This window comes from Camellia sinensis, chromosome 6 (genome assembly GCF_055761805.1).
Source record: "Camellia sinensis isolate YWXY chromosome 6, ASM5576180v1, whole genome shotgun sequence".
Taxonomy (NCBI): domain Eukaryota; kingdom Viridiplantae; phylum Streptophyta; class Magnoliopsida; order Ericales; family Theaceae; genus Camellia; species Camellia sinensis.
Window position 1 is genome coordinate 64,126,440 of NC_138966.1, and position 72,089 is coordinate 64,198,528.

Consider the following 72,089-nt stretch of genomic DNA (forward strand, 5'->3'; position numbering starts at 1 on the left):
TTGAATTAGTGCCCAATTATTTATTATTATTAAACTAAGTTAGTGGGAATTGTTGTAAAAGGGGCACCACACCTCAATTCTCCTATTTTGTTGCATCTTGGTTGATTTTTGACTCTAAGAGTAGAGAGAGGGTCGGCTAGAGAGGGTAAGAGGAGAAAAGTTGTGTTTGGCTCAAGTTTGTGGAGAATTGGAAGATTAAATCCAAGATTTTGCCATAGATTGGGAGAATTAAGCTCCTAGGTGAGTATCCCTTGGATTCTTGTTTGTAATTTTGTGTGTTCAAGCTAATTGGGTAATCAAGAGTAAGTTTGACATGAAATTGGGTTAGTTTTGTTGAATTGAAGGTCAATGTATGCATGCATGTGTGTAGTTGTCATGAATTTGCATATTTGGGCTTGAATTACATGACTCATGTTGAATATTGGTTGAAATCCATGTGTTTGACCATCTTTTCATCATATGGGATGAGAATGAGGGTTATATGTCACATCATGTACAATCTATGGGAGTAGAAGCTTTGAATGCATGAAGTTGCTATGTTAATAATGAATTTGGTGGAGAATGAGCCATGCATGGGTTTGATTTATGAAATTGAGCTTCAAAATGTTGTAATCTAGTGTTTGTACCATGTTAGTATACATATACATGAAGTTTGAGTAAAAATCATGCATTTGGAGCCTTTGAATTTGAATTTGAAGTTGAAGCTCAAGAGCATGTTCTGGATTTTCCAAAAAATTGAAGTCCGCTCGAGCGGGGAAACCGCCGCTTAAGCATGAATTTCGTGCTCCCAGTATTTTTGCAGACTTGGATGTTCACTCGAGCGGGAAAGCCCACGCTCGAGCAGGGAGCTATGTAGACAGACCTTCAGCTCGAGCATCCGAGTTCACGCTCGAGCGTAAAAATGATGTATCCAGCACTTTTTGCAGACATGGCGTCCGCTCGAGCGGGGAGCCACGAAGAGAGGCCTTCCACTTGAGTGCTAGACTTTAAGCTTGAGCGTAATTTTGATGCTCCCAGTACTTTTGTAGGCCTCAAGGGTCTGCTCGAGCGGGGAAGTCCACGCTCGAGCGGGGACCCTATTTTCTGAAATTTTGTTTATGCATTCTGAGTTCCGTTTTCTATTCTCTTTCACTTCTAAGTACTCTTAGGCATGCATTGAGCATTGTAATTGAATTAAAGAGATACGAATAAAGCCTAAAGAGGAAAATGTGAATTTAAGAACAGATTGAATTGTTGGTGACCCTTTTATGTTCATGGATTGTGTAGGGTCGAGCTCCAGGGCAAACCAACCAACCGATCACTGTGAGTAACATTGATATTTTGAAGTTTGTCAATTGTCCAATTGCTTATTTCTCTACCAGTTTACTAGTTTGAATTATGGACAACCGATTGACATAAATGATTGGGCCGAAGGCCGTTTTGACATGAATGAACGGGCCAAAGGCCGTTTTGACATAAATGATTGGGCCGAAGGCCGTTTTGACATAGATGATTGGGCCGAAGGCCATTTTGACATGAATGAATGGGCCGAAGGCCGTTTTGACATGAATGGATGGGCCAGAGGCCGTTTTGATACAAATGAGTGGACCAGAGGCCATTTGACAGGAATGAAAGATAAATAGGCCAAAGGGCAGTACGTTTGAAACCACAGTCACTTGACTTAAATTGCGTATATAAATGTGAAACAAAAATGTGAATTGGGCCCAAGGCCCTTCGGAGTATGTTGTTCTACATATTGTTTGTATCTTTTTATTTGATATTATTCACTAGGCTATCGCTCACGTTCATTCATGTGTTTGTAGGCGAGCCAAGAGAGGTCCAGACCCAGCCTCGGTGAAGTCTGTGTAGAACAACCGAGTTTTGGAGAGTCAGCCCTAGTGTCTCACGCACGAGACCTGTTTTCTCCTTTCTGCTATACTACTTTATTTTTGTCATATTGGTGAGGACTTTACATATGTCTGTATATAGTTGTCATGGGCTGACTTAGTTTTGGATGATCCTGTTTGTACAGAACTTGTGCTACTGCATTTTTGTTGTGAGTTATTAATGTATATGTGCTTGGTTGTATGGATATGCCATGTAAGCACAGTTCTATGGACAAAGTTTTGAACCGCTTCCGTTTGGCCCCCAATATCTCTGTTAAAAATACATTTGTTTTGGTTTGAGGCCGTAGGTAATCTCATGATTACTAACCGGCTATGTCCTTAACCCACGGGGGCGGGTTCGGGTCATGACAATCGAACTGCACTTCTAACCATCGAACCGCTCCTCCATGATCACTGATCATGTTGCCTTATAGTTAGCTCCACTATACCATATGCAGTTAATCTTCCCTCCCGAATTTTGAATTTGAATGTGAGTAACCGTTGAAGCCACATCACTTTGTATCTCTTTGTTGATCCAGTGCTACGTAGATCTTGTAAGAACCAATACTAACTGCCACGTGTATGATTACGATCGAAGACTTGAATAGTCTTCCCGTATTGCCCTTATTCTGCCACGCGTTAAATTGTAATTGGCTTATACAAAATATGTAGCCAACAATTATACACACTTCTTCGGCAATGACAATGAGTGAAAGTTTATACGGCAACCATAATTCCATGAGACGAATGAAGTACAACAATGTAAGCTCAAAGGAGGTTCATAACTTGGATAGTGTTTGTAGCTTGGAGGAGGTTGGCCTTGTAATGGTAAGTTTCTTCTGAAATACAGACAAAACTGGTGAAAATGGTTTGACTTCAAAAACAAGCAGGAGTTTAGATCTTCTAAGGTTCAGGAACACATAGCCGAACATCAGTTATTTGTTCGGCAACACAGGCCCAAACATAGGTTATTTGTTTGGGAACACAAGTCTGAACAATGGAATTTCTTAAATTTTGATGGGTCAAACTTGTGCACATATGCAGGAGTTCATGTTTTCAAAGTTTTAGGAACACAGAGCCGAACATCAATCATTTGTTTTGCAACACAGGCCTGAACATAGATTATTTGTTTTGGAACACAAGTCCAAACAAGGGGATTACTTAAAGTTTAATGGATTAAGAGAGAGAGAGAGAGAGAGAGAGAGAGAGAGAGAGAGAGAGAGAGACCGCCATGAAACTTGTGAAGATGAGTGTTAGATCAATAGATAAGCTCCTTTTTACTTGTGAAACATGTCTTTCTTCCTATGAGATTCACAGTAAAAGAGAGCTACAGCTATTGCCATGAGAGTGAGAAACCTGATTGACGGGGAGATCTCCACAGTGGAGATTCAAATTTGAACTTTTAGGGTTTTGAGAGATGAATGGTTTTTAAGGGTGTGCTAAGGGATGTGCATTTTAGTGGATGTAAAATTTTAGAAGGATAATTTTAATATTATTTAGGATAATAAGAGAAATTTTAAAGGTTTTAAAGTTTATAAGTGAAGATTTAAAGAAATGGAGTGTCCAAAGTAAGAAGTGAAGTGCTAAATAGTAGCCCTCAAAATTAAATATTTACAATTTTTTTAGTATGTAAACTAAGTGTGATGTACACAAAGAGAAAATGATGTGTGAAAATAGAAGTTCCCCGCTAATAGGTGCAATGTGAAGCCTTTTGACTATTTTACCCTCATGATTTTGGCAAAATTTGAGGAAAGACTCACTGGATTCTTGTTCGCTGACTGAACATTTTAGGGTAAGTTTGATAACATTAAATAGTAGTCAAAAGATCAAAAAGTAAAATAATTATACAAAAAGTAAAAAAAAATTATTCTCTTTATTTTCTTTATATATTTTTTTATTAAAAAAATAAAAAAATTACTATTAAAATAGACGGTGAGTGACAGCAATTAAAGAATGGACAATGATAATGTAATAAATGTATGAGAAATTACATATAAGTGGGAATTAAAAAAAAAAAGTTATTGAGACCAAAAAAAAATACAAATAACACTTACATTTTCATAATTTTTCATTTACACCGACCACTTGACACACTTCCACCCATATATTTATAACAAATATGATAGAGAGCTCTAATAGAACTGGGAAAAATTGGTCTAGGGTCCCTCTCCCACTTTCGTAATAGAAGAGATCCACAAAATTATTTTTTGATGTCTAAGGTCCCTAAACATATATCAGAGAAATTTGACTCTTTGTCTCTACTCTACTCTCTCTCTCTCTTCTCCTCTCACCCACTGTCTTCCAGATCCAAGGCAACAAGCTCTGCTCCTCCACCCTCCTCTACGACCTCTTCCTCAACAAGCTCTGCTCTGGTTCTGTTGCCGGTGCTACGTATTCTGGTTTGCACTGGTTCTGTTACAGTTCCGACGTCAAGTGTTTGCTGGTTACCGTGGGTTTTTCCGAGATCTTTTTGTCAGCAATTATTGGTCCAGCCGATGATGTATTTCGGTTGATGGAGCTATTTCACTAGTGGTGTGTTGGTAGTGCACTACCTGTGAAGGTATTAGGCAATGCTTAGTGCTTCAATGGTGCATGGAAGCTTGGCTATGGCGTCGCTTCTCAAAATCCGGTGCCAATGGCATTTTTCCGAGAGTCCTCTTCTTGCGTGTGCCGCTGATTTGGGGTACGTTGTGTAGGTTGTTGTGAAGAGGTGGGAGTTTGTTTCCGGCGTTGGACTGTCCATGTTTCCGGTGCTGGTCTGCTGCTTTATTGTTTGATGCATTCTCAGAAGTGTCGAAGGCAACAACTCATGAGCAGAGGCCCCAAGAATTTCTCAAATTTCTTTAGATTCCAGAGAAATTTGAATTTTCTCTGGATTCAACCCAGAGAAATTCAAATTTCTCTGAATTTTCGTTTTCATTAATGTTTTTTAGTTATGAAATTATGCAAGAACATAAAGTTTGAGATTGTAATCTGTCCAAAGGATGGACTTCAACTTTAGATGGGGTTCTATGAATTCTGTTGCAGTCGAATTATTTGAAGCAAGGTTAGAAGTTCTTAATGAAAACGAAATGTTTCACCAAGGCACCATCTTCAATGATATGGTATGTGCAATTTAAGAATGATGGGTCATTTAGTTTTTAGTTGAAATGGAAAATAGATGAGCTATGCATGTTAAATTGGGTTTTTTGATAATGTAATGCTCAAACATTTTAAAGTCTCTTAAGGAATAGAAAATTTTCATTGGTGCTCACCTTGCAGTGACGGCACTAGAGAAAAGTTGTGTCAATGTTTTTTATTATAGGATCATGACTATCACACATAAAATAATTGCGCTCATTCATTTGTTTGATAGGGCACTTGTTTTCCATGCATCGTGTGTGCAGCAGTTGCTAGTAATATGATTGGTTAAACACATTTTGATGCTATCAAATTTCTTTGGGGCCAACAGATTATCGGTTCCTTGTTTGGTCCATGAGGCTACGGAACACATTGGCTACTGCACAAATGCATCAAATGGCTGCAAAATTCGGTTATGTTTGGTTTGGATTTCAGAACTTGTTTCAAAATTTTTGTTTTTGTTGGAACACTTTCTTTTGGAGTACTTTCTTCCGCCATATATTTGTTTTTGTTGGTTTTATAGTAGTAACTTCTTCTGTATCAGATATGTGGAAAAGAATGAAATAAGATATGACAAGGAAATGAGAGTAGTGTTTCAGTTAAGCAAGGAAGTGGGTTGAGGTAGAAGAATTCTTATGTTCAAAAAAAAAAAAAAGGGCAGAGAAATTTACAGTGGGAAATCTGGACTAATTTTCTCTAGACCAATTTTCTCTGGACTAATTTTCTCTGACTTGAATTTTCTCTGGACCAATTTTCTCTAGGCTAATTTTCTCTGGATTGATGTTGAGGGACCTTAGACATCATGAAAATATTTGATATTCTTTATACTATAAAATCATAATATCAAGGACCTTAAAAAAAATACCCCATAAAACTTCTATAAAATAAAAAATAAATAAATAAAACAAAAAAAAAAAGAGAAAAAAAAAGGAAGGTAAAATTTAAGAGTAATGATTCATCTCCCCTTTTCTCCCCACCCCCTTTGACCCCCTCTCTCTCTCATTGGTTACCTTTTCTTTTTCTTTTTCTTTTTTTTCTGCGCCACCAATCACCCCCTGCCACGTGACAAAGGGGGTGAGGGGATGACCCCCAAAAGGGGTCCCAAGCATTATTCAAAATTTAATGCTATTATAAAACTCATTTTTAGATTTTCAAAACAGTTTTCTTTTTATAATTTTTTTCCACAACTCCCATAGTATCAATCAGTCGAACAAGTGCACAATAAAAACCAGTTGGTCCTTTGATTTCTCTTCTTCTTCCTCCGGCTGTGTTGTCTCGGTGCCAATGGAGTCTCCAAAACCTTCATTAGGGACCCCCAATCCTCTTCTCTCTCTATCATCCTTTATCCACCAACATTGTCTCCGACTCGGCGCCGAACTCGCGAGTCGAATCGACGACACAAAGAAACTCGCCGCCAACTGGCCTCGGCCGGCGGCGGCGCAGAAGCGTTGGCGGCAACCACCGTCGTCTTCTTCTTCTTTTTGTTCTTTACCTTTTGCGTCTGTGTCGGAGTCGGTGTCTCAGTCTCAGTCGCAGTCGCAGTCGCAGTCGCAGCAGGGAAAGCACGCGTTCGATGTTGCTCTTCTGAGCACCGACCACGTGGCGAAGACTCTCTCCGGAACGTCTGTATACACCGTCAGCAACTCCAACAACGAGTTCGTGCTCATTTCTGATCCCAATTCCCTCAAATCCATTGGCTTGCTTTGCTTTCGCCACGAAGACGCCCAAGCCTTTCTCGCTCAAGTCTCTCTCTCTCTCTCTCTCTCTCTCTAATTACACATAATTTATTTCTTACTGGATTTGAATTGATTTGTTTTAGTTTTGAATGTGTCACTTTTTTCAGGTTCAGTCACGGAAGAGGGAATTGCGAAGCAAGGCTAGGGTTGTTCCTATTACACTTGACCAGGTTACTGCTTTGGGACTTTTTTTTTTTAATTCTAGTTTTTGCTTTGCTATTTGCTATGTGGAATACAAATACCTAACTTGTATACATAATTGGTGCACGAGGATATAATACCCTAACCTGAACAAATATGAAAAAAGTTTAGCTAGAAATGGCATTAGGTTTAAACTTTACAGTGCTATGAGTGTTTATAAACATTCTAGATAATCACAAGGGCCAACATCTTGACGAGCAAAGGAAATCATTTGAAAATTTTGACCGTTTTGGGGATTTTGTAAACTACATTAGCTGATTAGAGAATGATATAAGAAATTATTTCTGACACTACTTGTGCATTTTGATTTCATAATGCTACATACGACTGCTGACATTAGCTAGCTGATTAAATGAAAATTTAGTATTAGAAGTCAGAGATTGGTTTTTAAAACTAGTTATTGGATTGGCCTCTAGATGGCACATTACCGGGCCTTTTTGGATGAATATTGTATTTTGGAAAACTAATCATAGAAGTACCACAGTTTGGGAACTATTCAACAAATACAACAATCTTTGAAATTTCATGTTGAAATTACATTTTCACTTGATTTCATGGTGAGGTGGTCACATGGCAACTTGGCATAGGATCTGGTGTGGCACTAAGAAATACAGGAAATTGAATTTACAACCTGCTATTTCATAAATATTGCACAGCAATTGATGTATATATCTCAGCATAGCTACTGAAATATATGTATATATGTGTTGATATATATATTTTTTGTTGTTGTATGAAACGTGGAACAATCTCTCTATGCAATTGAGTCAAACTTTGTCCTTCACCGAATCTTTCTCTCTTGATTCTCACGATATAATCCATAAATTTCACTTATGTTTGATTGAAGATTGCTTTTTTGTAAAAGTGAAGGTTGAATATATGATTTCACTATATCCATAAATTAAACCTTCCTTTTTCAATCATTCTATCTTATCTAAAAATGAAATTTGTAAGCATGTTAAACTTGCGATTTCATTGATAGGTGAAAATGCATTTTCAACAGGCGATTTTATTTTTAAAATATCAATTTCACCATGCTGGCAATGTTGTGAAGTTGCCAACTCAATGCAAAATTGCAACTTGAAAATGCAATATTAATTAAAATCGTGATTTCAAAATAGTTTGCTAAATAGCTTCAAATGTGTTGTATTTTTATAAATAGTTGTTTAAAATACAATATTTTGCTAAATCATTCCACGTTTTCTTCACCTATTTATTTATTTTTTATATCAGCAACGAAAAGTAAATATGAAGATTAAAAAAGTACAATCAAGAGGACAAGAAGTCCACCACAATACAAGTCACAAGAAAAAAGAAAAACAAGACCCCAAAAACTACACATCACACGCTATTGTCCGATGTGAAGAAACCAAAAAGAAAGGAATCCCTTGAACTGGAAACAGAAGCTCAAAAAGAAGCCATGTATTAAATTTTATCTGGTAAAGACTCAATTTCCATAGATTTGTCTTAGAAATCATAGCATTCCGTTCCAACGACACCACCCAGAGAAAGAGAAGGTGATAACAACTCCACAAAGCTTTAGCTTTCTTGTGGCTGCCAAAACCCCAAAAATCAATCTAAATCATTTGGATACAATTAGTCGGAGCCGTCCAACAAACATTCACCAATTGAAAAAGGCGATGTTAGAAAAACAAAACCACCTAGTAATGCAAAAATAAGTGATCCAAAGATTCCTCTTTCCTCTTGCACATGATATATACCATTAAGGACAAAGATTGCATTTAGGTCTTCTTTTAATGAGTCATTAGTCACGATACTTCCATGAAACACAGTCCACATGAAAACATTAACTTTGATAGACACAACCACTTTCCAAATTCTTTTAAATTGAAACACGAAATAAACAATGGAGGTATCAAGGATTTTGTCAAAAAAGGATTTACATGAAAAGAACCTGGAAGAGTGAAGAAAGCACACCAATTGGTAATTGATACTTGGTCTCAAGGAAAAACTATCAAGCATGGCAACAAAGAAATCAACTTAAGAGTCTCCCAAACATTAGGATTTCTGAAGAAGTTCTAGTCCCAAGAAATTAGAACTACAAAGGAATGAGCCGTAGTCACAATGGAAACATCATGCGGACGTGTCAATCGATTCAAATGTGGAAACAAAGCATCAAATGAGGAGTCCCCCATTTAAACATCCTCCCAAAATCAAGTGTACTCACCATTACCTACTTTCAGTGAAATGAAATTAGAAAAGAAAGGAAAAATTCTAAAAATTGGCTTCCATGGCACACGACCATTAACCCTATTAACCATAAAAAGAGGCCTACCATTTGCTTGAATCCCATATTTACTCTTAATATGGAGTGTCATAATGAATTGCCTTCCAGGAGAAATCTCCATAACCACTTGCCTAGTAGTGCAACAATATTCCTTGCCACTATATTCTCAATGGAAAATCCCCGTTTATCGTTAGGAAGAGAAATAGTTTCCCAATTTACCAAGTAGTCTTTTCTCCCTTCACCCATTCTTCTAAAGAAAGCCCCTCATCAAATTTTCAATTTTCATGGCTATCCCACCCTGAATTCTAAACACTGACAAATAATAAAGGGGAATGCTACACAACACTGATTGTACCCATGTAATTCCACTTCCCCCTATCTCGCCCCCCCGGGGGAGGGGGGGTGCAGTAGATTGTTGTTTTGTCTGTAGGAATAGCTTGGGTTATGCCCCTTGTAAACTTGTATAATTCCACCTCCTCTAGAAAATAAGGCTCTTTTCCTACCTTCCAACCTCTTACCTATCTTTTCTATTATTGGGGCTCAAAATGACTCCATTTGAGGATTGCCCACCCAAAGAAAGCCCCATATACTTAATCGGAATTTTCTTAATGGAAAACCCTAGAAACCCCGCCAACCTCTTGATTCTATCATGTTGGATGTTAATTCCCACAATGCAACTTTTATTCAAATTCACTTTAAGGCCTGAATCCATCTCGAAAATTCTTAGCAACGAAAGCAAATTCACTACCTTAGAACCATCCCCAGAAGAGAAAAAGATAATATCATCTACAAACTGTAAATGGGACAAAGACACCCTCTCCCTCTCAATAATAAAGCCATTCACCAAACCACCCATTCTAGCTCTATCTACCATACTACCCAAAATTTTCGCCACTAAAGTCAACAATAAAGGGGATAACAGATCCCTTGCTTAAGACCCCTATATGCCTTAAAACTTTCCCTGTCTTACCATTAACAATGATCGACAGTTTACAAGAGAAGACAAACAACCTTGAATCCATTTCCTCCATCTCTTCCCAATCCATTTCTACATTTTACAAAATTCTAGAACTGCCAATTCACATGATCATATGTTTTCTCTAAATCAACTTTAAAAATAACACCCTCCACGTTTGATCTTATATAATTTTCAATTACGTCATTCGTAGCCTACACAACATCCAGAATCACGTCCCTCAATAAAAGTTCCTTGAGCTAAAGAGATAGTATCCACCAAAACTGCCTTCAATCTCTTTGATAACACTTTACCCAAGATTTTATATAAAGATGTAACCAAGGTGGTTGGCCTAAAATCATGAAATCTTTAGAGACTTGTCTTTTTTAGGAATTAAGCAAATGAGCATTGCTTTTGTACTTGCATTCACCACTCCATTCTCAAAAAATTATGCAAAGACTCTCATCAAGTCTCCTTTCACCATATCACAACAATCTGGGAAAACTTTCATAGAGAAACCATCTAGACCCAGAGATTTATCTTTTTCACAATAAAAAATAGCCTCCCCAATTTCTCCTTCATCAAAAGACCTTTCCATCCACCTAGCTTTATTTTCACCAATTGGAGCCACTCTTGACCCTCTCTGTTCCTGGTCTTACTCAGGCCCCCTCATGTGAAAAAAGGGTAGAAAAAAAATTTAATATTTCGTTCACAATTTGATTTAATAATAATAATAATAATATATTTTTATTTAAACGTCAGATGACTTTTTTCCCCACTTATCAAAGAATATTTACTGTTTAGCAAGTTACTTTGATTATGGATAAAGTGTTAAACTTCACGAGCTGCGTGCTCTATTTTTAGTAATTAACCACGGTTTGGCTATCAAATTATTTACATTTTATTTATGTTGTTATTTGATTTCGCCATTACTTGTTAGCATCTTGACATGATCTGCTGCTTTTTCTCCTTTTCCTCAATTTATAGGTCTATATGTTGAAGGTTGAAGGAATTGCATTTCGGTTTTTACCAGATCCGATTCAAATAAAGAATGCATTAGAGGTGTGTGATTAATTTGTTTTCTAGTTTGAGGAGGTAGCTGTATTGGCAGTACTCTAGTGTCATTTCAATTTATAATTGATTGCAATACAGCATCAGTCCTTTACCAGTTTTTTTTGTAAATGGTTCAAAAACTGGCAAAAGTTGCATTGTTGGTATTTGGTAAAGCTGATCTTTTGCTGGTGTTGCCCTCTTTGAAATTGCATATCTTTATCCTTACTCAAAATATTGGCTTGTTCTTTGTTCTTATATTTCAAAATATCCCATCATTAAGAGAAGATCCCTTATAGTCCTATGTGAATTTATGCTAATGAAAAGTTCAGATACATAGTTGCTTATCATTTTGCTATGCTCTAAATCAGGTTTCTTCCAAACTAGTTTGATTCATCACTGTTGTAAGATATCGAAACAAGTGCTAAATGACAAATAGCAATTATGGCATTGCATTAGAAAGGATATTTTTAGTAGAACTTCTACTATTAGGCTAATTCTTGTCAAGTAATTTTGATGATCGGCTAAAGTAATGATCGTGTGATGTGATTTATTGCAAGAAAATATGCTTTTTCTAATATTTTTATTTATTTATTTATTTATTTTTCTGGAATAGGAAAATGAAAATTTATGATGATAAGATCTAGAGGAATGATAAAAAATTTACCTTTTTTAGTCAACAGTCATCCTTCCTTTTTACAAAATCTCTTGGATCAAGTCATGAACCATCCAATGGTTTCATATCTATCTCTGGTTTCACTCCAATCTAATCACTGAAGTGCTATTTATTTCAGTTTATTTGAATGAGTATATGAATTAAAAATATTGATGCGACAGACATAAATAATGTATTTTTGGAGTGGATAGAAGTCAACGCTATTAATTTGAAGATTACTCAGGACAATACTCTAGCAAATGAGCAGGTGTGATCAGAAGAATGATTTGATCTAATGCTATAATATGGAATGCATAATTTTCCAACAATTTTTTGATAATTAAAGAGGTCTTATATTAATGTACGCCAAAAGGGGAGTAACACAAGTACAATTGGTGTAACAATCCTGCCATCCAGATTCTAATTGAGGGCTTCTTAAGAGCATTGCACTATTAGTTGACTCAAAATCAGAACTATCACTTTTGAGATAAATCTTTAGTGCAAATGATGGAACCCTAAATGGAATTGCTGAAGTCTAATGAACAATTATTTACTTAAATAAATTTGTATCTTAATGTTGCTTCTTAAACTTAGGGACATAGCTGGCCCTTGAGTGCACAACAGGTTTGCAAAAAGCAACATATTTTGGCATTTTGAATCTATTTTATGGGAACAAATAGATGTTCTATTGGATGCAGTAAGTACATTGTTCCACTATGTAGGCTTCTTGTGGCATTGACATTTGTTATGACAGGAGCTTCCCACATTCTGTAATTTAGGGGCCCTTTCTGCCGGTCTTGGATTATGACTTTGGGCATATCCTTCCAATCTTCTACTCAATATTTTTTTGTCTTCTTTCATGTAATGTCATCCATATTCTGATAGGTTTTGAAGTATTGAAAAAAGGGGTACAAATTGTGGTGTCTTATGTCATGTGGTAGTAAGTTTTAACCTGTTGTATGTATTCTTGGAAAGGGAATTTCTGACCGGAGTGCACCTCAGCTACCAACATCAAATGAGTCCGAAACTCATACTTGCTGGATCTGGACATTACTCAATTTGTATTTAATTTTGTCACCTGCAGTACTCAATTGGCTCACATTTAATTTTCATGCTTGCCAGCTGAAAGCTTCAGATGGCAAGAGTGGGTTTGATGGAGTTCCAGTTTTCCAGGTATGCCTGTGTATTATTAAATAACATATAATTCCTCTCCTTGCTTTCAGATAATCATGTCATGATGCATGGCTACTGTGCCTAATGTGTTGCCTGTCACTATTTTAAGGGTAACAATATGTGACAGGTCATTATTAGGTTGTTACCAGAATGAAGTTTTTTGATGGAAATTAAAAGATATGATTTTTGTCCCAAGGAAAAAAATATTGAATGACTGACTGAATTTGACGATTCAGAAATTATGTTGAAAGCATTGCCAAACATTAATGTAGAACACACACGCGCGCGCATGAAGGTTAGCTTAGGGGTGTTTGACCCTTCAATTAATACAAGGGTAAATTACAAATACACCTCCTAAGGTTTACTTAAAATACTAAGGGATATTTAGATGGAGACCCCCTAAACTATCAAAAAGTATTACTTTAATCCCATAAACTATAAAAGTGTACAAATGGACCCCCTAAACTATTGAGAAGTATCACTGTGACCCCATAAACTATAAAAGCGTACAAATGAACCCCCTAATGTTTCACTTTGATACCTTCTGTTATTGCCTCGTGAGTCAAACCAAAATTTTAACACTTTTGAGATGAAAATACCCTTCAACACTTTATATGATACACCCGGTAGCACTTCCTTTCAATTTCCCTCCAGTGCCTCTCCTTGAACCTCTTCCTCTCTATAATTTCCCAAACACTAAAAAAATGGCATCTTGTAGTAACACAATCTCAAACAAGTAGAAAATCACATCCAGTTGCCAACAACCACAAAACTTGGGTGATGTGTACTGCTACTGTGGCATGAGATTTCCTTTGAGAACTGAATTCACAGAGAATAATCCTGGAAGGAAATTTTTGGGATGCATGAATTTCAAGGTAAGCATTCATCAAACTAACTAATTTATAAATATATATTATGAGTTTTATTTTATTTTTTTATTATTATTTTTTTAGTTTTCTTTCTACAAAATATATTTACAAAGAATATTTAAAAAAACAATAATAATGGAATTGTAAATATATACAGTGGTGAAGAGTATTTTCGTCTAACAAAGGTCAAAAGTTTGGTTTAACTCATGGTGCAGTAACGGAAGGGGCCAAAGTGAAACACATCAATAGTTTTGGGATCCGTTTGTAGACTTTTATAGTTTAGGAAGTCAAAGTAAAACATGTCAATAGTTTAGGGGATTCCGTTTGTAAGCTTTTACAATTCAGGGGGTCAAAGTGATATTTCTCAAAAGTTTAGGGGGTCTCTATGTAAATAACCCAAATTATTGCCCCCCTCGTGGTTCTGAAATTACATCTCATCTCTTAAAATTTCCAATCGCATAACAAATAACTCCTTTCATTACTCAACCATTAAGTCAATTAATAGTTTTTAATGATGCCAACAATGTATTTCAATTAATAGTTCTAGTAATTTCATTGTTGTATAGGAGGATAGTTAATTTCACTTTTTCTGTCAATTTTATTAAATTATAAATTCTAACAAGGATGCATTTGTAATTTCTAGAACCACAAGGGACAATTTGTATTTTAAGCAAACCTCAAGAGGTGTATTTGTAATTTACCCTTAATATAATTCTGGTTACATATAACTGGCATTGTATGAGATATTTTGTCACACTTTCAACAATATGCTCTATCCACAATGCCCTTCACGTCAAAACTAAAGGTTGAAAAAATACTGATTGGTTTAAATATTAATCTAGGATTAGTAGCTGTTACTGATCAGTTCAATGGGGTTGAAATATTGTTTCTGGATCTGTGTATTATTTGGTGCGCAGGTGGCCCTTTTGCCCCATAAGCTCCTGCTTTTTTTTTTTTTTTTTTTTTTTTTTTTGTGATGTAGTTGTTTGCATTTATTTTGCCTCCTATGAAATATAATTTATTTTAAAATTGTTAGTTATGTCATCTCTGGAATTGTGTTGATAAATAGAGCTAATGTGTGTGCATGTGCCTATATGATTAATGTGAGATCATATATGCTTTTGGAACCTCCAATTATCAGGGAGCACGTGTGCCCACTCATATAAAAGAATTGTTTTTTTATGTTTCCAGTCAGACCTTCTGGTTGTGAAGAAGAGAAACAAACGTTACTGCCCAATATATTTCCGAAAGGTTTGTCTTTTACACAATAGAGATGTAATGTTGTTTAGAATTCAGCACTTCAGAAGATGCAATTATGAGTGTGTGACTTTATCTTGTGCTTGTGGCTGAGACAGGAAGACATAGAAAAGGAACTGTCAACAATCTCAAGAGCATCAAGGGGACCAGGTGTTTCTCAACACATCATGGTATCAACGCCTAATCATAACACCCCCTTCTTTTCTTTTGGTACACGCATGTGTGTGTGTGCGTGTGTGCATGTGTGCGTGTGTTTTAGGAGTAATACTCTGAAATTGCAGCTTTAGCAGATCTGGTTTTTCTTGTGTGTGTGCGGAGTAGCAGCTCATTCTCTCCCTAACTTCAGAAGTTTTTCTTGATAAATTTATTTCATATTGTTATAACGACATTCTTATTGGATCATTTTCTTTATCAATGATTGGCATCCTGACAGTTGAACATGGACAATAACAGATCACCAAAATTGTTGTATTGATATGGTTGTGCAGTTGTCATGTTTAAATCTTTTACAATTGTCTGTCAAAATCAATGCTCGACTCTGAGATATGATAAAGAGTGGCAAAAAGTGAATTTAGGCACCACACTGATGCACCAATTTTTGAAATATCCAAACTCGGGCTAAAAAGGCAATTTAAAAAAAAAAAAAAAAAAACCCCTCTTGGAAATATCTATGCTTGTTTTCAAATGGGCAGTGCTATGGAAAAAATTGTTTGGTTGTTTCCAGTACGTTTTTTTCATATTACCAATGGGGTGCTGTAAATCACCATGGGAGAAGCCTAATTTCTCTGGCAATAAAACCTCCTTTAAGATTTTCAGGAATCTTACATATGATGGTTCCCATCTCAAATATGTGATGCAGTAAGTTAGGATGATTGAATCATTATGAAATGTTGACATAAATAAATTGGATGGACAATCTAAAGTTCGATTATCACCCTTCTATGTGATATTCATATGCATCATGTACGAGTTGGACTTGGTTATTTTCAATTCATAGTTGACAGTATAACAGAGTTGCAGAAGTATGTTCCGGAAGATTCAAGAAATCTAGAGAATATTTCTTAATTTGACAAGAAAAAAGACCTAGAATAAATTTTAGCTCAGGTTTCATGCTTTGAATCATGGCTTTTTCTCTGAGAGATTTAATTTTTTAAATTATTTATCTCTCCTTATTTTAACTAAAATGTGGGGTTAATTTGTAACTCGTGCTGTAAGGTTAGCATAGTCATTGTTTTTATTTCTTTCTACAGGTGGGAAGTTTGGAAGATGTTCTTAAAAAAATGGAGGTGAGAGGATCTGAATGCTGGATTTGTTGAGTTGGTCATTCTTTTTGCTTGATACGGACAAGTTATTGTGAACATGCTATTACTTTCCTTGTTTGATGCCAGATGAGTGAGAAGAACTCCGGCTGGGAAGATCTGATTTTTATTCCACCTGGTAAAAGCCAGTCTCAACATATTCAAGAAGTGGCGAATGCTTGATGAATTTGATGCGAAACTTCTACTCTTGACTGACAATATGAGAGGGATGTGCAAGCAGGCAAACACAGTGCATTGCTTACATGGCTCCTGGCAGAGCAGGTCAGCAAACATGACTAATCAGGAACTCTCTCTTTCTATCTCTGTTTGTGCATGCGTGTGCGTGTGTGTGTTTAAGTTAAGGATATGCATTTCTTGAATGTTCAGATGATGGTCTGAATAGCAGGAAGATACAGAGAAGAGACACATGAACTGACATGTGATTCAAGGAAGAGGTGAATAAAATGCGAATTTGGGACACTTTATTTATCAAGTCCAACTATAATGTATCTGTGAAGTTTGATCATTTTGATGTTACCATATATTTGTTTTTGTTAGTGATTAATTAACCTCATGAGAAATGGATGAATATTTTGAACTATTGCGATAGTGTGTTTATGAAGGCTCTTTATGACTGATATAAACTGCTACCCTCGCGCATGGATGGAAATTTGAGCAATTGATATGCAGGTCCAGTGCCTAACCCCTACCATGTTTTTGATTGAAGTCTGATTGGAACTGTAATGATGAACAACAACATATATTTGTCGGGTTCAACCATGGCAAAGTGCAATTATCCATTAAATGTCCCAAAGTCTCTCTTTCATTGAGTTGTTTATCTCCTTTTTTGGGTGGGTATATGTGAAGGAAGTGAGGTAGGCCCTAACAGCAAGCTTGTTTTCATCTTTTCAATCACTGGTGTCATTTTAAGTAGACTGAAAGTAAAGTTGGTGGTGGTGTGTATTGGAAAATGTTATAGACCCTAAATAATTTATTAAATATTTTATCAATTTGTAAAAAAATTAATAGATTATTTGGGGTCTCTGGTATAGCACGGTGTGTATAATATGATTAGATGAGCTGGAAATTTGTAGGTGCAGTGGTTAATGAGTTAGTTTCTGTACTAGAAAGTTGAGAATGGCCTTTTCTAGAAAGCTTTATTATGGTTGTTGGAATTGAAGGCTAAATTAAATAAAATAAAAAAAATACACCAACAGACATAAGGAAAGCGAACAAGGAAACAGGTAAAAGAAGGCTGGGAACTTTACCCCGTCAACTATGGCTGTTGTCGTTGTATCGTCTTTCAGTTAACAATTGTTACATTCTGTTTTCCTAATATTTTGATTTATTTTTAAGAAAATTTGGTCAAAATTTCTTCATAACAAAATTTTTAATACATTAAAGAAACATAAAAAGTTTTCTTTGAAAGGTTTAAAATATATAACTATTATCAAAATATTAAATTTTAAAATAATATTATTTTTATCTAGATATTGGTTTTTAATAAAATTAGCATTTTTACAATTTTCTTATCAAGATCTATCAATTAAGATTTATATTGATTATGAAAATTTTAAATATATATATATATATATATTACCGTCGAAATTGATATAAATAGTATCACGTTATTTTGTTTGATAATAACATGTTATTCTAGTTCACGGTAACTCTGGCAATATTATCAAAGAAAAAAAAAAGATATTTTATTTTGTCCTTATCCAATTATGCATCTCTTCCTTAGACATTGTACTTTGATAATATTGTCCAAGAAATTTTGTTCTTAATTATGCGTCTCTTTTTTAGAGATTTATGAATCAAAATAAATTACGCTATCATTTTTACCAAATAACAGTCCAGTGGAGGGATTTTAGATAATTTTCCCTTTATTTATTTATATTTTAGCATTGTATTGACATTTAGATATAAAAACGTTCAATGAAAAATTGATGATATATGAGTTGTACTTTTTTTTTTTTTGGTAATAGGAAAATCAGTTATATTAAAATAAAACAAACAATATACAAGATTAAAATAACAAGACCTTAAAGGGTCAACTAAACAACAAACTACAAATAACAAAAATAAATCCACCAAAAAAAAAAAAAGAAAAGAAAAAGAAAAAGAAAAAAACAACAACAACAGTTATGGTCCAAGGAAAATCATTGATCTTCTCATAGAGTTGTACTTGTTAATTTTATAAGGGTAAATTACACTTACCTCCCTTGAGGTATCTGACAAATATAGGAAGTTCCTTTATGGTTTCAATAATTACATAAATCTCTTGTAGTTTTCCTTATCAAGATTCTTCCAATTTGTTAACTTAGCACAAACGTTGTTACTTTTATATCCAAAATGACAATATTGCCCTCTTTGAACTAATAAGCTATTTAAATAAAAAGAATTCGTTTACTTTCCCTGAAGTTTTGCATATATGTTATTAAAGATCCATACATATTTTAACTTAACACCTAAACTGTTTAAAGGGTAAATTACACTTGCACCCCCTAAGGTTTGGATTTAATATATATCACCCCTTGATGTTTGAAAATTACACTAATCCAATGTCATTGCAATTATTTAGACGGAATGAAAATATTGAACTCATACATTATTTCTTTTCTTACTTTGCTTTACATTTTTTTTTTAAATGTAATTTCCTTTGTTTTTCGACCACGACTTGTTGCTTTTTATATAAGTAGGAGGGTTTGTGTTCAGTATAATTTCCTCTATTTTTCTACTAAGAGTTGTTGCTTTTTATATAAGTAGGGAGATTTGTGAAATAAGATTATTAACTATAGGGGTGAGAATGTAATTTTCAAAACGTTAGGTGGTGAGATGTAATTGAACCAAATCACAAGGGATGTCAGTGTAATTGACCTTAGTTAGAATAAGATCCTAATAATTAATGCGATACTTATAAGATTTATTTCGGACCATATAAAACGACGTTATTTTTATCAATTATAAATAATGTATTTATTATTTAAATTTATTTTTTCATTTCTTTTTTTAAGTTGAAACAAATGGATTTTTTTTTTCCAGCAATTTGTCCTACTTATTTATTTATATCTAAGAAAATTATTTATCCCTAAATTGTTAAGATATTTAACAAATTTCAATTTTTATCTTTTGAGTTATTAAATTTCTAATTGATGCATATTTAACAAAAAAAAAAAGGTTAATCTTACATGATTAAAAAAAAATTAAAAATAAATATAGAAGTAAAAAAAAATCTAATTGCCTGACAATAAATTAAAATTAGTTAATAGGGAATGAAAGATCAAGAAATCATTTGAGAATAATAAACAATTCAAATAATTTTTCATTTCTTACACCTAAAAATAAAATTAATCTTTACTTGAATGGAGAAATTATTTTAGAATACTAAAATATTCAATTAATTTGTTGTATGATACTTAAAATACATTATTCCATCTTTGTTTTTCTCAATTAAACTATTTTTATTAAATTAAATCTTAAAATTAATTTCTCACATTCTTTAATGGTTAAAGTTTTACTTTATTTTTTAATTTCTCACCTTTATTTTGTTCTATTATTATTTATAGCCAATTGTTATTATTTAAATTATTTAATTTTACTTCTTCCGTATATCCAATACTCATAATTTTATTGACAAGACCGAGAAATCTGACTTTAATACTAATTTAAACAAACAACAAAATAAAACACTTTCTAAAGAAAAAAAAATATAAATGTTATATAATTTACCCTCTTAAATATATATGAAATTATTATTTATTTTTCATAATTTTTTAAAATATAAATGTAATTTCTTGACTCTATTTTTTTTCACAACAAGTTTTTGAACTTTTATAAAAAACAAAATAAAAATTCAACCACCAATGAAGTTGAGAAATAAATTTTAAGATTTAATTTAATAAAAATAGTTTAAATGAGATAAATAAAGATAGAGAAATAGATTTTTAAAAGAGAAATAGATTTTTAAGTATCATACATAATAAATTAATTGAGTATTTTATTATTCTAAAATAATTTCTTCATTCAAATAAAGATTAATTTTAATTTTAAGTGTAAGAAATGAAAAATTGTTTAAATTATTTATTATTCTCAAATGATTTTTGATCTTTCATTCCCTATTAAGTAATTTTAATTTATTGTGAGGTGATTAAATTTTTTTACTTCTATTTTTGTTTTTTAATTTTTGTAATCATGTAAGAAATATTAACATGCGGTTTTTTTTTTTTTTTTTTTTTTATAAAAAATTATGCATTGAATAAAAGTTTAATTATTATTTTTTTTTCAAATATGCATTGAATAAAAGTTTAATGACTCAAAAGCATCAATAAAAATTAGAGAATAATATATGATTGAGAAAATATAAAATAATAATTTTTTTACATATGAATAAATAAGTAATATAAATTGCTGGAAAAAAAATCTATTTATTTGAACTTAATTTTAAAAAAATAAATAAATGCATTTCTTAAAATAATAAATTTTAGGTTATTTATGTGGTGTGAAATAATTTATTTAATTAATTATTACGATGTTATCTATCATTAATTTTAGAATAATTATTTATTTTTATGTATGTTATCAATAAAAATTTAATTTATCTTTTTTTTTTGTTGCAATGAACGATTTAACAATGTCTTGTCAATATAAAATTTTTATTTAATATTGTATGAAATTTAAAAAATTTATTAAATAACAATAAAGTATGTATAGATTTTTGATAATATACATACAAAACTCAGGGGAAGTAAGTGAAATTTCTCATTTAAATAAATAAAATAATTAATGAGTAATTTCGTCATTTTTGGTATGACATCAGCAAATTTTATTAAATAGTCTAATAATGAGAGAATCTTGATAATAATTTTAAAGGTAAGCGAGCTTAGTGTAATTATTAAAATCACAGAAAATGTCTCTATAATTGTCAGAAATCCCTCAGGAGAGGTAAGTGATCACAAAAGTGTAATTTATCCATTTTATAACAAAAATGTTCATTTAAAAGGTGCTTTATATATAAGTGATAAGTATATATATATATATATATATATATATTTCATTTGATTAAAAAATTGGCAAGTACATTTATATATACACGGGATAAGTATATATATTTATTTGGTTAGAAAATTGGCATGTACATATTTCAGGGGAGATATATGAGAGAAACACATATTCTATCGTTTAGTTTGACTTGTTTGTGTAATTTCTTTCTTATATATATATATATATATATATATATATATATTTAGTGTTTGTTCGTATTTAAAGCATGATATAAATAATGTTAGGATCAAAATGTATTTATAATTTATACGTATCATGTTGAAATTTATAAAGTTTATGTCATTTTTTAATAAAGATATTGAAAAAATATATTTAAATATTTTTTTTCTTAGAGAACTTGTAACAATTTTGTTTGTATTACACGCTCTACAAAACTCAAATAAAAGGACAACTCTCCCTAGCCTTAATGCAAATTAAGAAACAAACATATTTGAGAAGGAATTTAAAAGTGAAAAAACAATCTCTCACCATTTGATCTTAGAAAGAAATAATTAGTTATACCAAAATATTCAAAATACTTTAAAAAAGCTGCCTTCTTGATTTAGCCATATGAGATATGGCAATGTTTAAAATTGATCTTGACCATCTAAAATGCTACATGGGACAACTGTTCAATCTCTCTACTTGGACAATGATACAAAGTACAGAACAATGTAATAACAGTGATTCCTAAATTTCAGAAATTTACAAAGCTTCACATTTCAAGTGATGACGAAATAGAGTATATTAATACAACATGATCATGATTATCACCACCTTGGTCTTTTGTAATGCCCCGAAATAAATGCAATAAATCATCCAAGATGATAAGTAAATAACAATATGAATCAGAGTGTGATGTCCTTCTAATACATGAGATTCGGTTGTACAAAAGGGTAGCACATACGATGTACATTCATAAATAGTACATCCTGAATCTACAATATGTGTTACGAAATAGTAAAAATGTGATAAAAGCTAAACAAATAATCATATGCCCTAAAGGCTTAAATCTTTCCAAGTCAAGGCATGCGTACATCAAAAGTAAGTCTTAAGTTTAATACAAATAAAACCCTAGGCTTGTACAAACGAACAAAATTGAGCCTTTAGCTCCATTGTCCTCCCAAGCTAAGTTTTTGGTGAAGGCATATCACCCGCACTTGAAAATGATTTTCCCCAAATAGGGTGAGCCAAAGTCCAGTAAAAATAATCTGCCACAATATATAAATCTTAACAAAGATATAAGGGTGAAAGGCATATGCAGTGTTCATGTCAAAATAGTTTACATATCTTTCTCAAAATCGTGCCATGCTCAATTTATATCACAATTCTCAAACCATATCCTTTACCATTTGAAACAAGGGGGAATTCTCAGACTGGTACAACCTTTCACAAATATTTTGCCCGCGGAAAACTGTCAAATAGTATCCATGTAAACGTAGCCTATACAAGCGCTACTATTGCGATTTTATGAATATTTTGTCTGCGGGAATCAGCACCCATATATACGCGCATTTTTCAGGACTTTCACACTGGACACATAGGTTAACCTAGTTTGGTGGTGCACACCTCTTTCTAACTTTCACCAATTTTTCTCAAAATCACACACATTTGCAATGTATTAATTGGGCAACAATATTCAATGCACATAGATGAGAAATTAGTTTCAATTCATCTAATCCTCGTGCAATTTCTATAAAAATCATAGCTATCATCCACCGATAGCCCAAAACAGATATTTCTAAACAAATATAAAATCTCCAATACAGATAAACTTTTCAAATTTTGAGGTGAGTAATAATGCATATCAAACTCTACCATCTATATCAATATCCATCCAGTTTCATGTTTCCAACCCCAATTTCATTTATTTATACGAAATAAATATTTGAGACATTTAGGGCAAAACACCTCTTTCTTCCAAAAATCCATCTTCAAGTATGAAATCAATACTTTAGCCACTACTCATCCGCATTTCCACTCTCATAATCATTTTTCATACATCCATTTGAAAACCCCTCTTTTGATTTTAAACCAAAACCCTAAGTTTGTTCAAAATCCTACAAAATCACGATATTATTTATGACAATCAAATAGCTAAGTTAAATATCATAAAAGAGTATAGAATATCCCTATTTCAAAACTAGAAGACTAGATAAACATGGATGAAACTTAGATAAAGCTGAAACCCGTCTCTATTCGAATGAAAACGAAGCTCGCGGTGAGCTCTACCTAAATAAAGGGAGTAGGGTGGAGAAATGGATAGAGCTTGGTGTAGAGAGAGAGAGAGAGTGTCACGACCCCATTCCGCCTCTAGTAGAATGGTGCCGTGATGGCCAGTAATCCGAGATTACCGAAGGCCAACTTTCAAAATTCACATACAATCAGAGTATTACATATGGGGCTAACATGTGCGGAAGCAATATATACAAGTCTAATTAGTCCATAAGAGCTGTGCATAAGTCAAATGAAATGGCATACATCTTTATAAGGTCTTACAACTTGGGTACAAGAAGAAATGAAATACAAAATACATCTTGACCAAAAGGCTTCTCAAGCCGACATATACAAAACGCAATGAAATATAAGCTAAGAAGCATGATCTTCAAGATGTTACAAAAATACGAATCCAAGACACGTCGGCAAAAACATCCGAAAACATATCGGCAACACATCTAGGCCTCATCGCCTTCTTGCTCCTCACCTACATATATATAGAGAGGGTGAGCTTGGATACTCAGTGAATGGTACAAGTAATAAAGGGTTTGCATGTATGACATCCGAGATCTTTAACAAAACAATGCATAATTATAGCTTATGACAAATGTGGGATAAATCGAGTTCATCTAACAAATCTATCGAGCTTCATCAATCAAAGTCTTTCAAGTTTCATGGGTGACATTAACAAAGATTGTGCTACAAATGCTTATAGTCCCCTAGCACGTACGGACTTTCAAGAATTGTGCTACAAATGCTTATAGTCCCCTAGCACGTACGGACTTTCAAGATTGTGCTACAAATGCTTATAGTCCCCTAGCACGTATGGACTTTCAAGATTCTCAAGATCAAAGCTAATACTTGATACACAAATAGGATAGTCATTCATGCTTAGCAAATACTTTTCAAAACAAAGCAAAACTTTATCAAAACTTTATAACGTAGCTTTATCAAAAATACCACTCACATAGTTCTTCAACGTCGGGGTCAAGCGAGAGTCCAAGTCCTACAAACACATGGCAAAGTCTATTGAATGCACTTTCAAACAAGCTTTTCATGGATGCAAATGATCTCGGCATTCCTTCAAAACTAAGTCGAACCAAGACAAAACACTGTTTCTCCTCTCGGGAAAAACATGCTGGGTACCAACCAAGCTATTGCCGAGGTCCCACACCTTCTTGCCGAGGTGTGGTCTCGGTGGCCACACTCAAGGAAATGAAGTCGGGAAAATCTGGGTTTCCCTCTGCTGAAGAACATGAAGAACATGAAACACATGAATGCTCAATCTTAACTTGTCACTACGAAATCTAGAACTTCATGCTATGAATTTAAAAACATGGACCTGGGTACCCATACTCGAAGATCTTCTGAAAACAAACACATAAGCATGAATCTTAATGCAAACTTTCGGATCAAACAAGGCTTTTATTCAAGAACACATGAATACCACTTTCTCTTTCTAAAACCAAACTTTCAATCAATGCATGGCTTGCAAATCAGGTTCGATCATGCAATGCAGCTAGATGATTAACAAGAACAACAAGAGTAGGTCAAGAATCTAACCTTAATACACGAATCTAACGGTTAGATCTATAAGAATCAAGCTCGAAGATCCACTCCTTCACTCTAAAACTCCTTCACTCTAAAACTCCTTCTTCCTTCTAGAGCTTCTCTCTCTCTCAAGGCAAAGATGTGATACAAAACGATAGGTTCTACCCACTGCCAGCTGATTTAACACTCGGCTCGGACACGTGGCAACGGCTGGTTGGTTCTCCCCGAAAAGGTGGCTGACAGACCAGACAAAGTATGGCGAAATGGTGTTCAACAAGTAAAGCGGCATGGCACTCTGACAAGGTACTGACATCGGGTGAAAACATCGGCTCTGGTAGGTGAGGTATCTATGATCCCGGCTAGGACGGACAACACTTGGCCTAGCTGTGCCATACCTCGGCTTAGATGTGCCACACCTCGGTCTAGGTCGCACCAATCCGGAACAAGATCACTTGGGTTCAAGGATAACATCTCGACCTAGCTGATACACCTCTCGGCCTTGATGATACACCTCGGCCTAGAAAATGACATCTCAGCCAATATGCCAGGACGAAGGTAGAGGTTAACCAAAGTGGTTTCAAGATGGTTCTGGCTTTAAGGTGACCTCGGCTAGACTCACTAGAAAAGAACAAGACTCAACAAGTAAATTTCACGTAAGTACCAACCAAGACAAAAATCTCATTCTAGTTAAGACAAGTCAAGAAAATTCACTACTGCAACTTAGCAAAACAAGATTATACAAATGCTCATGCCCGAGGCTAAGGTGAGGAATGAGGGTCACTACAGTCTACCCTCCTTAGAGAAGTTTGGTCTCCAAACTTTAGTTATCTTGCTCTACAAACAACTCCGGATAACGGATTTTTATTTCCTCTTCCTTTTCCCATGTAGCCTCCTTGCCATAATGCCCCTCCCATTCGATCTTTACCATTGGTATCGATTTGTTTCTCAACTGCCGCTCTTGCCTGTCAATAATTCTCATCGGCTTTTCCTCGTAGCCTAAATCTTCATTAACCACATTCTCAGAATAATCAATCACATGCAGTGGATCTCGGATATATTTCCTCAACATCGAAACATGAAACACGTTGTGGACTTGGCTTAATTCTGGCGGTAGGGTAAGCCTGTAGGCAACAGGGTTGACCTTCTCAAGAATTTCAAAAGGTCCAATATATCGAGGTGCTAATTTACCCTTTTTCCCAAATCTTGAAACCCCTGTCGTCGGCGAGATCTTCAAAAATACATGATCCCCAGTCTCAAATTCTAATTCCCTCCTTCTCTGGTCGGCATAACTCTTCTGCCGGCTCTGTGCGGTTTTAATCCTTTGTTGAATGAGCTTAATCTTCTCGGTTGTAACTCGAACTGGTTCGGGACCAATCAAGGCTTTATCTCCCACTTCAGTCCAACATATCGGCGACCTACACTTCCTTCCATACAAAGCTTCGTACGGTGCCATGCCAATGCTGGCTTGATAACTGTTGTTGTAAGCGAATTCTACTAACGGTAGATGTACTTCCCAATTTCCCTTGAAATTTAGCACACATAGTCTGAGCATATCTTCGAGTGCCTGAATCGTTCTTTCTGTTTGTCCATCGGTCTGGGGATGAAATGCTGTGCTAAACTTCAACTCGGTTCCCAAAGCCCTTTGTAAACTCTGCCAAAATCTAGAAACAAACTTTGAATCTCGGTCTGACACTATGGACATCGGCACTCCATGAAGCTTCACAATCTCATTCATATACAGTCCAGCAAGTCGGTCAGCATTGAATGTAGTCTTGACAGGCAAAAAGTGTGCTGACTTAGTAAATCTGTCAACTATAACCCAAATTGAGTTCATACCTTTTTGCGTCCTCGGCAAACCAATCACAAAATCCATGGAGATATGTTCCCATTTCCACTCAGAGATTGACAAGGGTTGAAGAAGTCCTGCTGGCCTCTGGTGTTCTGCTTTCACTTGCTGACAACATAGACACTGGGATACAAACTCGGCTATTTCTCTTTTCATATTTGACCACCAGAAACTCCGCTTCACATCTTGGTACATCTTGGTGCTTCCCGGATGAACGGCAAATTTGGAGCTATGGGCTTCCTGCAAAATCTTCCTTTTCAACTCTGGGACGTCGGCCACGCACAATCTCCCTTCAAACTTAAGCACTCGATTTTCAATGGTGTACCCTGGCCTTGGCTTGGTGACGAATTCATCAATTACCTTCTTGAGGAACTTATCCTCCATCTGTCTAGTCTTCACTTCCTCAATTATGGTTGGCTCTACTGAAATCATTGCCAGGCACGCCAAACTTCCAACCAAGTTCCTGCTTAACGCATCGGCTACGGAGTTTGCCTTACCTGGATGGTACTGAATCTGCATGTCGTAGTCCTTTAATAGTTCAAGCCATCTTCTCTGTCTCATATTCAATTCCTTTTGAGTGAACAAGTACTTCAGACTTTTGTGGTCTGTGAAAACTTGGCAAGAAGTTCCATACAAGTAATGGCGCCATATCTTTAAAGCAAAGACCACAGCTGCCAGTTTCAAATCATGGGTAGGATAATTCTTTTCATTGGGTTTTAACTGACGAGATGCGTATGCTATAACCTTACCTCTTTGCATTAACACACAACCCAATCCCTTATGTGAAGCATCACTATAAATCTGAAATTCTTCCTTGTCTGACGGTAAAGCAAGTATCGGCGCTGTAACCAACCTTGTCTTTAACTCTTGGAAAGCGGACTCCCTATCCTCGGTCCATTCATACGCCACTCTTTTCTGAGTTAGTTGTGTCAGTGGTACTGCAATCCTTGAAAAATCCTTCACAAATTTCCTGTAATAGCCGGTCAAACCCAGAAAACTACGAATCTCGGATACATTAGTCGGTGTCGGCCAATTCACAACGGCTTCAATCTTACTTGGATCAACTGAAATACCTTCTTCGTTAATCACATGCCCTAAGAACGAGATACTGGAGAGCCAAAATTCACACTTGCTAAGCTTGGAATATAATTTCTTGTCTCTTAGGACTTGTAAGGCTAGCCCCAAGTGCTTCTCATGCTCAACTTCATTCTTGGAATAGATCAATATGTCGTCGATGAAAACAACCACGAACTCGTCTAGGTACGGCTTGAAGACCCTATTCATTAAATCCATGAATGCTGCAGGAGCATTGGTCACTCCGAAAGGCATTACGAAAAATTCGTAGTGGCCATACCTTGTCCGGAAAGCAGTCTTCTCAACATCCTCGGCCTTAACCTTCAGCTGGTGGTAGCCCGACCTGAGATCAATCTTAGAAAAGACTCGTGCCCTTTGTACTTGGTCAAGAAAATCATCGATCCTCGGCAACGGATACTTGTTCTTAATGGTTACTTTGTTCAGTTCTTGGTAGTCGATACAAAGACGAAGTGTGCCATCCTTTTTCTTAACAAACAGAACGGGTGCTCCCCATGGTGAAGCACTCGGTCTAATAAATCCCTTACCCAACAATTCTTGTAATTGCAGTTTTAGTTCTTTAAGTTCGGCTGGGGCCATTCTGTAGGGTGTTTTGGAGATAGGTTGGGTTCCCGGCGTAATATCAACCGTAAATTCTATTTCTCTATCGACAAGGCAGCCAGGCAAGTCATTTGGAAAGACGTCGGGGAATTCCTTGACAACTGGGATGTCGGCTAGCTCAACGCTTCCATTCAGATTACTTAGTATACTACACAGGTAACCTCGACACCCTTTTTGGATCAATTTATAGGCTTTCATAGATGAGATTAAGTAAGGTGGGGGTACTACTCCTTTACCATGGAAAATAACCTCGGCTTGGTTTGGGGGTTTCAATGTGACATTCTTTGAAACACAATTAATAGATGCGTGATTCGCTACTAACCAGTCCATCCCCAATATGACATCAAAGTGGGTCATGCTTAACGGCATCAAATCAACTAATAATTCTACACCCTCAATCACAACAATACACACCCTATAAATGGATGCAACAATCATAGTTCTCCCAGATGGAGTAGCCACATGTAATATATAATCGAGGGGTTCTTGTTCTCTATTTAATTTCTCGGCAAACTTAACAGATATGAATGAATGTGTAGATCCCGAATCAATTAATATGTATGCATCTTGAGAGCAAATTGAGAGTGTACCTGACACCACTGTCTCAGCATTCGTAGTGTCTCCTGTTACCAACGCAAAAACTCTGCCCTGTCTCATTTGGGCCCTCCCGATGTTATTTCTTTGCGCAGAGGCCGGGGTGCTCCCATCCTTCTTACCATCGTCAGTTCTTGTCTTCGGACAGTCTTTCACGCGATGACCCATTTCACCACATTCAAAACAGGCTCCTGATGCCCAACGGCAAACTCTAGAATGTGGCTTCCCACAACTTGCACACGTCGGCTTAGCGCTACTTTCCTGGTTCGAGTTGCTGAAGCTGCCCACATTCGCCTTTTTCTTGGCGCTAAACGGAACTCGGCGGCAATCATTGTTCTGCCTCTTCCTCTGGTTCTCTCCTGAATTCTGATACCGGTTTAGGTTAGCTTCTGCAAGGATGGCCTTGTCCAACACTCTGGCGTAAGTTGGCATGTTGAGCATGTTAACTCAATCCTGAATTGGTCCGCGCAGTCCACTTTCGAACTTTCTAGCTTTTCTGTATTCATCATCGACCATGTGAGGCGTATATCTCGCCAACTCGGTAAAAGCGTGGTCGTATTCTGTGACTGTCTTGTTACCTTATGTCAGAGTCTGAAATTCCGTGGTCTTGCGATCTCGGACACTGAGGGGAAAATGCTTGTTGTAGAATAGCTCCAAAAATCTGGCCCAAGTCAGACCTGGGTTACTTTCTCGGGTCATCATCCACCATCTTCGTGCATCGTCGTCTAAGGTGAATTTTGCTAATGACACCTTCTGGGCGTCGGTGCTGGGAAAAATCTCGAACAGCTTCTCCATTTCCAAGACCCACGCTTCGGCCTTCATCGGTTCAATACCCCCAAAGAACCTCGGCGGCGTCATCTTTTTGAACTCTCTGATCAAGGCTATGGTGCCGTCCCCATATAAAGCTTGTTATGGAGGCACTTGCGGCACTGGAGGAGGCGGAGGTGGAATTGCATGCCGGTTATTTGTCTGCTCGGCCTGGGTAGAAGTAGTACTAGCGTCTTGTGGCCGAGTTTGCCTTAACTCACGGACCAAACCTTCGACCAGTCTCTCCAATCTATCCAATCTATCCTCAAGATGATCTCGGCCAACGGGTGGTCTACCTCTTCTCATGATGCTAAGAGTGTGCAAAATGTGACTTTAAAACAAGATGGTCAAACAATATGCATGCAATAGCAAATAGTCACGCTGAAATGATGCACACATTGTCAAGTAGCAAGCATAATGATGCAATCCTAACATCAATCCTAAGGAAAGTCCTATGCTCTTTAGGACTCGAAGTGTGAGTAACGTACTATAAGAACTTGTGCTCTGATACCAATCTGTCACGACCCCATTCCGCACCTAGTAGAATGGTGCCGTGATGGCCAGTAATCCGAGATTACCGAAGGCCAACTTTCAAAATTCACATACAATCAGAGTATTACATATAGGGCTAACATGTGCGGAAGCAATATATACAAGTCTAATTAGTCCATAAGAGCTGTGCATAAGTCAAATGAAATGGCATACATCTTTACAAGGTCTTACAACTTGGGTACAAGAAGAAATGAAATACAAAATACATCTTGACCAAAAGGCTTCTCAAGCCGACATATACAAAACGCAATGAAATATAAGCTGAGAAGCATGATTTTCAAGATGTTACAAAAATACGAATCCGAGACACGTCGGCAAATACATCCGAAAACATATCGGCAACACATCTAGGCCTCATCGCCTTCTTGCTCATCACCTACATATATATAGAGAGGGTGAGCTTGGATACTCAGTGAATGATACAAGTAATAAAGGGTTTGCATGTATGACATCCGAGATCTTTAACAAAACAATGCATAATCATAGCTTATGACAAACATGGGATAAATTGAGTTCATCTAACAAATCTATCGAGCTTCATCAATCAAAGTCTTTCAAGTTTCATGGGTGACATTAACAAAGATTGTGCTACAAATGCTTATAGTCCCCTAGCACGTACAGACTTTCAAGAATTGTGCTACAAATGCTTATAGTCCCCTAGCACGTACGGACTTTCAAGAATTGTGCTACAAATGCTTATAGTCCCCTAGCATGTACAGACTTTCAAGATTGTGCTGCAAATGCTTATAGTCCCCTAGCATGTACGAACTTTCAAGATTCTCAAGATCAAAGCTAATACTTGATACACAAATAGGGATAGTCATTCATGCTTAGCAAATACTTTTCAAAACAAAGCAAAACTTTATCAAAACTTTATAACGTAGCTTTATCAAAAATACCACTCACACAGTTCTTCAACGTCGGGGTCAAGCGAGAGTCCAAGTCCTACAAACACATGGCAAAGTCTATTGAAATCACTTTCAAACAAGCTTTTCATGGATGCAAATGATCTCGGCATTCCTTCAAAACTAAGTCGAACCAAGACAAAACACTGTTTCTCCTCTCGGGAAAAACATGCTGGGTACCAACCAGGCTATTGCCGAGGTCCAACACCTTCTTGCCGAGGTGTGGTCCCGGTGGCCACGCTCAAGGAAATGAAGTTGGAAAAATCTGGGTTTCCCTCTGCTGAAGAACATGAAACACATGAATGCTCAATCTTAACTTGTCACTATGAAATCTAGAACTTCATGCTATGAATTTAAAAACATGGACCTGGGTACCCATACTCGAAGATCTTATGAAAACAAACACATAAGCATGAATCTTAATGCAAACTTTCGGATCAAACAAGGCTTTTATTCAAGAACACATGAATACCACTTTCTCTTTCTAAAACCAAACTTTCAATCAATGCATGGCTTGCAAATCAGGTTTGATCATGCAATGCAGCTAGATGATTAACAAGAACAACAAGAGTAGGTCAAGAATCTAACCTTAATACACGAATCTAACGGTTAGATCTATAAGAATCAAGCTCGAAGATCCACTCCTTCACTCTAAAACTCCTTCTTCCTTCTAGAGCTCCTCTCTCTCAAGGCAAAGATATGGTACAAAATGATAGGTTCTACTCACTGCCGGCTGATTTAACACTCGGCTCGGACACGTGGCAACGGCTGGTTGGTTCTCCCCGAAAAGGTGGCTGACAGACCAGACAAAGTATGGCGAAAGGGTGTTCAACAAGTAAAGCGGCATGGCACTCTAACAAGGTACTGACATCGGGTGAAAACATCGGCTCCGGTAGGTGAGGTATCTATGATCCCGGCTAGGACGGACAACACTTGGCCTAGCTGTGCCACACCTCGGCCTAGATGTGCCACACCTCAGTCTAGGTCGCACCAATCCGGAACAAGATCACTTGGGTTCAAGGATAACATCTCGACCTAGATGATACACCTTTCGGCCTTGATGATACACCTCGGCCTAGAAAATGACATCTCGGCCAATATGTCAGGACGAAGGTAGAGGTCAACCAAAGTGGTTTCAAGATGGTTCTAGCTTTAAGGTGACCTCGGCTAGACTCACCAGAAAAGAACAAGACTCAACAAGTAAATTTCACGTAAGTACCAACCAAGACAAAAATCTCATTCTAGTTAAGACAAGTCAAGAAAATTCACTACTGCAACTTAGCAAAACAAGATTATACAAATGCTCATGCCCGAGGCTAAGGTGAGGAATGAGGGTCACTACAGAGAGAGAGAGAGGTAGAGTTTTGAAATGTTTTAGAGAGAGAGAGAGAGAGAGAGAGAGAAAGAAAGTTGTGGGAAAAGTGACTTTCACGAATTAATATACGCATAGTCCACTCGAGCGCAAGAAGTGATGCTCGAGCGTCCATACACAAAAATGATTACCGCTCGAGCGCAAGAAATGATGCTCGAGCGCCAAGACACAATGAAAAAGGGCATCACCGCTCGAGCGCAAGAAGTGATGTTTGAGCGTAGAATACACACTCCCAGTAGTTTCACAGATAGAAGACCATCGCTCGAGCACAAGAATGACCGCTCAAGCGCATGATCGCTCGAGTGTAGGAAACACCGCTCGAGCACAGAATACACTATTCTAGTAGTTTTGTAGGCCTGTAAAAGTACTAAGAGTTCATAAAGGCCACTCGAGCGCAAGAAGTGACACTCGAGCGTAAGAGCAAAATTCTGAGCAACAAAGTTTTTGAAAAACGATGTACCAACCTATTCCAAACACAACCAACACATCTCGATAGCCAGACTCAAGGGGAGAAAAGAGGAATAAGACAAGAACAACCATACAAAACCAAGAAACCCGAATCCAAAATAACGCATAGGTCGGGTCTTAAACCAGAATCGCTATACTCTTGCTTCCATTGTTCTGTGAGAAATTAATGCAAATTTTGAAAGTTTGGTTAGTAACTTGGTAGGAAAAAAATAGTGTGCTACATAATATTACAAACTCAAAAAAAGAAAAAAAGAAAAAACAGAATTGATCTGATCTGGCATGGTACACGATTGAAGGTTAAGATATCCATTACTCAATATAATAACTACAAACTCTTTTGCAAATGCCAACGTCACTGTTTAAAGCAACGCAACTATTATGGTCAATTGAAACCTATCATTCCATGTTCAGGTGAGTAGACATATTTCTGCACTATTAAAGTAGATAAATGAAGAGAAAGAAAGCAATAGCAGAGAGTGAAATTGAGAATGACAACGAATCATACAAACCTCCAAACTTCAGTTGCCCAAAAACCTATTGCAGTGAAAACATCATGTTTGATACAATAAGAAAAAGAAAACAACCCAAGAAAAGCAGAATTCAATAGTAAAACCATGATATAAAACAAAATTCAGTTGATAGTGGAGACAACCTTGTACGAGAAAAATAATCCAAGTACCTTCTAATCTTTGTATTTTTTCCTAATGCAAGAGTTTAATTTATTCCTATACTCTTCTAACTCATTGAGTGTATTGTTCAATGGAAACCCAAAAAAGGAATGTGAGACATGTATTTCATAGAAAAAAAAAAGTTACATTATTAATTAGAACATGACTAAACAATGTTATAATGGATAAGAATTTTTTAAGATTGTAAACCGATACACAATTAAATTCAAAAGCAATTAAAGTTTACATTGTGTTTAATATTCATTTTTGGATGAATATGTTGCTTTTAGTTCCCATCAAGAAAACAAACCAGTTGAAAACATTGTTAATTATAAAGGTTAAAAAATACAAAATAAAAATAAAAGATAGAGAAAAACCAATATAATATTTTGATTCAGATTCAAAAATATACATGATTCCCTAGCTAGAAAATTCAAGTCATATTAAATAAAACCTCCAGCGAAGCTCACTAATTAAATCATGAATTTACCTTTATAACTATAACTCATGCCTCAATTTGGAAGTGCTCACTCTAGTAAATAAAAAAATTACAAACTTCAATCAATGTGAATTTTTTCAAAGAAAATGAGCATCAAAACTAACATCCTAAAAGCAATATACAAAGACATGGAAAGAATTTCAAAACAACAAACATGAAGGTAGAAAGAGCTTAACAAGTCAATAAATCCTAGTTCTGCTACATCAATGGAAAGAGTGTCAATTCCGTTTAGTCAGTCAATTTTATTTATTTTATTTACTTTTAACAAAAAATAAAAAAACAAAAAAAACAAAGAAGACAATGAATTACTCTATTCAAGAAAATAACATAACATCCACACAAAGATAAAGAATTACATGCCTAGAATCAAACCATGACAAAATTGGACTTTCATTATTTTTTAATGTGATCACAAAAGATTAACTAATAAAGATAAAAACACATTAGCATGTTTTCTACACCAAAAGAGAAATAGTTGTATAACTAATCAGCATAATCCACAAATCTAAAAGTAAATATTTATAATCTAATACACAAACTGAAGGAAAAAAGAAAAAGAAGAAAAAGAAATCTCTCTAGGTTTAAACTTCAGCGGTGTGAAAAATTAGGGCTTTCTGCTATATGAGAACAATAGTTAGATTAAGTAAAATCATTTGAATGCAGTTATTAATTCCATACAAAGAAAAATTTTGATCAAAGCTTTCCAAATAGATCTTGAAAACTGAGGCATATATATAAATAAATGTGTTTACCTTTTGCAATGTTGCATGAGGCTAAGATGGTGGATGTGCGATGGTTGAGATAGGGAGTGGGGTTACTGTAGTTGTTGTGATTGAGATGTTGACAAAGGGTCGCTAAGAAGGGAGAAGCAGAGATGGTTGTGAGGAGTGTGGGTGTTTGCGAAAAGGAAGAGGTAAATCTGCTACTGTGGTCGTAGTGGGGAATTCTGTGTACACGTGTGTGTGTGTGTGTGTGAGAGAGAGAGAGAGAGAGAGAGAGAGAGAGAGATAAAGATGTGGCGTGAATTGTGTTGCAAGGAAGGTGTTAGGAAACTTCTTTGGGCAAGAAGTGAATTGATCTAAGCCAATTATAAAATAGTCATGTTTTATTATATGAGAGAGAGAGGGGATTGTTTTGGAAAGGAGGTTGAAAATATCACAAAGCATCTCAGCCCTCAATGGTTAAAAACAAATCATCTCAGTTGTTCAAATGAAATGTATCTTTGATACTTCAGCACAGAGAATGCAGTGCAATCAAAATACAAATGCTCTAATATCAATACATATATCTTTCATTTTTTTTTTCAACATACAATGTGTGGCACAAATATAGTGAAACAGGCATTACTGAATCAAAATAAAATGAACTATGGAGTGCCAATCATAAAGTATAGTACCCAACAATCCTAAAATTCAAATTCCAACAAAATTCAAATTGAAGAAAACAAATGGGCATGGCAATGAATTATAAAATGTAGAGGCAATATTATGATTACCTGCATGAGAAAAATAGGTAAGAGGCGATGATCGATCTCGGTGGAAGCCAAGGGTGAAGCTAGATGCTGCAACTCGGCAAATTGGAGCCAAGGAGCCATGAAGGCGCCACCGGCATTGCTCCCAGGACCTGCATTGTGTAGAAAGCCGTCACCGCCAAGGTGATCATACAGAACAGCTGCCACAACATTGCTCTGTTGCATCTGACCACCCATGTGGCGCGGTGATCGGTGTTGAGGAGCTAATTTTCAAGATCTAATAATCAATGCTTTACAAACAAACAATTCAAAAATAGATCATTAAATTTGACAAAAGAAAATTAAACCATACAGAACAGCTGCGACAACATTGCTCTGTTGCATCTGACCACCCATGTGGCGCTGTGATCGGTGTTGAGGAGCCAATTTTCAAGATCTAATAATCAATGCTTGACAGACAAACAATTCAAAAATAGAACATTAAATTCGACAAAAGAAAATTAAACCAAATCTACTGATCCAAGTGAAATGTACTCAAATGGAATGGAAAAACTGGAATTCAAATCAACCACGCATGTCCTTGAAATGCAATTCAAATCCATATTTCAATTGGCTTGGATTTGAATCCAATTTTAGCCCTACAAACACAATTTCAGCCCCTAGCGTATGCCTATGCTTGAAGGCACAATGTAAATAATAATCACAAAAGTTAGATCCATTTTTCAAACTAAATGAAAATTCATTAAAACATATTAAAAATCACAAACTAAAACCCAAATCTTAGAAACACAAATCCAAACACAATGTAACCTTTTAGAAATCAAAACACATTTCAAAATGAAACCATTCAAAGCAGATCGGAGAGAAGATCTGAGAACTGAGAGAGAGAAGAGACGAAGAGTTGATGTAGGTCGTAGAGATGTTACTTTCAGCAACGACAGAGGAGGGAAAGGGAGAGGACATGAAGAGAAAGAAATCTTTCTTCAAAACTAGAAAACCATTTCACCCAAATTTGTGATGTTTAACCAAATATAAAGATAAATAACAATCAATAAACATAAATTACCTCAACAAATGGGCAATGCTTGAGATCATCAATCTGCATTTTTAAAGTAGAAAATTCAACTATAACTAGTGATGTTTGACCAACTATAAAAACCCATCTCACAATTTGAACACACACATACTCTATACTAACTATTAATAAATTTTTTTGGTTATACATCTATATACAAAATCTATTATTAATCTGTTATTAATCAATCAATAAAAATTAAAACCCAAAAAACAAATAATCAAAAAGAGAAACAACCTTGTGAGTTTGACAATCAGTGTTGATTCGTATCTTGTCACTGTTCTCTTCAAAACCTCTACACACAATAAAAACATCATTTGACAAATTTTAAAAAAAAATTTAAAGACTTTACATAGAGAGACACAGACCTGAAAACGACAGTGCGATTGGAGGGTCTTCCATTAGATTCGATTGTCGCTTGTAGCCCTTTCTCGTACCCATCAAACAAAACCCTTCATCGATCGAGTTTCAAAACCAAACCCAGAAGCCAAACGGTTTATCCCTTTCTCGTACCCATCAAGCAAACCCTTCATCGATCGAGTTTCAAAACCAAACCCAAAAGCCAAATGGTTTTGATTGAGACACAGATATGTGGGTATTGTCAATTCGCAACCCAGACAGATTGTGAGGAGATTTTTTTGGTCGAAAATTGGGAAATTTATGGGCGACAATCTCCGAGAACCAAGCGTCGGAGAAAAGGAGAGGGAAGGTCATAGACTATGTTTAGAGGTTAACCGTGAGGACATGAAGAGAGAGAAAGGGTTATGTCAATGACGTGCTCTTGGCTAAGCAATGGTGTCGAGAGGAAAGGTGTGAGTGATAGGCCGAGAGGAGAAGAAGAAGACAGAGTGATGAGAGGTAAAGGGGAGAGAGAGAGAGAGAGAGAGAGAGAGAGAGAGAGAGAGAGAGAGAGTGGACATGTAGATGTTTATGGGCAGGAATTTGAAATCTTTAGATTGGTTCATACATTTTTTAGGTTGGATGTTATTATTAAAAGTCATCTTAGCTGTTCAAATGTCCTGATAGGACAAATGTGTGTAAGACAAATTCAAAAACCCTTCTGTCTTATTATATATATATATATATGTAAATAAATCTGTATTTAAATGAGTATTTGGTGATCTCACATTCTATTTTTTCATTGGTCATAAAATTTGTATAGACAGCTCACATTTTGTTTTTTCATCTGTTATAAAAAAGTTGAGATTGAAATAAATTAAAGGATTAAAAGGGTAATAATGTTCTAAATTTTAGTCATTGAGGCAAAATAATAAAAGTTCATAGTTGAGCAAAGTGTAAAAAATTTGGTACATGTAAATTGGTATTTGCTAATTTTTTATTTTTTTAAATAAATTATACTTTGCTACCAGCGATGGAGCTAGCATGTGCTCAGGGGTCATGCCCCCCCTCCCCCCAAGTTTTAATAATTATATTAATATTATCACATATAAATTGTATCTTATACATCTTCTATAAAATTATAATAATATTCATTTTTAAAATTGTTAAAGTATCCTTCTATTAAGAATTGTCGTTCTAACTACAAAAATTTGACTAAAATGAATCTTTTTATTATACACACTCTCTAAAAGGGATGTATCATTGTAGCTCGACTTTTTTGCTCCCCCTTTCAGAAGTTTGAAAGAAGCCCTACAGGTTGGACTCTCGCGGTTTTGAATCTAATGTCACAAGTGCAATGTGAAATTGATAAACACCAAAGAGTCCAAATCCAGCAAATCTTTTGGAAAATTGATTTTAACTCAAATTGCCAAAAATGGATTGCTTTGCCAGATACAGAGTCGCCACCTAAATATTTTTGGGAAATCTAGGAAATCCATGACTCATGCCAAAGGCCACGTGTCTGTTATCACCAAGATTGTCACGGCTTGGGAACTTAGGTACTAGAGGGGAAGGTCATGAATACATTTGAGCACCCCCGCTTGCCCGATCAAAGATTGGTCTCTACTAATCATGATATGATTCTTATGTATATTATACGCTCTTGTTCCGGTTTATTAGGCTATCATTACTATGTGATGCGCGAACACAAGGTATAGACTAGTTTGCTCAAATTGGAACAATTCAATTTTATGTTTTCTTTTGAAAAGGGTTTGATTTTGCCACATAACAAAGTGGGCTAAAGTTGCGAATTTGCCACTTAACAAAGTGGGCTTAAAGCTGTGAATTTGCCACTTGACATAGTGGGCTTAAACGTACATTCGTTGAATCGTTCCAATTCAAGCAACAAGCCTTCATCCACAGGCATTCATACAATTTATCAAGTAAGCATTTAGCCTCATGGAAAACATGCTAATCATGACAGTCACTCACACTCATGCAATTATACCTAGTACTCCAAGCTAAGAGAAACAAAAGAGAGTTAGAAAAATATGCATGATTCCTAACTATGCAAGATGTCTAATGCAACACATGCGGTATGCAATTAATAGGTTCGGCTACTAATATGGCATATGGAATAATTTGATAACATATGGTCTAAGCACGTATTTCAACGAGGTATTGAAATGACAATGCAGTTTGAATGATGAGCCGAGCCTCGGTGCATATAATACAAAATGAATGGATGCAAGCATGCGATATGCTAATTGAAACATAATGCCCCTGACCTAACCATCAAAAGCGGATAAACAAAAGGGAGAAAGACATGGGGGTTGGAAGACATACAGATTATTACAACATGCTTTCATGAAGGAGAGCCTGAATGAATTAAGCTAACTAGTTAACTAAGCTAAGCTAATTAAGCTAATTATTACAAAACTTGAATGAATAATTAACTAACTATCTAAGCTAATTAATTAAGAACTTAACTAAGCTAAGCTAAGCTAATTAAATATTACAGCACGAACTAATTAGCTAAAACTAATTAAACTAAAGCTACAACTAATTAAACTAATTAAATATTACACCATAATTAGCTACAACTAACTAATTACAACAAATAAATTCTTAATTGCTAATTAAACTAATTAACTAGTTAACTAGTCCCGGGAAGTGAGAGAGGCCCATGCATGCTCAGTTTTTCACCCGAAGAACATCCACTGTTTGCTCCTAAAAGCCTCTGTTTGCACAACCCTTGCACTGTTTTCCTTCTCCAGATCAACTCTGTCATGCTTCACAAGCACACTGCCCAAAATTCACTAGTGGTTGGCAGGCCAGAAGTGATGGCCGGCCGGCCACCATTGAGGGGTTGCCGTCTAACACTGGTGGCCTGCCGACTAGTAGTAGTGGCCGGCCGGCCACTGATGACATACCATAGTTTTTTGTTGTAACAGAGAGCAAACAGGGCAAAGAGAGGGTATTCTCACAGGTTGTTTGTACAGAATATCCCTCCTTATCATCAAAACATCTCAAAGGAATGATACACTTAGTCCTCAAACCATCAATCAAGCAATTTCATTGCATGATGGCTAAGGAACCAAGATGTACAAGTTAATAAATGTATAAACAAGATCCAAAAACCTTCACCCTATCATGCATGATCAAGGGCAATGGAGACCTTAGAAAAATTGGCACATTTCATCACTTTGAGTATGAAATGCCCTAATTTTCCTTGTATTCAATTAACGTCCGATTGAAAACATCAAAACACAACCAATTTCTTATCTTGCTCCATTTTAGTTTACATTGTTTACCCATTTTAGATTACCAACCATTCCTTAACCAATTAAGTCCATTGGTGAGTTGTCCTCTAAAAGAGAAGGAAGTATCAAACAAGAGGTAGTTTAAGGCAAGAGAGAGATGTCATGTTGTTGGTAATGAACCCCCAAAAGAGGATCAAACCATTAAGTAATGAACCTCAATCTCAAGCTCAGACTATCCTAAGGTTGAAGCAGCTCTCAAAGCAAATAAAGAGCGAAGAAATGAGGGAGATTGCAGAGATTATAAGTGCTGAAATTAAGGTGAGAAAAGCACTAAAACATGGTAATCAACTCAAACAAGGGGTGTCTAAAGGCTTAAAACACCAAGCTTGTGAGGAGTATTACACTAGAAGCATGAAAAACAAGACTCAAATGCAATAAATAGCCAAAAACAGAGTTAAAACAGTCTAAAAGAGAGCGTAAACATGCTAGAATTAAGCTACAAAAGGCTAGAAAATAAAGCTAACTATAGAGCTAACTAGGCTAGCAAACTAAACACAAGGAGGGGAGGTTAAACCCTCCAATTTAGGACTTCAAAACATGATTTTTATCACTGAAAATACTCTGAAATTCAGTGCTCAAAAGCCCAAAAAAAGATACTTTGACGGTGGGAAACAAAGGTGGAAAAGCCTTACAAGCAAGGAATAAAGAAGGGTGAGATAACCCCCCCAACCTTAAATGGCCTAAAACACCAATTTCAGCCCACAAAAATAGAGTTTTTTATGGCCCAAAAATGGCCCCAAAAAAAGTAGGAATAAATAGAAAAACAAGTATACAAGGCAAGCTTAAAAGGGAAGTAGTATATCTCTTGAAGCAAATATCAACTTTAGGCAACAATTCAGGCCAAAACCACCTTCAAGAGCTCCAAGAGGGCTTCAAGTAATCTCAGCTCAAAGATGATCAACTTTGGTTAAGGAGGCGTAGGCTAAAGTGTAGTGTAACTAGGCTAATGTGCACAAATTTGCAAGAGAGAGAGAGAGAGAGAGAGAGATGCAGAGAGAGAGAGAGATTTTTGTTCCAAAATTTCTAATCTCAAAAATGAGGGAGGAGACCCCACATATATAAAAAAACATGCATTTGGCTGAGAGAAATCTCTCCATACACGTGTAGGGAGAAGGAGACACTTGTGCCAACAGCTGGAATAGCTGTCAACAAAATATTTGCAAAAAACCTAGATGGCCGACAGCCTCAATTGGTGGCCGGTAGCCACCAGGGGTTACAGGCTTAAAGGTTTAAGGTTTTGGATTTGAAACACTAAGGTTTTAGTCCAAAACAATGCATAAAATGGACAGGGTTTGAAGGCTCAAAGGCAGGGCATTCTGCCGAGGACTTCAAGCACCAAAACGAGCACACGCAACCATAATCATCGAGTGCACAAGCGATGATGTCCAAGTCTTGAGAATGGTCAAAAATGAGGTGTCAACAGTTGCCTCTCTTTGACAGAACTCGGAAGTCATGAAATGACGTGAGTGAATGTCAAAGCCCAGAAACGACCCATTTTTGACAAGGCCGAAAGACTTGGACAAACAAACAAGATATAAAATAAATGGTTGTGTCTGCAGGCTGCCTACTTATCCCTTAGCAAAGAATCAAACCAGTGTAGTTCTGGGGCAAGATGCAAGCAAGATGCATGATGCAAGAACATAACTTATTTTTTTTTGGTTGAGTAAGTCATAAATTAAAGACAAAAGTTTACACATTTACAAGGGGCATACCCCAGGTAATACAAAGAATCTGACGCTGCCCCCCAAAGGAGGGGGGAAACTATTACAGATAAAATAAATACCAAAAGACAACTACTTAACACAACCCGAAACAGCAGGTTACTCAACAAATAAAGCAAATTGCCCATATATTTTCCAAATAAACCCTACCATCCAGAATAATAGATGGAAATTTGAAAAAATATATGGGCAAATACAAAGAAACCCAATCCACGTGCAAAACCACGTTACAAACCCGTGACCCAAAACCCATACAAATGGGCTTTAAGAAAACCAAGTGTATTGGCGGGCCCCAAAAATAACCCACGGCCGAAAACACATACACCAGCCCAAAGACAAAACAAAACGTGGGCCCCAGTCATCACAATGGCTGGCCCCACGTGGAACTCCACTAATACAAAAAGTATATATAAAATATTTATATATACCACTTACACTCATGCCCACCTATTGAAACAGCAGGCCTACCATGATACACATTCCAATGTACCCAAACATTGTACTCCTGCCAAACCTCTGCCCTATACACGTCCCACTTGCAGAAAAAACACGTTCACCAAGATCAATATTTACAGCTGCCAAGCAATAACCCACACAAAAGGCGGGAAATCGAGGCTGAAAATATCAAACCAATGACGCGCCTCACTAAAACGCCTCGCGTGGGCTACACATCCTCTTAAAATCCATGCGTGTGGTCCATGCTCTTGATACAACCAAACACTAGCCATGATGACGAACGGCTATGAATGGTGAAAGCTAACACAAACTGCCATGAACGGCAAGCCAGAAGACCATCACCCTAACAAACTGCCTTGTCACCCATCCGGAGCCCCTTGACCATAGCAGAGACACACCACAGTTGGATAAGCTCACGAACACAGTTGGTCACCCAGCCTAAGCACACCCCAAGACCAGCCAAGAAGGAGCCAGACTAAACAACACAGAAACTGAAATGGAGCACCAGAAAACAACCATCTCACAGTCGGAACCACCAAAAAATGAATTGACAGCTCCAGGACATGGCAAAACCAGACTATGCTGGAGAAGACCGACCAGACAAACTCTGAAACAACGCTAGCACGCCGGTGTAGAAACCAGGCACACCAACCCACGGAGAAACGTCCAGCAATAATCGAAGGCATCTTCAGGCCTCTCCTTTTAGCAATCAGGTTACTCAAGCACAGAAACCACCGACAGTCAAAGAACCCACCAAACAGTGACCAGACTCCAAATTAGGCTCAACCCATGGATGATTTGACAGAACATAACTTATGATCATGCAATGAGACTGTGCAATGAAACATTTCAAATGCAAATTCAATGCAAAGAAAATGCCATAGCTAAATAAACTGAAACAAGGTACAACAATTCCAATTAAGAAAAGAAGTAAGTAAATAAACACGCCACACGGGGGAATCATGAGCCAAATCACATTTCATGTAGAAAGGACATAAGAAAAATATGCAAGCTAAAATACACGTCGTGCAGGAAAAACGAAGGGCAACGTAACTGTCGGGCACACCTGAGGTTCAATCGAGATCCTAATGCGTTGCACGTGTGAGGAGAAAAGGGTGGTGTGAACACCGAGTGCACCCGAATGTTTTTAACCAATTGGAAATCCTAATGCATTGCACGTGAGAGGAGGAAAGGTGGTGTGAACACCGGGCGCATCTGAATGTTTTTAACCGATTTGCAATCCTAACGCGTTGCACGCGAGAGGGGGAAGAGTGGTGTGAACACCGAGCCCACCCGAATGTTTTTAACCGATTTGAATCCTAACGCATTGCACGCGAGAGAAGGAAGGGTGGTGTGAACACTGGGCACACATGAATGTTTTTAACTGATTTGCAATCCTAACGCGTTGCACACAAGAGGAGGAAGAGTGGTGTGAACACTGGGCGCACCGGAATGTTTTAAACCGATTTGCAATCCTAAGGCGTTGCATGTGAGAGAAGGAAGAGTGGTGTGAACACCGGGCGCACCCGAATGTTTTTAACCGATTTGCAATCCTAACGCGTTGCACGTGAGAGGAGGAAGAGTGGTGTGAACACCGGGCACACTCGAATGTTTTTAACCGATTTGAATCCTAACACATTGCATGTGAGAGGAAGAAGAGTGGTGTGAACACCGGGCGCACCTGAATGTTTTTAACTGATTTGAAAATGGATGCGATCCGAATATGGCACGAATGATTTAACTGGAACTCCTCTGAATAAACCGTACATACAATATCATGCATGAGTAAGAAAGAAACTTAACAAGTGTGATACAGTAAGAATGCATGTTCTATGCAGGACAAACAAGCGAGATACAATGGTAATGGCATGTTCTATCCGAGAAACAAAAGCAGAAGCATATTCTATACATGAAACAAAAGCGAGAGCATATTCTATGCATGATTCGTAACGGAAGCATATTCTATGCGTGAAACAAAAGCGAGAGCATATTCTATGTGTAACTCACGGCATGATGCAAGATGCGCATGCAATACCCATGAAATGCGTATCTTACGCAAGGAAGCGAAATGAAATGCATATTCTATGCAACAACGTAAAATGCATGCTCATGCAACAACATGAAACGCAGGTACAAAAGCATAATTTGACAAAAAAAAAAAAAATATTGGTAGAAACTTCCAATTTACCTCTCGGAAGAGTTACCATATGTTTAAAGGATACACCTCGTTCATGTTGACAAGTTGCGAACATCGTGCACCAAAAACACAATTCTGAGCTTCCGTGGAGACAATTTGAACTCAACAGTGAACAATCCCTTCAATTCTTGGAAACCAAGGACACAAAACAGCATTAGGACTCAGAGGGAAGCAATGGGGCACCTGACGGCCACTAGAGAGGGTTGTCGGCCACCTACCGGCCTTTAATAACTGTTGTTAGCCACAAAAGTGGCCTGTTGGCCACCCGTGGTAGATTTGGGGAAATTTTGTCTTTTTGCCTCGAGTTTTGAAGTATAAAGCATGGGGTCTCATTTCCTCATTACCCAATGCTCGAAATTGTTCCCTCTCTCTCTCTATGTGCTCCTTCTCTCTAGATCCGCGCTTTCTACGCATTTTCCAACACCCTATGCGAAATTTATTCACTCCATTTTGAACTGTTTGAAATTTGATTTCGGTGCTTTTTCTTGTAGTTTCACCACTTGAGGTTTGTTCCCCGAGTTTCTCTCGGGTTTTGTGCCTTTTCCCGAGCTTTGACCTTTTCTTCCACTTTCTTTCTCCTAGGGTTGGCTTTTTCCAAGTTTACCGTTGTTCCTCCGTTTTTTTTTATTTTTCGACCACTTTCTCATCTCTTTCTAGATGGCAGACGATCTACCCCATGACGGAGCTTCGTTCGAGATTCCACCTCCGAGAGAGATGGAGGTTGAGCCTGAGCCCGAGCCCGAGATATTACCACTGGGAGTATGCCCCTTTGATCTGGCGACATACCATCCTCGGACACAAGTGCTACCACCCGGGGGTATTAGGCATTTCAGAGAGTTTGCACGACGCGCACCAGAGGACCTCTTGCTACGGGAGCCGGACTCCCATTTGTTTCACGGCACCACCGAGGTATACACTGTATGCTCATCCTTATTTCTTGCTTTAATTATATCCCTTGCTTCAACTGCATAGTTACACTGCATTTCTTACCTTAATCATACTCTTGCACTCTATTTCTTACACTGCCTTTCATTTGTCTGTTCTCATATCACTGTATATCATTGTTTTGACCACAGGAGGATTCTCGCTCCATTAGGGGCTGCGGAGCCACATCCGCGAGGGACTGGTTTATGGAGCTCCCTGTCGGTGTCTGCTACATTATCGACGAGGCTGGCTTCGGCTGATTCTGCACTGGGCTCTCACGCCATTTTGCGAGTTGACTGCTTCTTGGTGCATTGGTGGAGCGGTGGTGGGATACCACCAACTCCTTTCATTTCTCCACGGCCAGGGAGATGACAATGACTCTCTACGACTTCGCTATGCTCATAGGCGTAAAAGTAGGGGGTAATCTGATCCCTTACGATATGGACATGGGCGAGTGGGAGGCCGCCTGACTACACCTGCTGGGAGCACACCCACCTCTCTTCCAATCGGCGATGGTACGACATAGCTGGTTCGCCGAGTACTTCTGAGGAAGAGAGCCAAAGACCCCAGAGGAGATTGAGCATTACGCCTGTGACTTTTTGATGTTCTTCTTCGGTACTACCTTGTTTGCGAATAGGTGGAACACCGTAGGGTTATATCTCCTGAGCGCCTTGGTGGACTTACCTCAGGTCCGGCTCTATGATTGTGGTGGAGCTGGCCTCGCCACACTATATGGCTATATGAGCTTGACATCCCACAGGAGAGGAGACAGGGTCGGAGGTTATTGGTGAGCTTGAGAGGTATGCTTTACATCTCTGCTTTACATTTTCTATCTTTCATTTCTGTGCTTTCTGCTTTACACTTTTTGTACACTGCATACTGCATTGTTTACATCTATAATCTATGCTTTTTGCATCGCACATTCTGCATTCTCTGCATCTGTACTCTCTGTACACTGTACTACACATTCTGCTTTCTGTATCTGCACTTGTACTTTATGTATATTGTATACATATTCCGCATTCTGCATTCTGCATTCTCTATAGCTATACATTGTATACTCACTGTTGCCTTTTCTTTGCAGCTTTGGGTATATGCATATTTCTCGACCCTCGCTCTAGAGCCAGAGGTGGAAATGCCTCCCATTGTGCCATACTCTCATCAGTACGACGACAGATGCCTGCGGAGGACCCGGGAGACTTTTACATTCTTCCGTCGGTACTTCGACATAGTGATTGTGGCAGAGGTAACTCAAAACTCACAGTTATTTTTGCTTTATCAACAATAGATGACAACTAACCATCTGTATATCCTTGTTTGCAGATTGCTTGGCAGCCTTGGACGATGATGCCGGTTGGAATCAGGGACCAGTATGCCGGTGCCTGGGGGGCATCCCATTTTCGACTTCTACTAGAGGGCCCGGTTTGTCGAGCCTGGTTTCTAGGTGAGCGGTTCATGCGCCAGACCATGGGTTTGCCAGAGCCAATAGTGACCATGCCTCCTCCAGCATCTATGAGGGCTACGGAGAGCCTTTCCTTTCAGGAGATGATCCAGTTCACGGAGGGCTTGGATGCCGACTACTTCCATAGGGAAGGAGATTATTCGACATTCATTCAAACACATCATATGCCTCCCTTGATAGGTACTCGTGCAGGTAGAGTAGTAGGTGCCCCTATAGCAGACAGGACTCGGGGGACGAGGGCTAGGACTGGAGGGCCCCCTCCCGCTTGACAGGCTACCGGTTGGCCAGAGATCCCGACTATGCTGACATGCTAGAGGTCAGCCGGGACGTCGTATCAAATTCTAATCGAGCCAGCAAAGACTGGGCATAGATACATCCGAGCTTACGACGCACCTCCGGTATGTACCATATTTTCTTCAGCTTTACATTTTGTTTCCGATATTTGTTCCTTTTAGATGCTGATCATTCCTAACACATTTGCAGGGACCCCCGGGGTGCATTGAGGGACTGCTCGAGCTAGTAGTTTCGTTCGAGAGCATGATTCTGAGGAGGGAGGCATTGCTTAGTCTTTACGGCATTCAGGTATTCTTCCCTTATTCTTTACCCGCATTTCAGTATTTTCTACACTGTTGTGCACAACATTCTTACTGAAACATTGCACTAATACTCATATCACAGCATGCATTTTGACCCTTGTCACATCACATTGATATACCGCACTGATACACTATATTGTACTTGCACTACATCTGGCCCATTGCATTCTACCATTTCCATCATATTGTATCTGCAACTACACATTGTATCTGATACATCAAAATTATATCCTTTTAGGTTCCAGCTATACCGAGAGCACCAACGGCAGTGACTGCCCCTACACCATCACCACCTTCTCCAGCAGCAGAGAGGAGAGAGAGACGGGCCCCAGCACAGCCGAGAGGGGCATCGTGGTCGAGGTCAGAGGAGCCCTTCGGAGCCGGTGTTGAGTGACGACGATGCTGAGACCAGTGGCTCCGAGGAGGCAGTGATTCCATAGTTTGAGTCCTCCGAGAGTGGAGATGATGGTGACTCGATGTCTGAGAGTGGAGGCGATGCTGAGTTAGGCTCTAGAGCAGAGGGCGGTGATGATTCTGGTTTTGGCTCGGCATCTAAGTCAGACAGCAGAGCCGATGGAGACAGCTCTGAGTCTCCCCCCAGGAAGAGGACGAAGAGGGCCTCTTAAGCCTGAGATGACCGGCGTTGATTTTTTTTTTTGTATTTTTCTTAGTTTCTTTTTGTTAGTAACATTAGCACATGTATAGCTTTAGGAAGTTCTATTTTAGTTTAAAACTTGTACTCCTCTTTTGTAAAATGCCATGATCGGAATAAAAACTCATAGTTTTTATGAAAAATGTGTTGCCATTTGTGCATCACGAGCACCATATATGCATGAAATGGATAGGGAATTGAAATGGCCAAGAGTGTTTGATTAAAACAAGATGCTTAATCAGGTAATGAACTAACCAACAAACAAAATATAAAATGCAATATACAACTCGATAAGCAACACAACAACAACTCGATAAATGAAACAACTCAAATACAACTTGACAAACATGCTAAAACCAAAAAGACTCAAAACAAGACCTTAAGACACACAAAGAGTAGAACAAAACACTTGCTTCCAGTACTGTTCAGCACAAAGGTGGACAACAAACCTAAGAGGAAGGGTCGCGGCCAGACTAGGAACTTGCTGGCTACCTACTGGGTACAAGAAATGGCTTGCTGGCCATCAACAGTGGCGTACCGGCCATTAGTGTGCAGAACCTCTAGATTGTTGATAGCTGGCTTCCACTCACTGCCTTATCTTTTACAAAAGGTTGAGCTTTGTGATTTCCTCATTTCAGCTGTAAATCTTCACAAATGGAGCCATTTTTCACCCAAAAACTCTCAGATTGGATTGCGACTTTAGATGGCTCGGAAAAGGTGAATTTCTGGGGTTTCGGCATAAATGCACTTTTCCTGCTGAGCCGTTCTCTACTTTGTTTTCTGTTCCTTCATGCCGTGGCTAGATGTTGGAACGTGATTACACATGTCTTTAGCTTCAGGGGACAAGAGATATGCCTGACAATTGAAGAATTTCAAGCACTAATGGAATCTTGGCATGATGAGGAAATCATACCTCAGCCCTGTTTCAACCACATCCAAGCTTTGGGATGGATGTGTGGGCTCACTCTACATGAGGCTCGATCCTTAGTTCACAATGGAGAGCTGGATATTTCCAGCTTGATTCATCGATTTTTTGTTGTTGGTGACCGCAGGCGACCTTCTTTCGTGGGGTTTTTGACAACATGCCCTTTGCTTATGTATGCTGGCTCATTTCCTCCTTGCCCCTAGTTTTGGAGGGTCTAGCATTCAACAAATTGAAGTGGCACAAGGCTTGAAAGAGGGCAAGAGTTGTATTGGCTTGGTGCTGGCCCAGACTTTGATGGGCTTAGACTCCTTCCATCGATGAGAGACTACCAAATTCGCAGAAAGTCCACTACTTCTTCAGGTAATGTTTCCCACTCTTTCTCATATGTGTTTCTCACATCACTCGGCACTCATGCTCTGTTTTTCTCTCAAAGCCCTTTTCTCACTTTTCTCTTAACATACATCTCTCTATTCTTTAATCTCCCTTTTCTTTCATCCCTCTCTCAGGTGTGGCTTATGGACAAGCTGAAGGTAGTGGACTCTTGCCTCGCATACTCAGCTCGAGCGTACTTCTTCTGTCAACAGCTAGTGGATTTTTTGAATAAGGGATGGTGGTGCCACTAGATGTGCAACAGGTCTGCTGTTGACATTGCTTGGCGTTGCCCCAAGATTAACTTGACCGAAATGAGCTACAGTATGACTCGACAGCGTGGCATTCAGTTAATTGGCTTGACACACTATGTATTCTACTTCCCATTCAGGTGTAAGCGTCAGTTTGGACATGATCAGACTTGTCCAAAAGAGGGGGTAAAGTACCCAATTTCACTCCCCGTTCGAGGTTCACATTTGGCTAAGTACCTCACTGCTTGGTGGACAAAGAGCTTCTGGCCCCTATCCCTAGTTTCAGCTGCGCCCTTTCTGGCGAGTGCCTGGCTTGGTTCGAGGATGAGACACTAACCAGGACCACCTTGGCATCAGAAGCTTCCACAAGCACAAGCGGGGGACGCAGAAGCACCTGACTCATCTATGCCCCTAGTTTATTACTTTCATCTTACTTTTCAAGTTTTATGAATGTAATAAAAGTAACTTTGATTTGTATCGAGAGTTGGAGAACTTTGTATTGAAATCAATGAAATTAAAGTTGTTAGCACTGAAAATTTTGCTTTTGGTCCAAAAACGATCCAAGTTGTAAAAGGTAAAATTTGAGCAAAAATCAATTTTATCAAAACTTTTCAAAACCATTTTCGATAAGGATCGCCACTTGACACACACAGAATAAATCCTCAAGATGTACAACCTCAAATCCAAAGATCACAGATTGCCCCTTGACTGAATAACACTACTCAGCACTGTAACCAGCTCTTCTCTCAAAATAAAGATCATAACCAAACTTTTAGGTAAAAAATAGACAAAGATGACTTGATCAGACATATGGACAGGATAGTTAAGTTGGAGGTGTTTATGGCCGGACTTTAGGATGAAGTTGCCTACGTATCCCGAAGATGGGAATCAGGCCTTACGTAGTTCGGTTCGGGTTCACTCGAGTATTAACACTCTTCTTTTGCACTCTAACTTTTGCCATGGCTGCCCTTTAAGGTTTTCAACCTTATGAGTTCAATTTTTCTTTATTTCCAATTTTTTTTATGCTCTAACTTTTGCCTAGGTCGCCTTTTCGGGTTTTCGGCCTAGCAAGCCTTTCAGGGATAGTATTTCTTCAACTTGTCCATGTTGATCGGTTGGGAAAATTTGAGGCCATCCAAGTCCATGAGAATAACAGCTCCACCTAACCAGATAGTTTTAATGATGTAAAGACCAATCAAATTTGGTCTGAACTTGCTCCTAGGGTTGTGGATGGGAGCTCGGTTGTGTTTTTGCACCAAATCCCCTTCTTTAAGATTTTGAAACTTAACTTTCTTGTTAAAATCCCTGGCAATCCTGCATTGATAACCCTAAACATGGTACAATGCTTTTAGCCTTCTCTCATCGAATAGCATCAGCTCTTCGAACCTGCTCTGTTGCCAGTCCACCTTTGCTATTTGACACTCAGCCATAACTCACAATGACGGGACTTCTATTTCGATTGGCAGAACAACTTCTATCCCATAGACAAGAGAATAAGGAGGACGTTCGGATTGAAGTTCTATAGCTACAGAGTGCGAATGGCAATTTGTCTGGCCAGTCCTTGTAGGTCTCAACCATTTTCTACAAAATAAGCTTGATGTTCTTGTTAGCGGCCTCAACAGCTCCATTGGTTTGTGGCCGGTATGTAGATGACTTATGGAAAGCCACGTTGTATTTCTCCAACAAGTCAATCACTTCCTTCTTGAAATGGGAGCCATTATCTGAAATGATCTCATTTAGGACTTTATATCGGCAAATGGTGTTGTTTCGGATGAATTTAGCCACATGCGCTGCTTTCGACACTGCATAAGACTGAGCTTCCACCCGCTTTGTGAAATAATCAAATGCCACTAGAATGTATTCATGCCCATTTGACCCTTTCGGTGTAATTGCGCCGATGACGTCAATTCCCCAAACTGAAAAAGGCCAAGGTGAAGTCATGTTGTATAGCTTCAACGGTGGGATGTTCATGCGATTAGCATGAATTTGGCATTTGTGGCATCGCCGAATAAAGCCGATACAATCGTCCTCCATGGTAGACTAGTAGTAACATTGCTTGAGAATTTTTCAAGCTAACATTACTCCGTTCATATGTGCTCCGCACTCTCTCCCATGGATAGCCTCCATTAGGCGCTTTGACTCTTCTGCTTCAACACACAACTTGTGCATTCCCAGATGACCTCTCTTGTGCAGTTTACCTTCTCAGATGATAAATTGAATGGCCATCCACCGTATTGACCTTTTGTCTTTGGAATTTTCCCTTGGTGGATAACCCTCATTTTCCAAGAAGTTCCAGATATCATAGAACCAAGGGTTTTGATCTTGCTTTTCATCTATTATGGCGATAGTCTCATAGGCCGGTGTGTATCTCTGCTCAATGATGATCGAACGCATCTAGACTTTGAGTGGGATGTCTATCATAGAAGATAGATTTGATAAAATGTCAACGAACTTGTTGTTCTCTCTTAGTAGATGCGTGAAAGTGTCAACGAACTTGATAAAATGTCAACGAACTTGTTGTCCTCGAACTTGTTGTTCTATCAACAACACAACTATCCCGTAACCGTATTGATTAGACGCTCTGTCAAAGTACATTGTCCAAATCTCTTCCTTGACTTGCAGAATGGCTTCATCTGGGAACATGTATTCTACCACTTCATCCCCTTCTATTGGGTGATCTACCAGGAACTTTGCTATCGCTCTTCCCTTGACCGACTTGCGTGTGACATACTTCAGATCAAATTCAGAGAAAAGAAGCAACTAACGGGCTAGCCTACCCATAAATGCTGGTTTCTCAAAGAGATATTTGATGAGATCTAATCTCGAAACCAGAATTACGGAGTGAGCTAACAAGTAGTGCCTCAACTTCCTGGTAGCCCATACTAAGGCTAGGCAAGCTTTCTCCAGTGAGGTGTAACGGGTCTCATAATCCAGCATTTTCTTGCTAAAATAATAGATGGCTTTCTCCACCCTATCCTCAGATTTCTGAGCAAGCATGCATCCCATCGTTGTGTCCGTTATTGACAGATACAAAATCAAAGGCTTCCCTGGCTCCAGCGGCGACAACACAGGTGGATTCTGAAGGTATTGCTTGATTTGCTCAAAAGCGAATTGATATCAGTTATCCCATCGAAATTTCTTTCCTTTCTTAAGGAGACCAAAAAGTGGTTCACAAGTCAAGGTTAATTTAGAAATAAACCGTCTTATGAATTGCACTTTACCCAGAAAGCCTCGCACCTCCTTTTTAGTCCTTGGTGGTGGCATTTATAAGATGGCCTTGATTTTGGAAGGATCTACCTTGATGCCCCTCTGTGTGATCAAGAAACCCAGCCCCGTTGTCTTGCCAAAAGTACACTTTTGTGGATTCAACCTCATTCTATATTCTCTGATCTGTTGGAAGAATTTCTTCAAGGCGGTGTAGTGGCCCTCTCTTTCTTTGGACTTGACAATCATGTCGTCCAAGTACACCTCGACCTCTTTGTGGATCATATCATGCAGAATTGTGGTTGCAGCCCTTTGATAAATAGCCCATACATTCTTCAGCCCAAACGACATCACCCGATAGCAGTAGGTTTCCCACGGCGTAGTGAAGGCAATTTTCTCTCTGTCCTCGGGCACCATCAGAATTTGGTTATACCCGGAAAATCCATCCATAAAGGAGAGCAATGCATGATCTGCGGTGATGTCCACCAACTCATCAATATGTAGTAGGGGAAAATCATCCTTCGGACTAGCCTTATTCAAATCCCTGAAGTCAACACAGACTCTGATTTTGCCATCCTTCTTCGGGACTGGAACAATGTTGGCCAACCACATTGGATACTCAAACACAAGCAAGAATCCTGCCTCGATCTGTTTGGTGACCTCCTCTTTAATCTTCGAAGCCCAATCCGGACGTATTCTCTATAATTTCTGTTTGACAGGTCAGACCTCGAGGTCAAGAGAGATCCGATGCTGTACAATCTCAGGATCGATTCCAGTCATGTCTTCATAGGACCATGTGAAAACATCTTTGAAATCTTTTAATAAGGCGACTAAGCGCTCGCGCTCCTCGGCAGACAACGTTGACCCAATCTGGACCAAACGTGGATCCTTCTTAGTACCCACGTTAAAAGTAATGATTTCATCAGCAAGGGGTTTTGCAAACCTCTCATCCTCTCGATTAATAAATTTTTTTCAAAACCAGAGGAATTCCTTCCTCTTCGTTTTCATCAAAATTTTGAAAATCATGATCAATGCAATAAACAAGCGGCACAGAGAAATACTCAAAATTTGTAGTGGCATTTTCATTCACAAGGTCAAGCTCATCCAGCTCTTCGATTGCAACCGACTCAAAAGCAAAAGAAAAGGATGATCGGGACAAGACCTTTCATCCGAGTTATCACCCCCAAGTATACCAGACTCCAACCCAGAAGCACTGGAATCTGAATTCGATTCCACTGACTCTGTGGAATTAGTTTCTGGCTCAATACCCGACTCAGAACTAACGGACAGGTAGCCCTCATCTAGCTACCAAACGAGAGATAGTGCATCAGATGTATCAAAAATGTTACTAGAAGGGTTCACACCCGGTTGGTCCCTGATCATGGAAATGGTTAGGTTATCCCCAAGCTCTCTGAGTCGACCGAAAGATATGAAAGGAGACATGCCAATGCTACTCCTACTTCAAGCTCGCTATTGCTTGAGTCATTTTCCATGCTTTTCCCAACTTCAGCAGTAATTGGCTAAGCCCTTTCCTTTGTATCACTATCTTGCAGCTGCAAATCAAAGAAAATTTCGAAGCCGGGAACACGCTGTTTCTCGGAGTTGAACCAGGGTTCGGGGAAACCGCAAAATGGAAAGTCGTCTCCCTCCCGAACAAAGTGACCATTCAGCGTTCCCTGGATTAGTAGTGCTTCCCGGTCTGCTTAGCTCTGGCTCTGCCTTCCATCTCTTTGCCTTTCCTAAACCAATCCTCTTTGGTGGGCGTATAGCTAAGACTAAAGGCATGCGGATTATATGGCACATTGGCCAATGTTGTAACGCCCTTCCGGCCACTTCTTCCCAGCCGCATTCCTGGCACGTGTTGTAGCTTGTTCATGAAGTAGATGGATTAGGCATTGACATATAAGCCCTCATCAGCTGCCATGATGTTCTATATTGCTCGGGCCTCGACCAGGGTAAACCCTGAAAAGAATACATCCTCCTCACCATGAACAATTTCCAGCAGAGGTGTAGTTATCTCTGGCGGAGGATGTATAGATGAATTGCCAAATACAATAGCCACTCCCTTCCTATGGGGGTATTTCAGCATTTGGTGGAGGGTAGAAGAGACAACTTTCACTTGGTGCAACCAAGGTCTCCCTAGGAGTAGATTGAAAGCAGCTGGCACATCCAAGGCGTGGAACTCAATATCCGGTTGAGCTAGGCCCACTTGAACTCTGATTTGTACCGTGCCCATAACCTCTCTACTGGTATTCTCATATGCCCGAATCACCTGGGCTGTGGGCACGAAATCTGCTGGTTTTAGGCCGATGGCATATGCTGTACGAGATGGATAGACATTGATTGCTGACCCATTATCCACCAGTACCACTGGTACCCATTTTTCTTCACACTCAACAGATATGTATAGAGGTTTGTTATGTATTGAGCCTTCTGGTGGCAGTTCTTTGTTTGGGAAGGTTAGAGTTAACGTAGCACCTTTCGGGAAAACTAATCCCACAAGCTGTTCCAGGGTAGTGTCGATGGATAGTTTGGCTTTATCCATTGCTGATAGTAATCCTATCGATGCACTCGAGAAGCCATAAGCAGACCCCAGATTGAAATATTGGCCTAAATTTTCTTCAGTTGTTTCAGTACCGCCTCTACTTCCAATTGTTTTTCCTTCTGCTTCTCTACCTCTTTATCTTTCCTGGAGGCTTTAGCTTGGTCCAAGTGCGGTGGCTTGAAATACCGCCCACTTCTAGTCATATGGTTTATCTCTTTAGAGTACCAAGTATTGTTCAGTAGGGACTCGTCCTAATCCTTGTTAGTGTGGGCAAGATGCAGTTCATCATCCTCCCACCATGCACCTCCGACAGCTGACAAACAGTTGTCCAGCTTTGTTTTAATCATTCCCTCATCAGAAGTATTCCCCGCAAGGAGTTGAGCTATTCTAGTTTCCCGGTCGTTTTCACCCCTTTCTTGCACAAATCGCTTCAACGCAGCTTCTTGTTTTGTATCTGCGGTACTCACGATGCCCAATTCTTGAGCTAAATTCTTGATGCCAGTGCTCTCCGGCAATTTCCCCTTTTCCTTGGCCATTTTGGCCACTGTAGTTATTCTTGTTTCATTTTCTTCAGGTTTTGGTTTAGTTCCTTCCTCTCGGTTAGGTTCATCACTAAGCCATTCGGAGTTGTCTGTCAACCCATTCAGATCAAACCAGTCAATCTGCAGGTCCCCCTGATCTTGTTTGTCATAGAACTACAGATTGTTTAAGGCTTCTTCCAACTCTGCCAGATCATCCAGACCTTGGCTTGGCCCATCCTCTCGAACCATATTGACCTCCACTGTTGTTGGCAATACCACTTCGGGCTTGGTTTGGTTAATTGGCACAATGTAGAAGCACAGATTGCACACCCCCTCAGTCAAATCCTCAGAGCACTCAGGTAATGGACTTGTACTCTTCTCCAAGTTCAACTTCCCTCATTCTACCATTGTCACCACCATGGATTCAGGTTGAAGTATGGATGTGTCCATTATGCACAAGTTTGTGCTTTCAGGAATGAACACAGTCAGTTTGGGTAGGTGGGAAGGGGTAATATATACGCTGGGGTCATATGGGATGGCTAGTGTATGTATTAGGTTTAAGTTTCGAGGTGGAAGAACTTAGTTGTGGGCCAGGAGAGGGTTGGTGGTTATATTTGGCTTATGGGGTGGTGTTATCACCTTGTTGTCAATAAGGTCTTGAATCTCATGACGCATCCTGTAGCATTGGTCGGCGTCGTGACTGTGCTGCTGGTGAAAAGCACAGTATTTGGTTGGGTTGTGTTTACGTGGGAGAGGATTGGGTAGTGGGCGTTGTTCTAACGGCTTAAGATGTCCCTTTTTGATTAGCACCTGTAGACACCCCATTTTTGACCGACCTTAAGGCTCAGACGTCATCGATTGAGCGCTCGGTGATTGTGCATGTTTGTGCTCGTTTCGAGTTTCTGGGGTTTTCAGATGAGAGCCTTGCCTCCGGGCCTCTGAACTCTTTGTGTTTCGGCTCGGTTTGTGGACCAAGCCTTGTTGACCTTGCCTGAAGGGGGGGGGAGAGGTCTGTAGAACACTTTCTGTGGTCATAGACCACTTTTCCCTCTTGTAGGCTAGTTTTCGATTTTCGGAGCTTTCAGTTGAGCGCCTTGTCTTGCTTCCCTTTTGGTTTGGTTTTGAACCAAACCTTGTCTTCCCTTTGCCTGGAGGGAGAGAGAGGTCTGTGGACCACTTTTTTGTGGTCGTAGACCACTTGTCCCTCCTGTAGACTAGTTTCTGATTTCCAGAGCCTTCGGCCGCGCGCCTTGTCTCGGGACTGCTTAACGTTCTCCTTTTAGCCCGATCTTCGGACCATGCCTTGTTGCCTTGGTCTAGAGGGACACAGAGGTCTTGGAGACCACTTTTTGTGGTCGTAGACCACTTTTCCCTCATAGACTACTTTTGGTGCCCGTAGACTAGTTTTCGAGGCTGCCGGCTGCGCGCCTCAACCCCCGAACTCTTGTCTTGCATCCTTTTTGTTTGTTTTTGGCACAAACCTTGTTTTCCTTTCTTGGAGGGTGGAATGAGGGTTGGAGACCAGTTTCTCTCCTTGAAAACCACTTTTCTTCCCCGCCAGCCAGTTTTCTTCCCTGTAGAAGTGGTCTACAAGTGGTTTGCAGCTGGAAAAAGTGGTCTCCCACCATGCCACCACCTTGCTTTCTTGGTGTAGACCACCTCTCCCCCCTGCCGACCACTTTTCTTTCTGGGAGACCACTTTAAGTGGCTGGCTGACCACTTTAAGTAGCTAGTCGACCAGTGGAAGTAGCTGGCCGACCACTTCAACTGGTCGGCAGCTTTCCTTCACTTTCTGTAGGTGTTGTGGATGCCAGCTGTGCCAGCTGGAGTGCACAGATTGCATCCTCCATATGGAGGGATTGCTTGGAGCTCTTGATTTTCTATAAGAGGAAACCTCCTCCCTCTTGTCTTAGGTTCAGAAAAAGTTGCTTGAGCTATACATATACCATCTATCTCTATATTGCTCTTGCTCTTCATATTTGTGCTTGAAAGTGTCATTTCTTCACACTTTTACACACAAACACATAGTGAAACACCATACTTTTGGAGCTGAGGCACTTTGAAGTTGGTTTTGGTGTTTTTGGACTGGTTTTGATCCAAAAAAGTTGCTGGAGTTGTTGCTCTAAAGTTGTTCTACAAGGGTGAGCTTCTAACCTCTTAAACCCTTGGTTTTGATTAAGCTTTTGGCCCTATTTGCATGTTGTTTTAGGCCTAACTTTCTACTGCAAAAAGTTCTGATTTTTAGTGCTTAACATGTTTGTTTAAGGCTTCTTTGGTGTTGGGGGTGATCTACTCCCTTGCATGCCTTGTTTGGCTTTGTTTTACACCATCACTTTAGGCCCTTGAGATCACTTTCTCTTGGCCTTTTAACCACTGAAATCCAGTGGATTTTCAGTGGTAAAACTTTTGTTTTGAGGTCTTAAATAGGAGAGGGTCATCTACTCTCCTTGTATCTTGGTTGCTTGCTTTATGGGCCTCATGTTTGAGCATATTTGTTAAGCCTGTGTTGGCTTATTCTCAACTTGTTTTTGGGGTTATTTTGACATGGCATACCACTGTTTTGGCTTGGTTTGGTCATCCCTTGCACGCTTTGCACACTTGTAGTGTAATTCTTACAAACTAGCCTTGTATGCCTCATGTCTTAACATGCCTTGCTAGCCCATTTTGGCCATATCTTAGCATGTTTTTAGTGCTGTTTTAACATGCCTTAGATCTGTTTTGGGTTGGTTTGATAGCCCCATGCATGCTCCTTGCACTTGTAGCGCAATTCCCTAAACTAGCCTAACATGTATCATGCTTTTGACCATCATTCTAGCATGCTTTTGGCTCAACTTCAAGAAGATTTTGTTTATGTTTTAGCATGCTCTAGCTCTTTTTTAAGTGTTTTGGGTCATGCATGTATTGCTTTGTATAGCCATGGTTCAATCTAGCTTACTAGCTTTGTGTATTGAGTCCACTAGCATGCATTGCTTGGGCTATTTACATGATTTGGCACCATTTGTAATGAGATTTCAGTGCATGTTTCATGGTCATGCACTCACATTTGTCACTCTTTCCATGCATTGGAGGGTTTATGCTTTAAGCCTTAAACATGAGCCATTGTGTATGCCATCATGCCTAAGCTTGAGAGCTATCATTTCAGTGTGTATTTGGGGTTATTTTTCCATGATATAACTCTGATTTTTGTTGGCGAAGCCATCTCATGCTTGGTCATGGTAGGTGTAGTGTAATCCTCCCTTTTGGCCTTTCATACATCATGCCTTATTTCCTTCCTGCTGGCTTGTTTTAGCTTTGGTCCATGCATGTTTTAGTATCATTTTAGCATGATTTAGGACTGTTTTGGGTTGTACTTTCCATATGGTTCTTATATTGCATAGCTGTAGTGCAATTGGCCTTGCTAGCTTTGAGTTTTGAGTACCATAGCATGCTTCATTTGTGACATGTACATGATTTGGCATCATTTATCATGTTATTTCAGAGCATATAGCATTTCCATGTTCTTACTTCATTCACCCTTTGAGTGCCTCTAAGGGTTGTGCATTGTTGCCTTGTTTGTGGCCTAGCTTGTATGCATGCGTGCCTAGGCTTTTGAGCTCCTAACTTAGCATGTTTTGGTCATTGTCTTGACATATTTGAGCTTTGTCCATGTTTGGTTCATTCATTTGTGCCATGTATTGCATGCCCCTTGTGTAGTCCCCTTTACTAGCCTTCATGCTTAAGGACTCTTGCATGCCATGCTTGTGTTGTTTGAATGATTTGGCATCATTTCACACTTGATTTCAGTGCATTTAGTGTTGTTACACTTCCATGTTTGTCACTCCTTGAGCACTTTTGAGAGTTGTGTTCTTAGGCCTACTTGATGAGCCAATGCATGTCTTGCATTTTTGTGCCTTAGTTTCATCATTATGGCCACTGTTTTGGGCATGATTGAGGTCTGTCCATATTCGGTGTAAGTCCATTGAGCATTGTTTTGCATGCCCCTTGTGAGGTGCCTTTTACTAGCTTTGATGCCTTAGCATTCGAACATGCCATCCATGCATTCTTCATGTGTTAGAACCTAATTCATGTCATTCTAGCATTTATAGAAGTGCATTTAGTCTGCATGTTGTTGTATGCTTGCTGCATTGCATTATGTTGTTGCATGCTTGTTGCATTGCATTATGTGGTTGCATGCTCATGTTGTTTACATTATACTTGCCATGCTCATATTGCATTGCATTTTATTTCCATGTGCATGCATTGCATTGTGTTTGGATAGGATGTTGGTCCAAACATGAGAAACGAGGGACGTTTCATACTTGAAGTGATGAAACGTGCCTCATTTCTCGATTGCCAACCCTCTTGATCATGCATGATAGAGGTTAAGGCTTTATGTGTTATTTGTGCATTCATTTATATTGAATTGTGCAATCTTGGCATCTCAGTCATCGTGCATTGCGATGCTTGGTTGGTGGCCCGAGAGTTGAGAACCTGTAGACACCCCATTTTTGACCGTCCTCAAGACTTGGACGTCACCGTTTGAACACTCGGTGATTATCCTTGTTTGTGTTCGTTTGGAGTTCCCGGAGGCCTCGGCTCGCGCGCCCTGCCTCAGGATCCCCGAACTCGACCGTTTAGTGTCTGGTTTTGCACCAAACACTTGCATCTTGCCTTTGAGAGGCAGGGTGGGGCTTGTAGACCATCCCCACCCTTCACCGGCAGTGGCTAGATGCCACCGGCTAGTTTTTGCTGCCACCGGCAATTTAGTTTGCCGGTCGGCACTATTTGTTGCCGGTCAGCACTTTTTTGTGCCGGTCGGCACTTTGTTTGGCCAAGATGGCATTTTTTGCCGGCCGATTGCTGTTCATCTGCTTTTGCAGATATTTTTGGACAGCTGTATAACTTTTGCTCCCCTCCATACACGTGTATGGAGGGATCTCCCTCTTGCAAAGCTTGTTTGGTAAGCTTTACAAGAGGCTTATAGAGAGAGCTCTCTCTAAGGCAAAAAGGAGAGAGGCTTAGACATTTTTGAGAGAGAAAAGACAGAGGAGAGCTCTGGTTTTCTAGGGTTAGGGTTAGACATACACAATCTATCTCTCTTTCCCTCCCATTTTTGCACACTAGGTGTTTTGTGCCTTACTATTGCACACAAACACCTAGTGTTTCACCTTCCTCTTGAGATTAGAGTTCTAAGGGGTTGTTCTTGAGTTTCTTGACTGATTTGGAGCCAAAGGAGGCCATTGGAGCATCCTTGTTGAAGAGGACTACAAGGGTAAGAAACTTACACCTTTATTCCCCATTCTTGCATCAATTTTATACCTATCTTAGATCTGTTTTTGTGATTATTGTATAACATAAAAAAGTTCTATTTTTAAGCCCTCTTTATTGTTTATTAAGAGTGTTTTGTTGTTTGAGGGGTGTTGACCACCTTTAGGCCTCAAAAGGCCTCATTTTAAGCCATTTTGTGTTAACTCCGGGATTTTGGTGTTGAGGTCTCTTCACCACTGAAATCTTGAGGGATTTCAGTGGTGAAGATGATGCTTTGAAGTCCCAAGAAGGAGAGGGCCACCCCCTCTCCTTGTTGTCCTTGAAAAGGGCACATTTTGGCCTTCCTAAGGAAGCCTATGCTTGAGTGTGTGTTGAGCATGTTTGGTTTGTTTTTCATGCTTATATATCCATGATATAACATGATTTAAAGTTGGTTTTGGAACCTTATGCATGTTTAGCATAGTTGCCTTGTAATGCCATGTTTGTGCCTTAACATGATCTAGGTTGTTAGCCTTTGTTGGAGCATGTTTTAGGCTTGCATTTGTGAAGATTATGTGCTTATTTTGCCATGCTTTAGCTCTGTCCATAGTCGTTTGGGCCGATCTTTGCATGCCTTATATGGCTCCTTTGCATTTAGGCTTGTTGGCCTTGAGTTTGTGCATGTGTAGCATGCCATCTTTGCATGAATTTGATGATTTGGAATCATCTTGCATGCTATTTCAGTCCCATTTCCATGCTCGTTTGATTGCCTCGCATGCCTCTTTAATGCTTTGAAAGCATGTGTTGCAATGCTCCATGTTTTGGCCATGGTATATGCCTTTGTATTTGGGCCATTTAGATACCATCTAAGTGGTCCTTTAGGTTTGTTTTAACATGCTAAACCTCTGATTTTGGTCTCTCTTTGCATGCCTTGTTTGGTCTTGCTTAGTGTAGTTCAATGCCTCATTGATTTGCTTTGAACGCTTAGGCCTTTTGGTGCATGTTTTGGCTTGATTTATAACTTGATTTGGCATCATTTTATAAACATAATTTTAGGGTCCATGTTGCATGCTAATTAGTCCATGATCCCTCCTTTCAAGTGTGCTTGAATGTTGTTTGATTCATGCTTAAGTGTCGGTCCTTATGTGCATGTGTGTGTGCATGCCATTTAGCCCTCACCTTTTAGCACATTGGCTACTGTTTTAGGCCTATTTTAGAGTCGCCTAATTCATGTTTAAGTCCATCTTTGCACTCATTTGTATTGCCATATGCATTCTTGTATGCTTGCATAAGTGTTTTGCCATGCCATGTTGCATCCTTAGCTTGTATGCCTAGGTTGCATTGCATCTTGCATGCATGCCTTGTTCCTTGAATTGGTGATAGGAATTGGGCCTAATTTGTTTGATTGGTGTGCATTGCATTTGAAACCAAAGTTGCATACTTGGTTCTTTGGGCCATCATGCATGGAAATGCATGATTGGTGGTCCAAGAACCGAGGCACATGTCCCTTTGAGTCATCACAATGATAAGAGACATGGTTGATGCATACATGCCTTGAAATATGCTGCCATGCCTTGTTTTGCCCTTTGTTGCTGTGAGTTGCAGGTTCTGCAGGAATACTCTGCCGACCGGCAGTGTAATGTGCCGACCGGCACAATTTTCTCTGCCGACAGACCCTATTTTGTGCCGATGGCCATACTACACTGCCGGTGGAAGTTTCATCTAGCCGGTGGTGATCCCCTCTGTCCAAGGATGTAGTCCTGAGGCTTTGATAGCCTCCAGAGGAGGAAAGGAAGGAAAACAGAGGCAGCTTGTGCATGGTGGCGCGTTTCCCGAGACGCTTTCCTGCTTTAATTAATTTAATTTAATTTTTTTAATTAAATTAGTTAATTTGTAATATTAATTAGCTTGCGTAGTTAATTAATTTGTAATATTTATTCGGTCCCTCCGAGCGAGGGCAAATCTGTAATAAGTGTGTGTGGGTGTGTGAATGTCTTCCAATCCCCACTTCTTTCTTCCCTTTTACTTACCTGCTTTGATGGTTAGTATTAGGTCACGTCTAATTTAGCATACCTTATGCTATGCATGTGTGCATCCATGCATTTGTATTACATGCATTAGGCTCGGTACATCACGCTAATTGCATCAATACTTCAATTTTCAAACTGAATACGTGATAATCGTGCATTTTCACATGACATGTTTAGGATAGCCGAGCCTATTCTAGCAACATTTTGTATGCGATGCATTAGGCACTTCACATGGACTTGGATCATGCATGTTTGCTAACAAGTTCTTTGTTTTGGCACGGAGTACTATGTAAGTATTTCTGCTTTAGCATATCGCACGAGTGTGAATGTTGCCATAACAGCATGCTTAACATGTGGCTAGATGCTTATGTGTTAAACTGTTTCGAATGCCTGTGGGTGAAGGTTGGATTGTTTGAGTTGGAAAAACTTGTTGAAATCCGTATTTTAGCCTACTTGCGAGTAGCAAATTCCAAAGCATTTTTAAACCAAACGGATATGCAATGTTTATTTCCAAATTAGGCAATCTAGTCTATACTTGTTTGCTGCGCGCATAACATAGTAATTCTAGGCTAACAATTGGTTTAAGAACACATAAAGTTTTCAAAAACGGATATCATGGTTAGTAGAGGCCGGTCTTCGGACCGGGCGAAAGGGGGTGCTCATAGCTGACCTTCCCCGATCGTACCCAAGCTCCTGAGCCGAGACAACTCCGGTGATGACGGACATGTGGCCTTCGGCACCGAGTCAGGGTTTCCTAAATTCTCCCATAAAAAAAATATTTAGGTGGCGACTCTGTATCTGGCAAAGCAGTCCATGTTTGGCACTACTTTTTCAAAAATCTGTTTCTCAAAACGATTTGCCAGATTTGGACTCTTTGGTTCAGATTAAGAACCGTGACACAAATCGAGTCCGAACTGTAGCACGAGGCCCACGCGGGCGCTGTTACAGAACCGCACTCCTTTGAGATCATGAAATGATAGGGAGGGTGGTTGTGCACACATATCTTGCAAATACATTGCCATGCCCTTTCTTGTTCTCTGTTGCAGCAAACTGGAAGTGTGCAAAATTTTCTGGTCAGCAGGCCAGAAAAAGTAGTTGGCCGACCACTTTTTCTGGTCTACAGCAAAGGTAAGTGGTCGGCAGGTGGTCTACCGCATCAACAACTGGTTGGCCATGTTCCTGGAGGTTCCCATGGTGGAGCAAAAGCTATCTGGAGCTTTGTACAGTGTTTTGAGAACAATTGAAAACAGAGGCAAATTGGGGCATCGCGATGGATTTCCGAACGAGACGACCGAGCATGCATGAGCTTCTCGCTCCGAGGCCCTTTCTAATTGCTTTATTAGTTGCTTAGCTTAAGCTAGCTAATGCTTTGTTTTGTACTTATGTAGTTATTGCGCTTAACTATTCATTTGTGTTTGTAATAACTAGTTAGTTAACTTGTTAGTTAATTAGCTTGTTTTGTAATAATTAGTTAACTAGGATTAGTTAATTAATTCCATTTTGTAATAATTAGTTTAATTAGCTTAGATTAGCTAGTTAGCTTATTATTCGGACCCTCCGTTGAGAGGGCACAACTGTTGTAATAAGTGTGCGTGTGTGTGATGCATGTCTTCCAAACCCCCATTTCTTTCTCCCTTTTACTTATCAATTTTCGATGGTTAGTTTTAGGGCATATTTCAATTAGCATCCTTATGCTTGCATGCGTGCATCCATTCATCTGTTTTGCATGCACCGGGCTCGGCGCATCATACGAACTGCATTGTATTTCAATTCTAATTTGAATACATGTTATCAAGTGCTACATTTCACATGCCATCTTAGAATAGCTGAGCCTACTTAGTTGCATTTTGCATGTGTTGCATAGTTGACATAGCTAGGATCATGCATGATTACTAACTAGCTTTTGTTTTGGCTCGGAGTACACTGTGAGTGTTTATGCTTTAGCATTCTTGCATGTGTGTAAGTGTTGCCATGTTTAGCATGCTTGCCATGAGGCTATTTGCTTAACTGAGATAACTACTTGAAGGTGAAGGCTTGATTGCCTGAATTGGAACAATTCATTGAAATGTGAGTTTTAAGCCCACTTGATGTGGCAAATCACCATGTTTTCTAAGCCCACTTGAGGGTGGCAAATCCGCGTCTTAGCCTACTTGCGAGTAGCAACATCAAACCATTTTCAAACAAACAAATATGAGATATTTTGTTCCAATTTAGGCGATCTAGTCTATACTTGTATGCTGTGCACATCACATAGTAAGCTAGCTAATAAACTGGAATAAGAACACATGTGTTTTCAAAAACAACATATCATGATAGTAGAGGCCGATCCTTTGATCGGGCGAGCGGGGGTGCTCATTGCATGACCTTCCCCTCTCGTACCCAAGTTCTAGAGTCGAGGCAACTTTGGTGATGACGGACACGTGGCCTTAGGCACGAGTCAGGTTTTCCTAAATTTTTCACAAATAAAATATTTAGGTGGCAACTCTGAAATTTGGCGAAGCAGTCCATGTTTGGCACTTCTTGATCAAAATCTGTTTTCCAAAACGATTTGCCGGATTTGGACTCTTTGGTGATTTATCAGTCTCACATTGCACTTTGTGAGATTAGATTTAGAACCGTGACAGGAGTCCGAATTGTAGTAACTAAGAACAACGATTCGCGCCCTCCCGCCCGGAGCGGAGTTCCGGGCGGTCTACAGCACCCCCAGGGCTTTGGATAAAGGCATGTAGAGTGGCGTAAAGGCCCTTTGAGATCGGGCCTAGTTGTTTGAGGTTTGTGGAGTTGTATTGGCAAAAAGGTTGGCGGTCTTGGCTGTAGTGGTGACGACACTCACATCAGATGGCCACGCAGTTGTGCTTCCACTCGTGGTTGCATTAGAACTGCGTGAAAAAAGCCTCTTGACCTGCTCCTTCTCATCGGTTATCAACCCCTATTTCATTGCATCTTCAATCTAAACCCCTATCTCATGGAGCTCAGTGAATATGAACAATGGCAAGATGATCATCTTTTGTAATAGTTTCCTTTGCAGATTGTGAACCACCATCCTGATTTGATCTTTCTCGGATGGCCTGGTAGTCATCATCGAAGCCTTGGTCCTCCATCTCATTACAAAGTCTAAGAAGCCCTCCTTTGGCTTCTGACATGTTGCCTCAAGATCATGGGTTGTGACCTCGATCTGCGTATTGTATAAGTATTGTGCGATGAAGGTCTCAGCCATTTCCTCCCAGCTCCGCTTCACAGAGTCCTCCAACTTTGCAAACCAGATAGCTGCTATTCCTGACAAGGTCCGGCCGAAAAGTGATAACTTTTGAAGTCTGGTAAGGCCCATTGGCTGCAGGATATCAAAGAACAACCGCAAATGAACCAAGGGATCCCCAGAGTCATCGAACCGATCTATGTATGGCATTTTGAACCGGTCTAACAAAGTTACTACGGAGGCGGTGTGTCCATCTTTGATGTTAGGGATTGAGTTCACGCCCTGTGCCCACTTGAGAAGCTTCTCCAGCTTGTTGACCTTTAATATAGTTGGGTCAACTTTGAATTCAAATGCAGGCTCAGTTTGGTACACTGGTGCCTTGGAGGCTTGCGGTGGGATGGGGTCTATCGGATTGTCCAAATTCTCTTGGAGATTGGCAGTGATTCCGGGTGCTGGGATACCAGCGGGAGGTGCATGGGAAGCAGAAGCCGATGCGGGCTGTGGTTGTTGTTGCTGCAGCTTGTTTATCACGTCAGCATGGTGGGCTATAACTTCAGCTTGGCGGGTAGCATCTTGCTGCATAGTTTTCATTGTTTGTTGGAGATGACAGATCAAGTCCTCCATACTAACTGCGGGGTATTGAGTCATCTGAATAGGCGAGTGATCTCGTGCTGGCCTGGATATAGAAGACTGTCCTTGACTGGATGCAGGTGAAGTAAAGGGGGTCCACTGGACTGGTGAATTGTACCTAACTCTCCTCCGTCTCGTAACCGTGGGAGCGAAGCAAACACATGCTGTCCCCTAACAAGATCCCTAGATCTGTAAAGTCTCCTTACATGGGTCTAGAGTGCTTAGGGGGTAATCGAACTATCCGAAACAATTGTGATAAACTACCTTGCAAAAATAAATAAAGCAAAAGGAAAACAAAAATCAGAAACCACGCAACACCTCAGCTCAGATGTGGACAACACATAGTTGAAACCAAAAGCTGTAGAACTACACTCAACACTGACTCCTGCCCCGAAATCTGATACCCAAACTTTCAACTGATACGCATATTCCTGTAGGGTTTCACTCTAAAAGCACATACTAGTTAAGTGAGAGCCAAAACACCTCTATGAGGGGGGTAGGGTTACCCTGTCCTAGTTTTGTCAGAAACTAGGGTTCACTATTCAAGCAAAGGTGTTTCACACAATCCTGGATTCAGGTGAGCATCCTGTCCGAGTTTAGAACAGTCTCCACGGCTTTTGATATGCAATTAGGCCGAATGGTCAAAAAGGATACCTCAGTAAGACTACCTAATATACTTCTCACATCTAACACCGAGAAGCGAACGGAGGATCAAACGGTATAATAGTAGTCCAGATCCAAGGGTTGTGTTCCCATCGTGGCAGAGCCCAAGACCGGTCAGCCTTTTGGCACGCTTTTCCAAGCAAGCCTTTGGCAAACCGTCCTGGAATAGTAGATGGAAAACACAGTAACTTAGGTGCACCAATGCAAATGCAAAGAAACATATAAGTGTAAATAAAATTTCATATCATGAGTTTGGGTCAAGTTCTCTAAATCCCTAACAGAGTTGCCAAAAACTGTAGCTTGACTTTTTTGCGTCCACTTTCGGAGGTTTAAAAGAAGCCACTCCCACAGTTCTGAATCTAATCTCACAAGTGCAATGTGAAATTGATAAACACCAAAGAGTTCAAATCCGGTAAATCTTTTGAAAAATTGATTTCGAATCAAATTGCAAAAAATGGACTACTTTGCTAGATACAGAGTTGCCACCTAAATATTTTGGAGAAATCTAGGTGTAGACACCCCATTTTTGATCGACCTTAAGACTCAGACGTCATCGATTGCGTGCTCGGTGATTGTGCATGTTGTGCTCGTTTCGAGTTTCCAGAGTTTTGGCTGAGAGCCTTGCCTCTGAGCATCTGAACTCTTTGTGCTTTGGCTCGGTTTGCGGACCAAACCTTGTTTCTCTTCCCTGGAGGGAGGGAGTGGTCTTGTAGACCACCTCTTTGTGGTCGTAGACCACTTTTCTCGTTTGGAGACCAGTTTCTAATTTTCGGAGCCTTCGGCCGCGCGCCTTGTCTCGGGACCGCTTAACGTTCTTCGTTTAGCATGGTTTTTGAACCACACCTTGTTGCCTCTGCCCAGAGGGACACTGTGGTCCGAGAGACCACTTTTGATGCCCGTAGACTAGTTTTCGAGGCTTTTGGCCACGTGCCTTGCCTCCCGAACTTTCGTATCGCATTCGTTTTGGTTTATTTTTGGTACAAACCTTGTTTTCCTTGTTTGGAAGGTGGTACAAGGGTGGGAGACCAGTTCTTCCCCATGGAGACCACTTTCCTCCCCGCCAACCAGTTTTCTGGTCGGCCAACTGGTTTTCTTGGTCTTTGGGCCACCTTTTCTAGTCGACCACCACACCACTGCATTGTTTTCATGCTCTAGACCATCTCCCACCATGGTCAACCAGTTTTCTTCTTGGGAGACCACATGTGGTGGTCGGCCGACCACTTCAAACGGTCGGCTGCTTTTCATCACCTTTTTGGAGATATTTTCATCCAGCTGTCATAGCTGGGAGACACTAAAACCATCCTCCATACAGACGGAGGGATGGCCTTGGACCCTAAGCTTGTCCAATAAGCTTACACTTTTGTTCTCTATATGAGAGAACCTCCTCCCTCATGCCTTAGGTTCAAAATTTAGTGGCTGGAAAGATAGATACACCCTTGTCTCTATAATCCTCCATCTCTTTCATTTTTGTGCCTTAAAGTGTCATTTGATCATACTTTTGCACACAACCACACACTCAAACACCATACTTTTGTTGCTGAGGCTTCTTGAGGTTGTTTTTAGTTCTTTTGGACTAGTTTTGGTCAGAAATAGCTGCTGGAGTTGCAGCTTTGAAGGTGTTCTTCAAGGGTGAACAACTAGCCTTTTAAACCCTTGTTTTGCTTAAGCTTTTGGAACTATTTGCATGCTGATTTAAGCTTAACTTTCTACTAAAAAAAGTTATGATTTTTGGTCCTTAAAATATTTGTTTAAGGTCACTTTTGTGTTGGGGGTAGTCTACCCCCTCTTGTGCCTTGTTAGGCCTTGTTTTGAACCTTCCTTTTAAGCTATTGGGACCACCTTGTTTCGGCCTTTTCACCACTGAAACTCAGAGGAATTTCAGTGGTAGAAACGATGTTTTGAGGTCCCAAATAGGAGAGGGTCATCCCCTCTGCTTGTGTCTTGCACGCTTGCTTGCTTCATTTGCCTCATGTTTGAGCATGTTTGTTAAGCTTATGTTAGCCATATCTTAGCATGTATTTGGGGTTATTTTGGCATGGCATACCACTGTTTTTACTTGGTTTTGTCATCTCCTGCATACCTTATGCGCTTGTAGTGTATTTCTCACCAAACTAGTCTTGTATGCTTCATGAAGTAGCATTTCTTTCTAGCTTGTTTTGATTCCATCTCAGCATGTTTTTGGTGATGTTTTGCCATGTTATACCTCTGTTAAGGTCTGGTTTGATAGCCCCTTGCATGCTTCATGCACTTGTAGTGCAATTCCATGATTGTGTGTCATGCTTTTGACTATCATTCTAGCATGATTTTGGCTTAACTCTAAGAAGCTTTTGTCCATGTTTTAGCATGCTCTAGCTCTAATTTGTGTTGTTTTGGTCATGCATGCCATGCTTTGTATAGCTATAATGCATTCTAGCTTGTTAGCTTTGTGTCAAGTCCACTAGCATGCATTGCTTGGTCAATTTGAATGATTTGGAATCATTTGTTTTGAGATTTCAGTGCATGTTTCATGGTCATACACTTGCATTTGTCACACTTTCAATGCGTTGGAGGGTTTGTCCCTTTATGCCTTAAACATGAACCATTGTGTATGCCTTCATGCCTAAGCTTGCGAGCTATTATTTTAGTGTGTTTTTGGGGTTATTTTGCCATGATATAACTTTGATTTTTGTTGGTTAAGTCATCTCATGCTTGGTCTTGGTAGGTGTAGTGTAATCCTCCATTTTGGCCTTGCATACATCATGTCTTATGCCCTCCATGCTAGCTTATTTTGGCTTCCTTCCACGCATGTTTTAGACTCATTTTGACATGTTCTAGGACTATTATGGATTGCCTTGACCATATGTTTCATGTTTTGCATAGTTGTAGTACAAATGCCTATGCTAGCTTCAAGCTTTGGGTACCGTAGGAAGCTTCATTTGTGTTGTTTAGATGATTTGGCATCATTTAACATGACATTTTAGAGCATGTAGTATCGCCATGTTCCCACCTCTTTCATGCTTTGAGTGCCTTTGAAGGTTATGCATTGTTGCCTTGTTTGTGGCCTAGCATGTATGCCATCTTGCCTAGGTCCTTGAACCCTCATCTTAGCATGTTTTGGTCCTTGTTTAGACCTAATTAAGCTCTGTCCATAGTTGGTTCATGCATTTGTACCATGTGTTGCATGTCCCTTTGTATTGTCCTCTTTGCTAGCCTTTTGCCTTAAGGACCCTAGCATGCCATGCTTATGTTGTTTGAATGATTCGGCATCATTTCTTGCTTAATTTCAGAGCTTATAATGTTGTTACACTTCCACATTGGTCACTCTTAGAGTACTCTTGAGGGTTGTGCTCTTATGCTTAGTTGATGGGCCATTGCATTGAGCATGTTTGTCTTGATCTTCATGCCTCAGTTTCATCATTATGGCCACTGATTTGGGCATGGCTGAGGTCTGTCCATTTTGGTTTAAGTCCATTGAGCATGTTATGTTGCATTGTATTGTGTATGCCAGCTTACATCGCATTGTGTATGCCATGTTGTTGTTTGCATTGTGTATGCCATTTTGTTGCTTTGAGTATGCATGCCATTAGCATTGGTAGTTTAATCATGTTGCATTGCATGTTGTTGCATGCTTGTCCCTTGCATGATTGTTTGCATGCTAATGTTGCATTACATTGAGTTGCATGCATTACATTG

At 39.2% G+C, this 72,089-nt stretch overlaps 1 protein-coding gene across 4 annotated transcripts; it reads left to right on the forward strand.

Moving 5' to 3' along the window:
- The first annotated feature begins 6,144 nt into the window (after positions 1-6,144).
- LOC145788610 (protein TIC 22, chloroplastic-like) lies at positions 6,145-17,028 on the forward strand. Of its 4 annotated transcripts, none has more exons than XM_082873914.1 (9): positions 6,145-6,728; positions 6,829-6,891; positions 11,113-11,187; positions 12,953-13,003; positions 15,064-15,123; positions 15,228-15,299; positions 16,380-16,415; positions 16,518-16,709; positions 16,815-17,028. In XM_082873914.1, exons 1-8 carry the CDS (start codon positions 6,270-6,272, stop codon positions 16,608-16,610), a joined length of 909 nt encoding a protein of 302 aa, XP_082730040.1. In that variant the 5' UTR covers positions 6,145-6,269; the 3' UTR covers positions 16,611-16,709; positions 16,815-17,028. The 4 variants fall into 4 exon arrangements, with proteins under 4 accessions (XP_082730040.1, XP_082730041.1, XP_082730038.1 ...); XM_082873915.1 differs by having other exon boundaries at positions 6,150-6,728; positions 16,834-17,028; XM_082873912.1 differs by having other exon boundaries at positions 6,170-6,728; positions 12,806-13,003.
- Positions 17,029-72,089: the final 55,061 nt, after the last annotated feature.

Excerpts from the sequence above, each read along its gene's own strand:
- LOC145788610 (XM_082873912.1), top strand. The coding sequence starts at position 6,270 with ATGGAGTCTCCAAAACCTTCATTAGGGACCCCCAATCCTCTTCTCTCT. Across the intron at positions 13,004-15,063 it reads ATGGAGTTCCAGTTTTCCAG|TCAGACCTTCTGGTTGTGAA; the intron begins GTATGCCTGTGT and ends TTATGTTTCCAG. Across the intron at positions 15,300-16,379 it reads GTGTTTCTCAACACATCATG|GTGGGAAGTTTGGAAGATGT; the intron begins GTATCAACGCCT and ends TTCTTTCTACAG.